Here is a 72089-nt window from a genome sequence, read left to right as displayed (position 1 = left end):
AAGGCCAAATGAAATGGCCAAGAGCATGGCATCATCAATTTGTTTGAGCTACTGCTCGGTCATCAACTAAACATGAATGAAGATCACATACATATAAAAGTCAATATGGCTTAAAAATTAAAATTACTCTATTATAAAAATCAAATTTAAATCACATATGTCATAACAAAAAAATATATACACATACCGACACCGAAGGAGTCCATGCATCTACATTCCCCTCCTCTCTCGCATCAAAGTCTGTAGTCTCTCTGCATGTGTTTGGTGTATCCTCGTCTAATACAAAATGATACTCAGGAAGATCGCATTGGGATCCAGGAAAATATTCTTGCACATAATGCAAGTGTGAGGCACACAAACGTGTGATGAGCTAGCCGATGATGAACTTGCACCGGCATAATCAACACAAGGAGGCAGGATTGACCTAGCCTGAGATATCATTAGACTACTCAGCCTACAAATGGCTCTGATAGTCTAAGAGCTAGCCTCTATCATAATATCTGGATGCTACACTTGAGGAGGGGAGATATCAATGGGGGGGACAAAAGTGCCAGCTTTCTTCTGCTGGGAAGAGGGTCTATCCTAAGGAGCTCCTAGTCCTAAGCCCATGTTGGGCTTCATGCTCCACTAATACATTAGGGGTGGATTTGCGATGCCAATTTGCGATGATGGGCAGATGTAATGTGTATTTGGTATTATTTTTTGAATTATAACCCGACAATGTTGCAATTGTGATGTTAATTTTTTTATAACGTCGCAATTGCAACGTTGTTGGGTTATAAGAAAAAAAAAAAAGACGCGTTGGTCACAATGTTTAAGCTTATATGCATAATGTTTAAGAGTAGCCAAAGAAAAATTGTGAACTAGATCTCCCAGGGCTGGGGTATTATTTGTATTTCCAAACAGACACACACAATTGCACTCAATGAATCTTGGAGGCTCCTGGGCTTACATAAAGGGAATCCAAATAATCGAATTCACTCTGGAGTAAAGCTAAATTTGGAAAAGATTTCATTGTAGCTCATTTGGATACAAGTAAGAGACTTATCGTAAGAGCATTTAAAGTAGGATATTTATCAAGTTACCAATTATTTTATCAAATAATTAATTAATTAGAGCTGAAATGATTTGGTCTCTATCAGGTGTCTGGCTAGAATCTACAAGCTTCCATGATGAAGGGCTTGGCCCTATCCCATCCCGATGGAAGGGTTTTTGTCAAAGTGGCGTGAACTTCACGACAGCTGATTGCAATAGGTATCTGCATCAACACCAACATTTCAAAAATTCACCATTAATGTGCTTGAAATTTCTACTTATCTATGTTTAAAAAATGCCCTTGCACAAAAATGTTTCAGCATTGTTGCTTCTCTTTTTGTGGCACATGTGTTTTGATAAATATTATTGTGGACCAGGAAATTAATTGGTGCCAGATACTTCTACATGGGACATGAGGCTAGAGATGGGCATTTCAAAAGTGGAGGTCTTGCTACACCATGAGACATAGAAGGGCACGGTTCCCACACTCTGTCCACATGATTTGGGAATTTTGTGAAACATGCGAGTTTGTATGGATATGTTGAAGGGGTTGCAAAGGGAGGAGCTCCTCATGCGAGAGTTGTAGCCTACAAAGTTTGTTGGAGCGAGGGTTGCGCTGGTGCAGATATTCTTGTAGCATTTGAGGAAAGCATTGATGGAGTAGATGTATTCTCTGTTTCTCTTGGCTCAGATCCCCCTCAATCCTTGGTCATTTGGGTAATTTGTATTTTTAGAATCCATCAACTCTACAGTCTGTGGTGAAACTAGGGCATTTGTTAATGGACTATGATTATGTTCCTATTTGAGTATATAAATGAGATGAATTGGAAGGCTTTTGTATTGTTAATTAATTTTTTTGTTTCTTGCATTAATCTCAGGATGACCAATCATAGATGACTTATCTCCTGTTACAGACTTTCATGAAGCTAGGGAGAATGGTTTCAGCTTGTTTCATTTCGAAAATGTTCTATTTTACTATAGTTTCCTGATATTTTCCCTGTGCACGCTGCCCATTATTTCTCATCGACATTGTTGATAGCACATCACAACATGTGCAGAATCTTGAGGTACCTCAATTGCCATGGTTTCGCTAAGGTTTTCTTTTTAGAGGAATCTGCACACATCTAGATCAACTTCTTGTGTTTTAACAAATTCTAGGATATTTATGTTATTATTTGTTAAGGTATTGGTTATATGGTGATATCTATGGTTTTTTTCTTTTGTGATAATGTTTTAATATTTAGTATTAGATTCCTTATTTGAATTTTGAAATGACTTTTTTCTTCTTTTCTCGGTAATGAGATTGTTTTATTTAAAGTGAGAAAAAAATTATATTGTAGAAGATAAACCCTAAGTAATCATAGTTTAGGTTAGTGGCCATCTACCATTATGGAAAACCAAAAACCACCATTTGGGGACCATTATGTCAAGTATAATAGTTATACACAAGAAATTTAACATTCTCCATATCATCCCAATAGCTCAAAATAGACATTCCTAGCCCAGCTATAGAAAAAAATGAAAAAAAATGCCAAATACACATTACATTTGCTCGCTATCGCAAATTCACCCCTAATGTATTAGTGAAAGTACATAGGTGGTGGTTAAACATTAGCTTGAAACTTGTAAACTTGAATTCTAAAGTTTCTACCTTTGTGGCATGAGAGAAATCATTAAAGTGTATTTTATCTTCTCATCCCATATTGTAATTCTAGATTCATACTACTTTTAGAAAAATAGAGGTTGGGTGATTGAAAATGTGTTAATTATTGGTGCCCATGCCATACTTAATTTATCGAAATGGGTCTTGCAATTATGTGGCCTTCTCAATCCTTCTAAAGGATTTAAATCCCGTGTCTTGGAATCTCATTTCACATAGACCAAGTCTTCATCATAATACCAGAGCTCCTCTTCTTGCAAACTTTAAGCTTGGATAGGGATTTTCTTGAAAGTCAAGTGGTTCAACAACAAAAAAGGACACCAATGAAGTCTAATACTTTGGTGGACGTTGATGATCACCTCTTGATTCATTGCCAAATCCTATCTTGAGATAGTAAGTAGAGAAAGGTGGTAATGGAAGCTATTGTGAGTGGTTATGTTGTGATGGTCAGTTTTTAGTAGGGTGTGGAGCATGGTTTGATTCATTCTAGTAGGGCTTTTGATAGTGTGAGTGGGGGTCCACTAACTAACCCATTTTCTAGTGAGGACATGTACATCTCTCTCATTTCATGTTGGGAAATTCCTCATTGATGACCATGTCATCATCAACTTTACCAAGGAGGAGATAAAGCATTAGTTCATGTAATGATGTTTGGGGCTCTTGTCTCTTTCTTTATCTTTTCTATGCCATGGTTGTCCTATTTTGATCACCCAGTGATCTTTTTTCCTTATGACATGTAAAGGGTAGAATATTCAAGGATAGGTGGTTGTCACTATGGGGATCTTACTTATCAGATGATGGGACTATCTTGGTATCCCAATTTTGTACTCCTTTTTTAATGTTTAATATAAATATATACCATTACCAAGCGAAAAATAAAATAAAAAGAGAGCATGAGTTTGAATAATAAATTTACATTTCCCAAACCTTTACATTATTTTAATCAAGCTATCTATAACATTGATATTGATTTTACTAATAGAGGATAGAAAATATTTAAGAATAATTATTTTCTACATAAATAATAATCATGGAATGAATCTACTCTTCACAAATAAAAGCCTAATCTACACTTAAGTAATTATTGATCCTTACAAAAATAAGGATTTCCACACTTTGAAAGTTAGTCTATAGATGCAAATCAATACATGATGGATATGTAGTCATTAGTACCAAGTCTCCATGGTAATTAGTTGATTATGTTTGAATCTCAAATGTAGGATAACTCAAGTGGATGAGTTGTAACATTAAGGAATATTTTTTATTAGGCAAAAACTAGTCTTTGAAGGGGATCCAAAACCCTTTACAATTGTAGAGGCTAGAAAATAGGTTAAATGCATAACATACTATGAGAAATCACAAAAATCAATAATAATACGTTAGCAACCACTAGTCTACCATGAAAGCCAAACTAATAAAGAAAGAAATAGAAACCCCCTCTTTCGTTTGTAGCTCCCATATCCTTCTTTCTTCTCCAAATGATTGTAGCTCCAATTTTCCTATAGTGCACACAAGATTGAAGCAAAAGCCTGTGATATGGATAATGCCATGAGAATACTAGAAGCATGATTTTAGTGTGAGAGAAAGAAATGTAAATGCAAAGAAGTGGGGACTCAAAGACTCAAGAATTTGGATTTTCAAGACTTAAGCATTAAGATCCGAAATGGGAGAAAGAGTGTCCAATTTATAATTGACATGGAGGATGAGAGCATTGGATTTGTCACCCATAGATATGCGATGTGGCAATAGATTCCTTTGAGAATCCATGACGTGTATGAAAAAATATGCCAATTGTAAGATTCTATGATGCACACAAGTCAAACTTGGCTAAATGTGGAAGAGAATCTATGACATGTCATAAGACACCTCACCCCACTTAAAGCCAAGAATCTATGACAAATAAGCCAAACAGGGACATGCGTAAGAGATAAGAATATTCGATTATGAAAAATCTTAGCCAAGTGTCAAAGGAGAATCCATGAGGTGTCATATCCAAGTGTCATGATGATGCAATATTTTATGGAATATTCAAATTAAAAATCCTCTTATTCCACAAAATAAGAATTAGTAGAAAATGGAATTAATGATGGAAAATAGAACTTAGGAAATTGTAAATTTCCATGGTTTGCAGATAATGAATCAATTAATTAATAAAATTAATTAATTGAGGATGATAATTAGGAAGAATAATTAGAAAGAATAATAGGATTAAATTATGGGTTATTTAATCCTATAGAGAAAATTAGCAGATGATTGGCCAAATTGATTAAATGAATGCGACTGTACAATTTGATAAGATGTGATGATGATGGATATCAAATAAGATGATGAAAAATAGACCAAAGCCATGGTCAGATTGATAGATTGAAGTTCATAACATGCCAAGGACACATGACATGAATTGATTAATACATAACATTTAACTGACATTGCAAATGCTACGGGATCAAAGTTAATTGAAAAGGTTGATCATAATAACATCGACGAAAACTGTCAATATTATTAAAATGGTTGATAATGCTATGATCTAACATTGAAAGCCTCAAAAACATCAAATATTGAATGACATGAATGATAGTTTGACCTACCACTGAGAGCCACAAAAGTAATAAGGTCAGATTGATAAGATTGATAGGTTGATTGGTTTCCAAGGCACTGAAAGCCACAATAATACCTAGGAGTGGATAAATGATGATTGATTTGGGATGTTTGATATGTTTCAAGTTTATTAGGACTGACTCTGAGTGATTCTAGGTTGATTTGGGATGATTCTGAGTTGATTTGAAATGGTTTCGAGTTGATTTGATATGATTTTGAGTTGATATGAAATTGATGTGAAAGAGGATACAAATGACAAAATATGATCAATTTGGACAAAAGATTAGAGTTGGTACAATGAGAAAATGGGATAAATTAGTATGAAGAAGTGATGAAATCATAGATGCAAACCATTTTTGAGCATCTACATTTTGTCCCTCTTTGATACAATGTGATTTAGAGTGTTGTATCAAAGAATAACTAATGAGAAAGCCACAACATGCCCTAGTAGGGATGATATATATGGGTTCCCCCTTGAGAAATTGACTGAGATAAGCATATGATAATTCAATTTATCAACAACAAGAAGACAAAACCATAGCAACTGACAAAATGAAAATCAGAGCTAAAATGTGAAAGTTATGAGGCTCAAAGTGCAGAACAAGGTCAATCGGGAGCTTGAGAGTAATTGCATGGGTTACCACTCAATAGTGACACAAAATGATGAAAATGATAGCTCATGTTGTTCAAAATGAAGATATGAATCCAACACAACTAACAGATTGCAAATCTGAGTTAAAATGCAAAAGTTATGGGCTCCAGAGTGCAACCTAGAGGCTCTGGGAGCAATTCTGGGTATCCTAGGTCCCCAACTGCACCCAAAACTCAACCAAGTGCATCATTGATGCACTTGGTAAGCCCAACTGTGTCATGACAATACCAAGTGCATCAATGACACACTTGGGAAGCTCAAATGGTCTCAAAAAGTGCAAAATGTGCCCGAGAAGGCTCCAAGTGCCAAAAATAGCCCGATTGGACTTGAAATGTCTCGAAACTTTGCGTGCATGACCAAAATGATGGAATTATGTCAAAGCATGAGTAAAATCATGAAAAATGGTCAGATTTGGTTAAATATGATGAGACAAATGTCAAACTGAGGTTGAACTAGGCGGAAAGCAACAGAAAGTTGATTGACAGTGCAGGATGATGCAAGAATGCACAAATGCAAGATGAAGATGATTCGATGAATCGGAAGACATGATTATGGTGATGGAGAATGAGATGAAAAAGAAGGATGAGATGAGGAGATGTGAGTATGATGGAAAGACTTTTGCTTCTAGAAAGTGCACTATATGTCAAATGGAGCTTTATTTTGATATGGCAAATGGAATGCAACGCATCATGGAATAAAGGGCTAGAGTGCAAATGCAAGCCTTTTGTGTAAACAAGCATGATGCAAACAGAGAATGACCTTGTCCTTCATGAGGCATATGTACATGCTCCATACTCTCAAAGGTACATTATAATCAACAGAAATAGAAAAAGATGACCATGAACCATCCCGACCACTCTCATAGATCAGTTTTATATCATTGAGTGGCATAGGAACATGATTAAAGAAAAAAAAAACAAAAATAAATCACTCACTAAATAGCATGAGCCAACAACTATTCTTGTCCATTATTACATTCTTGTTAATGTTTTAGGTGCATAGATAGTGTTTGACATGTTGATAATGTGATAGTTTTGGTTGTGGATTTAGTTGATAAGTTCATAGTGATATGTTGGATTGATTGTTGGTTAATGTTACTCGGATATTGTAATTAGCAATGAAGTGTAGTGCTTTGAGTTTTAGCTTGCAAAGTGCAAGTGTTTATGCAAAAGGGTTGGTTATCCACAGTGAATATGTACAAGATTTATTGCAAATTTTTTGTGGGTTTTGTGATTTTTAGGGTTTTTGAGGATATTTGATTTTTTTGTGTGATTGATTTCTCAGGTCATTTTATGATTTTTAGTGCTTTTTTTTTCAGGACATGCTATGATTTTTATAGATTTTTTTAGGACTTTATGTGATTTTAGGATTTTTTCAGGACATTATGTGATTTTTATAGATTTTCTCAGGACATTATGTGATTTTTAATGATTTTTTCATAATTGTATTTGAATGTTTAGGATTTTTTTAAGATCATAAAAGCATATACAAGTGCTAGCTCCAATCTGTTATGCGATAGGTCCAATGGATAAAAAGCATTTAGGGATATGCCCCTATTTCAAATTCAAACCCATGCACCATGTAGGTAATATGCCCCTAGACAAGACACAAACTATATACAAAGGCCAAATGACAGAGAGTGTGTGTAGACTGGTAATGCTTGGTAAGATAACAAAGGACATTAACTTGTTCGTGAGCCATGGTCAAGGAGCCAAGGATGTCTTGCAATAGGAAGAATGTGATCAAGGAACGATAGAGGGGAAAAAGACCAAATGGAAACTTGATAGATGGAGGAGCAAAAACTGATTACACATGGCGCCTATTTGCCAGGTTTTCACTTTTGGACGAAATTTTTCTCTTGACTCAAATTTTCATGCCAAGACAATTGTTTGCCAAGTTTTCATCAAGGCATCCATTTTTTAATGACTTTTTTCACTTTTTTCTTTTCCTTTTTTAGGACTTTTTGCTATTTTTTTGCTATTTTTTCAGGACTTTTAGATGGAATCAAGAATGTCACCGACAAATGCTGAGAAGATATTTGTTGTTGGTGGTACTAGCTGATAATCTTTGGACCCATGACTAACCATAACTATGCAGGATTTGTTCTGAGTCTATAGCTAAAATCAAATCACTAGAAAGGCCTCGAGATATACCATTGTGTACCGTATGTAAGACAATGTCTGTCTCTCGCGAATCAAGGCATCTAAGGATAATTGGGTCAATAGAAATGTCATGTGGGATGTTACTGATGATGACATATGTAAAGGCTTATGGGATAGAGATGTGATCTTTAGTGCTAGGAAAATTAGTTAGCTGGATTTGGGGATAAACAAATGGATATAAGGGAGGGTTGAGAGGGTTGAGACCAATGACCTTCCATATGAATGTTGATTGAGAGAGCTCCAAAAGCCTTTGTGGCATGTTGAATGTTGAAACATTGATATTCATGGCATCATATTTTTCATCTTGTATCCTTGGGAGCTGCTTAGCTTTTGATTTTTTATGGTCTAATGGTACCTTTCAGTTTTCACCAAGAGACCTATGCTCATTATTATTATTTTCTTTGTTGTTAAATGGAGTTGACTCCCAACAATATGCCAATGTGTTCACTTCAGGAGAAAAAGCTTCTTTATGATCTTCAGTCATAATGCCTTCATAGATTTGAAAGTTTGTTGTGAGAGTGTCATCATCATTGAATTGATCAAAAATTAGTGGTCCACGTTGGTCCCAATCCACAGGTTCAGGATAACTTGAGGGGGTGTCATCATCAATGCTGAATGGGCTTTGGTTAAAGCTATGGATATGGGCATTAGGTTCCATTGTATCATTGGGGTTATGCTCAAAAGTCAAAGGATTGTTGGTTTCATGTGGGATATCCTCAGATGCCTTTTCATCATTCAAAACATCCATAGTCTTACAGATAGGTACTATAGTACTAGGAGGACCTATTCGTAATGGTTTAAATCCAAGCCCCAAACTAGGAGGTCATCCTTTTGTAGTGATAGGTTTAAAGATTCCTTGTTTATGAGATCCAAGACCACTATAGCCATCATAGCCTTGTTTTTGCATGATGGTGAACCCAAGTCCATACTTACTAGAAGATAGCAAATGGGTTCTCATTCTGCTTTTGCTTTCTCCATAAAAATAGAAGTATTCTGATTGATAGAAGTATCATTCTTTGTACCGATCTTTGAATGTTGTGCTTGAAATGGTTGTGATTTACCATTAGATTGGGGAGAAACTAGTGACTCCCTAATGTGAGAGACTTGAGACATAGAGTACTCTCCACACCCATTGTCTTCAATCTTCATCTTTTCCTTGGCTTTACTGAGCATTATCTCAGCATCCACATACTTAGAGGAATTTGTGGGTTGTGCTTCATCGTTTGTTGGGATTTGGAATGCAGTAGCATCTCTTAGATTAGCACAAAACTGGAAAGGATTTGGATCACCGAGATGTTAACCTCTATGTTGTGATAGGAAAACTTCAAACATTAATGATATGTAGAAGGGACTGCTTTCATAGCATGAAGCCAAGGGTGTCCTAGTATCATGTTGCAATTCATTTCTATATCTAGGACATGGAACAATGTATCTTCAGTAGCTGGACCAACTCTAATAGGTAAGAAGATAACCCCTGTAGAGAAATAGTCACCATCATCATAGGCTTTGATTGTGATCCTTCGAGAGGGATCTACATCATCTTAAGAATAACCCAAATTGTTGACAACCTTAAGACTACAAATGTTCAGTCCTACTCCTCCATCTATTAAGATAAATCTGAATTTGGCATTATGGATGAAGACTTCGAGATAAAGGGGATCATTATGGTTAGGTTTGTCCTTAGGAATATCTCGAGGGGAAAAGGTGATATGTTGTGAGGTAGATAGGTTCCCAACCATGGCTTGGAACTGGGCAACATTAATGTTATCTGGGACTACTGACTCTTTAGGGGCTTGCTCCAAGATCTTCTAGTGTTGGAGAGATGCACGTAGTAGGTCCAAGATGGATATTTGTGCAAGGGTTTTGCCAAGATGTTCAACAAGGCTATAATTAGATGAAGTAGGAGCAACAAGTCTACTAGGGGGTGTAGGTCTAGTAGAAGCAGTAGGTCTAGATGGGGCTCTAGGTAGGGTGATCTTGCTACCGCATGTAGTGACAGCACAATGAGGGTCTTCAGCCTTCAATGTGAATGTGGATATGTAGAAGTTAGACTCATTAAAGCAATTGATGGTGTAGTCATAGCCGGTGCATGTGTAATTCACATTACCTTGTGAGTTTGAGTTTGAACTTGAGGGTTTCTCTTTGTCATGATTACCCAAAGAATCTTTGAAAATAGTGTGATCAGAGTTGGATGCAAATATTGATGGATCAACTATGATTACATTGTCATTAATAAGGTCTTGTATCGCATGTTTCAATTGGAAGCACGATGAAGTCTTGTGTCCTTTGGTGCGATGGTAATCACAATACTTTTTGTCATCCCACCAATCTACTTTAGTTAATGGTTCATCTTTGATTGGGGGTAGCTACAGGAAGTTATTACTCAGTAACTGTTGTAATGCAGTCTCAAGTGGTATTCCAAATGGCGTAAATTTCTTGTCTTTGGTTCTAGGATTTCTTTGAGGTTAGTCTTGCATGGAAGTCTCTATTTTCTGTTGTGGAGCTGATGTTTGATTTGAGGTTTGTGAATTTGTAGGGTTTTCCCCTTTCAAAGTCAGCTGAGGTATCCACAATGCCATCATTAGTCACATTCTTTTTTTTGGAGAAAAAATTTGCCTTGTCATTAGATGAGTTGGTGTTTGTGGTTTCTTTGTTTATCTTGAGGATTCCCTTATGGATAAGAGCATCTTCAATACTAGCCCCTTTTTTCATTAGTTTAGAAATGGTGCTTGGACTCTTGATTTTGAGTTCATACATTAAGTCTGGGACTAAGTTTTCAATGCACAAGTTAACTTGTTGTTCTTTAGGAATGTCTAGTGAGCATTGACTAACAAAGCTTCTCCAACAGAGTAAGAATGTGATGAATGGTTCTCCCATCTTTTGTTTAGTTGAGCACAAATCAGAAAGTGTCACCTCATTTGTAATGTTAAAGGAAAAGTGGGAGATAAACTTGTCTACTAGCTCTGACCAAGATTTGATATTACCAGGAAGTTTGGAGTACCATTCAAGTGCAAGCCCACCTAGAGAACAAGGGAACAATCTCATAACATAAGTGGGCTCATCACTGAGTTCAGTACATGAAGCACAAAATTCTCTGATATGATCAATAGGGTTTCCTTTTCCTTGGTATTTTTCAAACCTTGGAGCCTCAAAGTGTTTTGGGAATGGAGACATATACAGACTTTTATTGAATGGATTAGGACGTAGGTCCCTTGTTGTGTATAGAGCTTGTTTCTTCTGGACTCCCAATGCCTTGACTTGTTTGGAAAGTTGTTTGAATTGTTGTAAGATTTCTTCATTAGGGTTTTCCATGATGATCTTTCCGTGAAGTCTGTTGTGTCTATGAGTAGACCGTTTGCTATGACGAAATCTATGTCTACTTGGTTTTGACATTTCTGTGTCTGATGAGTCTGATGAGGTGTTGCTAGGGGGTGGAGGTATGTTTGTACCTCGAAGACAAAAGGGTCCTTATTGTTGGGGAACTTGTTTTGGTATTTGATGTGGCACTTGTTGTGGGATTGACTATGATTGTTGTACCATGTGTTGTTGTTGTGCCATGTGTTGTGGTTGTTGTTGGGATACCTCTGTTGGTTGTATGTGAGACCATGTACATGCTTGTTGTTGTAGTGGTATTTTTTGAGGTTGTTGTGGCACATGTTGTTGTTGTAACAAATGGTTCGAGTATGTGATTTATTACTCAAGGTGTCTTTGGTATTCCAACTATTTCTTGAGTTTCTCTTGTTGTTTAGCAAACATCATTTGTTGTTGTTGGAATTGATGCTGAAATTGTTGTTGATAAATTGTGTGTAAGTCAAGTGGGTTCACATGGGACTGTGTTTTAGGAATGTTGGATGTTTTCCGCACTTGATGTTGTTCTCATTGTGGTTGATGTTGTTGTTGATATGTGGGATGTGTGTTAAGTGGATATAGACTTTGTTGTGCCTTGGAAGTGTTGAGTCCTTGTACTACTGTAGGTTTTTTTTGTCGTGGGGGTTGACTAAGTCCTTGAGAATTGAACGTCATGTTTGGATTGTTGTTTTGGTACCTTTGTGTGTTAGATGTTCCTACTTGTGACATCATATTGACTTGACTATGTGACATGTACCTATTGGGAATGGATGTTATGTCAATAAGACTTTTCCTTTGTGTGTCCATATGGATGGTTGCACTTGATGTTTCACATGTTGTACTTATGAGAGGCTCCATAGCATTTGATGTCATAGCACTTAGTAAAGTTAGGAGCAAAGGTGTGCTTTGTTGATTTGCCTCCAGAGAAGGTATGTCTGGCATCCCTAGAGCACAAGTCCCTTTAGGTGCTTCTTTTTGTTGCATCATGTGACTAAAATCAAGTCTTATTGTCCTTTTGGGGTGTTTAGGGATTGATGGTATTTTGTCGAACAAGGGGTTGACATTGATGTTTTCAAATGTACTTTGGAGGATTTTGATGGGGTATTCTTGATGGGACCTTATAGGTGCCACTATCATGTTTGAAAACTCCAAAGGTTGTTTTCCTTTATCTAAGTCCAAATTGATCATGGGTTGTATGTTTTCAATAGTTGTGTTGGTTTGATTTTTGGATTTAGGACCTTCCAAGTTTGGGTTAAATTTGACAATTTCTTGGGCTACCAAACATTTGAAGTTCTTGCGAAAACTTTTGTCTTGACATGCCCTAGCCATTTCTTCATCAGTGATGCCATAATCAGTGTCAGAGTCGTCATTGAGCTGTATATTACCTTTTTGTATGTTTGATGTGTTATAGTTGAAGGTACTTGTGTTAGGTTGTCTAAATTCAAAGGAGTGTGATTGTTCATCTTCAAGTGTGGTTGGTACACTTCCTCCTCCTGATGGTATTGACACAAAATATAGGTTCAAAGTCAGGACTCTATTGAACCATCCCATGTGGTGGGGAAGTGTTTGGGGGAAATCTCATGGTAGGTGCATTGTTCAAGGTTTGTTGTGCCATAGCTTGATTATGAGGATCTTGCGGATACATGTTCAAGGGGTTTGCTAGTAATGGTTGTGATGCCTCAATTTGGTCTTTGTCAAAGGTTTGTTGGGTTTTCTTGCTCTTTCTCTATCTTGGATGAGATTTTGGTTGTGCTTGTGCCTTAGAAAAAAAAGGTTGATAAAGCTCCTTGGGTCTTTGAGCTGACTGTGTCCTAGTAAGTTCTGACATGATACCTAAGAATGCAGATACAATGAAAATTTTGAGTGTTTTGGTGATTAAGAGTGGTAGGTATGCAAGATATGAGTATTTTTGGAATTTTTAAGTGTTATGCAATGTGAGGAAATGCTAAATGAATTAGGGTTTTTATGTGCAAAGTGAAAATGTCCTAGGGATGTTCTGCAAATGCAAATGCAAGGTGATGTTTTGAGGGTATGCAGAATGAAGGTTAGGGTTATGTTTTGGACTTGGTAATGACACTAAAGGTAGGTGTATGCAAGGTATACTATGCAAAGGATGGTTTCCAAGGGTTGATAATGACGTTTAGGATATGGAAAATGAGGATAAATGATCAAGACGGCAATTTGGTTGATGGGTAATCTGATAGGGTTTTCTAGTGAGAATGATGCTAAGGTTTGGACCATGCAAGATGAAGGGGATATACCACTAGGGTAAGTCAAAATGATGTTTGGGGATGCTAGGGGTATGATTATGCTATGACAAGGGTATATAGAAAGTTTTAAATTTAGGTAAAACATTTTAAAAGTATTTTGTCTAGGAGTTTAACCTTGTGATAAAGGACTTTGGAGCTTCACCAAAAATTGATAAAAGACGAAAAGATCAAATTGATAAAAGATGATAAGGTCAAATATATCAAGACATAGATAGATTTTTACCCTAGAAAGTGATAAGAAAAGATAAAAAGACTAGTCAAGATCCATTATCCGTCAACACTAGGGGATACTCTAAGACTCTTACTTTGTCTAGATTTTTGAGTAAATTCAAAGGTTGTGGGGGTTCAAAATGATGTTTTGAGGACTCAAAATGGTGGTAATGTTGAGAGGATGTGTGATATGGACAATGCCTATGATGCAAAATGGGATTTTGGTTGCAAGATATGGTTTTGAGTCAAGTGTAGAACGGGGAGGTGTAGAGGCTCCTAGATGCAGTTTTTGGGGTCGTAAAGTGCAGTTCAAAGGCCCAAAATGGTCATGCAGGTACCCAAGTGCAACCTAATAGTACCAACTATGTCAATGACATAGTTGGGGCTAGTTTGGGCATAGTTGGTAGTTTTCAGGCGCAGTTGGTAAGCTAGGAAGAATGTTTGCTAATCCTGAAAGGTATGGTTACCAAACTGATATGCCAAGAAGCTAAGATGCTATAGTTGATGTTAGGATGGGATGGAAGATGTATAATAAAGGTTATAATCTTAGGAATGATGTCCTAAGTGGAGGTAATAAAGACTAGGTGATGCAGAATGCAGATCTAGGCAAGCTAGAGAAAGGGGAGCTAACCAAGTACCTAAGGACACTGTTGAAGCCCCAAAATGTTATTTGGAATCCAAAACTAGGTCTCAAGGCCAGAAAGTGCACCCAGATAGTGTAGACTACGTCAATGATGTAGTTGGTAGTTTCTGGGCATAGTTGGTAAACTGGGCTAAAACTGAGGCAATTCTGGGAGCTATGATTTTAGGATTGATGTCACAAAGATGTAAATAGTAGGGGACAATGTTAGGGCTAGTATGAATGCTCAAAATTATGGTTAGGACACCCAAAATGATGGATAAAGTGGTTAAGATGATGAATAGGTATGCAAAGATTCAAGGTGGTGAATGGAAAGCACTGATTTTGAGATGGGAATGCAAAAGACTAAGGGAGGTAAATTGAACCTAAATGGATGCAATAAGAAAGGTAATAGATGCTAAATGAGGACTAAAAGGTGCAATATGAAGTCTATATGATGCATGAATGAGGCCTATACTAGGGTGAATGCAGGTGAAGTCTGTGCAAGTGTAAGATCTACATTTTGCCAAGCACGTTTGGGAGTACAAGTCACCATGTTTTCCAAGGTTTGAGTGTGTTGAACCAAAGTTTGGCATAATCTTTTGATAATGTGTAATGTTTTGACAAGTTCAAATGATATCCAATGTGTAAATTTAAGAGTTTGGCTTTTATCTTGATTATGTTTACACACACGCAAGACACATTAAGACAAGAATAGTTGTTGTTAAAAGTCAACAAACACACCACAACCTAGGCTTTTAGGACTATATCCACTGAATTCCTACTTGAACCAAAGTTTAGCCACACTTATCCAGAGCGAAAAACCTAGGATCTTGGCACCACAGACTCCCCCTTATAGCGCACTCACTTCTCAGGGCTACCAAGATCTTCTTCCAAAGGGGCATGACTTCCCAAGGGATTGTTGCTTGTACTAAGGACCGCGAGAATGTAGGATGTCTTCATGAGCATGGGTGACCCCTTGAGCCAGTGGATAGAAAGGATTTTGGCCGCTAAAACACAATTTTTAGTAAGGGTATTCCGTTCAACAAGTGAATGATAAACTTCCGCAGAAGGTCTCCTAGCCCTGAGAATCAGGGTTTGATGCACCACAAGGGTACTAGAGGAGAGCTATCATGCAGCAATATTGCTGACACAAATTTCACCATAATCAAATTTTATATAGTAGCTAGAATGTTGACCTGGCTTTTGGCCCATTACCACTCTGAGGTCATCCCTTGGCATACCCAATATCGAGTATCTTGGTCCAAGGCAGGCCTCTTATAGAAGTTACATGGATTTCTCTTACACCCAAGATCCACGAATGGTGAGGGGAGAGGATACATCCAATGCAACTCATAGGGATTTAACACTGTAGACATGCCAAGAAGAAAAGAAAAAGGTTCATTTTAAGCACCAAACAAAATGTTATCTAATCTAGGAAATCCACACACATAGTTTTGAAAGACACACAAAGTCTTCAACAACGTCTTGCAAAACACACATTAGTAGTTTCTTATGATCACATCTTCATCCAAAAATTGCCACATGCTGCCAATAGACCATTAGTAACAAAAAATCATCTAATCTATGTCCTAGAGAGTGATAGGAACCTTAGATGCAGATTTTGATTGATGCATGTGCTTACTGTGAACCCAGGTGTGTTGTGACAGAGCAGATTGGACCCCAGAAGGCCAAAATGGCTCATAACACTCCCAAGTGTGCCCAAAAAGTGTAGAATATGGAAATGATGTAGTTGGGGCCTAGTTGGGCATAGTTGGTAGTTTCTGGGCGCAGTTGGGATGTCAAGTGCAAAGTGTGGGGAAATGGTGCCTAGACAAGACCTAGAAATTGCAATTTTCAAAGCTACACTCCCAAGTGCACCCAAATAGTGTAGACTGAATCAATGACATAGTTGGGGCCTAGTTGGGTGTAGTTGGTAAGTCAAAAACAAAAAAGAGAGGTTTTGGTTGCTTTTGGACTCCTAAAACTACTCCTAGGGGTCCCAAGTGTGCCCTGATAGAGAAGAGTGCACCCTAGGACAGCCAACTAACATAATGCATGAAACAAGAGCATACGAGCATTTTAATGGACCCCTTAATTAATCTAGGTGTGAAAAATAAGAGAATATAGTCATTATACCCTTCCAAGTGAGCTCCTTCCTTACACCTACAAGCACAAAACAAGAAAACCTAAGTTAGATATGCATGTTCACATCAGGTTCACCAAATGTAGAGGCTAAAAAATGGGTTAAATGCATAACATACTATGATAAATCACAAAACTCAATAATCATACATTAGCACGCACTAGTCTACCATGAAAGCCAAACTAATAAAGAAAGCAATAGAAACCCCCTCTTTCGTTTGTAGCTCTCATGTCCTTCTTTCTTCCCCAAATGATTGTAGCTCCAATTTGCCTATAGTGCACACAAGATTGAAGCAAAAGCCTATGATATGGATAATGCCATGAGAATATTAGAAGTTTGATTTTAGTGTGAGAGCAAGAAGTGTAAATCCAAAGAAGTGGGAACTCAAAGACTCAAGAATTTGGATTTTCAAGACTTAAGCATTAAGATCCGAAATGAAAGAAAGAGTGTCCAATTTATAATTGACATGGAGGATGAGAGCATTGGATTTGTCACCCATAGATATGCGATGTGGCAATAGATTCCTTTGAAAATCCATGACACATATGAAAAAATATGCCAATTGTAAGATTCTATGACGCATGCAAGTTAAACTTGGCTAAATGTGGAAGAGAATCTATGATGCGTCATAAGACACCTCAACCCACTTAAAGCCAAGAATCTATGATGAATAAGCCAAATAGGGACATGCATAAGAGATAAGAATATTTGATTATGAAAAATATTAGCCAAGTGTCAAAGGAGAATCCATGAGGTGTCATATCCAAGTGTCATGATGATGCAATATTTTATGGAATATTGGAATTAAAAATCCTCTTATTCCACAAAATAAGAATTAGTAGAAAATGGAATTAATGATGGAAAATGGAACTTAGGAAATTGTAAATTTCCATGGTTTGCAGATAATGAATAAATTAGTTAATAAAATTAATTAATTGAGGATGATAATTAGGAAAAATAATTAGAAAGAATAATAGGATTAAATTATGGGTTATTTAATCCTATAAAGAAAATTAGCAGATGATTGGCCAAATTGATTAAATGAATGTGACTGTACCCTTTGATAAAATATGATGATGATGGATATCGAATAAGATGATGACAAGTAGACCAAAACCATGGTTAGATTGATTGATTGAAATTCATAACATGCCAAGGACACATGACACAAATTGTTTGATACGTAACATTTAACCGACATTGCAAATGCTATAGGATCGAGGTTGATTGAAAAGGTTGATCATAATAACATCAAAAAACACTGTCAATATTATTAAAATGGTTGATGATGTCATGATATAACATTGAAAGCCTCAACAATGTCAAAGATTGAATGACATGAATGATAGTTTGACCTAGCACTGAGAGCCACGACAATACTAAGGTCAGATTGATAAGATTGATAGGTTGATCGGTTTTCAAGGCATTGAAAGCCACAACAATACCTAAAAGTAGATAAATGATGATTGATTTGGGATGTTTGATATGTTTTGGGTTGATTAGGACTAATTTTGAGTGATTTTGGGTGATTCTGAGTTGATTTGAAATGGTTTCGAGTTGATTTGATATGATTTTGAGTTGATATGAAATTGATATGAAAGAGGATACAAATGAAAAAATATGGTCAATTTCGCCAAAAGATCAGAGTTAGTAAAATGTGAAAATGGGACAAATTAGTATGAAGAAGTGATGAAATCATAGATGCGAACCATTTTTGAGCGTCTACAACAATAAAATGTTTAAGGGGACATGGTACCCCACTAAAATAAATAGATACAATAGAAAAAGTATTACAAGAAAACAACCCAAAACAAGAAAACAATTGACAACTAAAATAAAGTTAAACAAAGATCCACTTTCCCAAAAGTTAGCACAAGGTTAAAGCCACACATAACATAATGATTCTATCTATCAAGGAGACCCATGGGGTTTAGAAAGGCTCCCTGAACTTTGACTTGGCTCCCATAGCCACTAGTATGGGTTTTAACATGGCTGTAAAAAACATCATCACCCACAACCTTAGAAGGTCAATCATCAAAAATCCAACTAAAACTTTGGGGTTTTGGAATGCTCCCAAATTTTGAATTGGATTGCACAATTATTTTGATAGGATTCCCAAGTCTTTTAAAAATCACATACCTCATAGAAATGATCATTAGAAAGTGATCTGCAACTCTAGGGTTTAAGAAGACTCCCCAAACCTCCATGGGATTTATTTTGGATCCCACAACTATAATGGGATTTTTAGAGGATCTCCAAAAGAACAAATTTTTTTTAAAGGATCCCCAACCCTTCAAAATGCGATTAAACTTGGCTCCCATAACCAAAATGTCACCAGCAAAAAGGAGACCCCACCAATCATCCATAGTTGTAATGTGTATTTGGCATTTTTTTTCAATAAATTCCTTATGTGAGCAAAATCATGACTGGTTTATCATATCTCTGTTTTATGTAATCTGAGACAACTTTTCATGGTTTTGTTTGATCAAATACACATGGATTCTTGTCCATGGCTTCCTGCAAAGAAGAGGGAATATAATAAACCTTTTTCCCGACCATCTATTTGAATTTGGGGCCTTGGTCCACATTTTATATTATAGATTTATTTGTACAAAGTTATAGATTACCCTAGTAAGGGTTTGGATAGCTTGCACAAAAAGTTGAATATCTTTTCATCCACATAATGAAATTGAGTACTTCACAAACTAAAATAAAGTAGATTTGACCCTCTATCATCTACAACAAATGGATCATCAGATGGGTACCAATATTGCCAAAAAAGGACACAGAAATCAAACTTCTTTTTTACTAATCAAAGTAAGGATTATGCACGAAACCTTGTTTGCATTGATTGCCAAACTTCATGTATCAATTTGGGTCCCTTTTTTTGCTCATTACAATATTATTTAAACTTTGGCTTAAAAATATTATTTTCCATTACATCATTGGTCTAAATTATCGATTTAATTTATTATACTTATTATGCCATGCTAGGAACTTAATTAGTTTTGGCCTTTAATCTAAACTTGAGGTGTTCTTGCATGATACTCCCAAAGAGAAGAAGTCTAAAGTCCTCTTAGAGAAAAATTGATCCAAATCAATACATTTCTTCCTAATTTCTTCCTCTAGCATCCATGTGGCTTCCAAGTTTTATAGTCTGATCCATTATCAATTATTTTTTCCCATTACACCTTGCACCTTGTCATTTTGGATTCTCTATTATCCACAATAGCTTTAATCTATGTTTCCTTTGTCAATGGTAATTTAGACACCTAGGCTTCGTCATTTAGAGTTGAATATGTTTGTTTAACACCTTCATTCATAAAATCTTTGAACATGGTCAAATCTTAGATATTGAATATAGGAGAAAGACCTATATAAGGTGGTTACAACAACTTGTAAAAAATTTCTCCATACTTTCCTAGGATCCTGTAGTGACTAGTATTTCCCATTATAATCTTACCCTAACTATCTTTGGAAATTCTCTCGCTATTCAAGTGTATCACTGTTGTATATCTTTTCTCCTAACATTTTGGTCGATTGTAAACACTTCCATAAATTAGCTCTCACCTTTTCATGAACCTCTCTCATTGCTTCTACTATATCTTCAGCATGAGAACTCCTCTTATCCATACTCTTCATATCCCTGAATTTAAAATATCCTCTATATTTTTTGATATACTATCTGAAAAGGACTAATACCATTTCTCCTATTTGTCAATTCATTATAGGCATATTGTTCCTATGGTATTAATGCATCCCATTCTTTCCCATGATCCTTTGTGGGACACCTTGACATGTTTTTGTTAAATAACTACGGAGGGAGGGGGGCTCAATTTTCCTCGGCTATCAAATAGGACCTTAAAAAATTCTCAGCATCTTACAAACTTAAAATTTTCCTATATCAACTTGGTAACTATATTAAAACTTCATAATAATATCTAATTCATCCTTCACTAGTAAATTGTTAGCTTTCACCAAGCATTAGAGTAATAAACTTTTAACTATATACTTCATGTACTGAGTTACATCAACAAGAAGTATACAAAAAATAAGAATAAAATAACATGTAACACAATAATCCACACATTTGAACACAATAAATTTTAACATGAAAACCTTATTAAGAGAAAAATCACCTATGACTGATCACATCAAATTTGTAGTATTAGATCTTCACTTCCTTTCCTTTATTGATTATTTTCTCCTTGTTATATATTCATTCATTTCTATCCCTTGTCAACAATGCATATGTACATTTTAGCTCTTCCTTAGCTCGTGTTTAGATGTTCTCTTATACCACAATCTTCCTTCCTCACATACCTACATATTTCATGTTTAGATCTTCTCCCCCTTTGAAAAAAATGCCAAAAAAAAACTAAAAACTTTAATATAATGGTAGTTGTACCTTGTACCTTATATGTGCTAATACATTTTTTCTTAAATAAATCTTTTCTTTCTTTCTTTCATCTTCTTCACATATTTAGGACTACATAAAGAGTGAACTCCTTCTTCAACTCCAAATAGATATTCCCAGGGTATATTGGTTGTAGTGTATATTTATTAATTTTTGGCTCTAGTTTTAACAGTCTCACCTATCTTTTTGTGTCCTATTTTCTCTATTTGGTGTGTATGGTTAGCTCTATGCCATGAATCTCCAACCATGAAACCCTAGTCTACCATAGAAATCTTGCACTGCAGTACATGGTTCCTCTATCTCTCCCAGAGCCCTTCAACAATAACATCAAACAAGTGATATACGATCGTGGAAAATACATGAGGTAAGCAGTAATATCTGTTCAATTTGTTGTATATATTTATTATATTCGTGATTTTTTTTTCTTGATATGTAATCTATTATATATTATTTTGTAAAGTCTTGTATCTATATATTTTTTGTGACTTGAATCTCTTAATGTAGGTGGTTGTCATCTAAAGAAATCCATAAAGAAGATATAAACTATTGGAAGAGAAGAATTCCTCATTTGCTGTGTGAAATGAAAAAGTGTCTACCTCCAACTTTTTTCAATGCATAGGAACACTACCTCATACACCTAGTTGAGCAGATTGAATTGTGTGGACCTGTACACACTAGGTCAATGTGGATGGTTGAGAGGCACATGAAATATTTGAAGGCTTTGGTTCAAAAAAGAGCGCATCTTGAGGGTTCTATGGTAGAGGGATATATGGTATACCAGACTATGGTGTATATTACTGAATATCTTCCTAAGTTTGCATCAAATATTTGTGTAGATTGCATTTGGGATCTCGATCCTTTTAAAAAATTAGAAGGGGAGTACTTGATGGGGAAAGGTACATTGAGGAAAGTGAGAGGTAATAAATTATAATATGTTATTGTAATAAATTATTTCTTAATTTTCAAAATAAATCGGTTGTAAGTTGTCTTTTTTTTTTTCATACAGGTGCTTGAGAGTGGGATGCACCACATTTGTATATTGCAAACAATCTTTGATTGGATGATGGTATGGATTAAACGATGTCAACATTCTAGTTGGACATTAACATGGGAAGGTGTATCTTCATTGGTTAAAGAAGCTCATCATAATGGAGATTCCAATGTTACACAAAGGGAAATAGATTTAGCATGTGGTTTAAGAGATTTCCAAGTACGTACAAATTTATTAATCACCCATATGTTTATCAACTCATGATACAATAATTTTGACATGTTTCACATATTATTCCAGGTTAAACACCACAAGGCTATGTTCTGTAATGGTTAGAAATTTCACATCAAAGTGTTGGATGATATGGAGAAAACTTGTGATTCAGGAATAACTGCAATCTTTCAAGTGAGTAATATTTCATCCAGAAATGACTTACATCCTCGAGAGTCTGAAAATTGATACTATGGCATTTTGGATGATATACTTGAGTGTGACTTTAGTTCCTTCAAATTAGTACTATTCGTTGTCAAATGGTACAGGCTGCGACTTAATCCAAATGATCCTGATAGAACTATTATTGAACATGATAATGGATTTAAAATGGTTAATACAAGGTCATTTGAGCCAGTTGGGGATGAGCCCTATGTTCTTCCAAGAAAATGTGAGCATGTATTTTACTCAGAGGTTCCACATAAACCGGGTTGGTCATTTGTTGTTAGACATGAACCGAGAGGAAGGCCAATAAAGTATAATGCGATGGAAGAAGAAGATACCAAAGAAGTAGAAGATGATGTAGATGTTGCTACTGATGATGATGATGAAGATGATGTTGATGTTGATGATGATGATGTTGATGATGATGATGATGATGACGATGACGACGATGACGATGATGGTGAGGATGATAATGATGATGACGAGGATGATGATTATGATGATGATGATGATGATGATGATGATGATGACAACGAGGATGATGATGATGAAATTTAGAGGTATGCCATCAATCCTTAATCTATTTAATATTCATTTCTTGATAGAAATATATTTGTCTAATATGGTTACATATTTTATTCATTATCTATTTAAAAGCTACAAGTTTAGACTAGAAATAGAATACTGCTAATCTAAATTAACTATTAATCTAAATTAATTAAATAAAACTATTTAAAATACATATTAATGTGTGAATGTATTGAGCCTTATTTTATTTTAGGTCAAAATAATTTGTAAGTGTTTAGTTTAGAAAATGGAATTCATTAAATATCTATAAAAGGGAGTTGTACCTAGAATAAAATTCATAGGGAAAACATAATATAAGTGCTTAGCCCTTCACTACACCTACTTCCCTAGTAGGCTTATAATGTGAGCCTGATTTAAGTGTTATATTGTGTGCCTTTTAATGTTTTTAATTTTTATGTGATTCTTATGATGGATGTGATTATGATTATGATGTGATTATGCTCACGATAATTGAATTACATTTGTACGAAATTGAACCCCTTTCAGAAGAATCTCGCATAGTCTCATGGATCGACAGGTATAAGTCAATACTCCTGATAGATAGTCTATTTAATACACTTATCAATAGTAAGATTGATGTCTTCTAAGATCTCTCCCATTTGCAGGTACCAGCGAATAGGTATTTATCATAAGTGTCTTCGTCGAGTGAGGGAAATATAGGAATAGAAGAGGAAAGTGAGACATGCAGTTTATCTAGAATAGGGAGACTAACTAGAGGTCAAAGGACTAGAAGGAAATTCAATAAACACATGAAATTTTTCCTTGCTCAAGGGGGGTCATGTTCTTATGATGATGAGATGGAAGGAGACATCGAGGTGCCCTTAAGGTACCAACATCTACAGAAACATTGGGTACCCAAGGAACTTCCTCCAATAAACACTTATTTTTGTGTTAACGAGAGGATATATCACATAGCACCATCATCATTACATGGTTTGGGCCTATTTTCTATTGATTACAAATTGAACCGCATAAATACAAATGAGGCTACTATCATGGGGGTGGTACATACTATTAAACCAACTTCTAATCAATGACTCCAACATACCATTTAGTCAATAAATTTTTGGCTAACATTTTTATACTTGATCTTTGACACAGGGGCATAATATGGAGCAACTGCCCAGAGGGGATGTTGGCGATGTTCCCGACTCATCTACACATGAGTAGGTAAAACTCATTGTAATTGTACAAACTAGATAGAAGCAAAATGTTATTTTTTTAATGTTGTTTTCTTCATTATTTTGGAGTAATTTTGATAATACTAATACTATTTTTGTCACAAAGGGCTAGTGGTCGGAGGGAGGGAAAGGAACCTGTAGTCCCTCAGCAGCCCACCCCTAAGGAGGACCCTTTTTATATTGATTTACCAGAGACCGATGACCCGATCGGTTCGATTAAAAAGTTGCTAAAGAAAATTGGGAAATAAATTATGCATTTGGCAACCATTAAGCCTACTACTTAGGAAATAAAAAATAGGGCATCTAAATTTTTGCACTTCTTTGAAACCTTAAAAGTAAGTATTAATGAAATTTTCAATTATAACAAGAGTTCAATAATGGTTTTTATGTTATGCTCTTTTATGGCATTAATTAAAATATGGATGCGTTGTCTTCACAGAGTTTTTTGCATGATTTTGAGCCCCATTCCCATGATGATGGTGTTGCAGGTGGTTCAGGTAGATCACATGTTCCATTCCCCACTTGTGTTTTCCATTGAATATATATAGGAATTATCATAATCATTGACAATACATGCAATAAAGACTTAATTTATGTACGTGTTCTATATTTACGCATGCTCTAACAATTTTATTCCTCAACTTCAGATCCTATGATGACGTTGCCTCCATCCAAGACAACCAAAAATCTCTTTCCGACTGCTGAGTTGACAACACACAGCTTACAGGCATCAAATGTTGCACCATCTACTGGTACACAAATCCCTCTTTTTCTCTCTTATGACAGCGACAAATAGTTTTTTTTTTTTAAATTTTTAACATCAATTATCATTTGTTCTTTTATACTTCATGACAAAGACTTATGAAACTTTTTGCAATAGGAGTTGCAACATCATTTCCTAGATGTTCCTATTTTCCTAGTATGGGAACGGTGAAGGATGTCATATTGATCATCAGTGACGATGAACACATTCCATTAAAAGTAGCCAAAGTTTCAGGTACTTTAAAGTTATTATTATTATATAGTGATATAATAGTAATTTAGTTTTTGATCACTCTTCATTGACTAATGATCCCATGATTATTTTGTAGGGAATGATGTTTTTTGGAGAAAACTTGGTGATGAGTGTTTGCAAATATTCGGGCCCACACTGCGTACCTGGTGGAACATCATATCCTTACTAAAACCCCAAACCACTATTTTGATTTCATATCATTGCTTGAATAGTTTTCCTTTTCATCCATTTATTGAACTATATTAAAGGTAGCTTCACTTCATTTATGAGGCTAACATGTTTTTTTTACTTAAAAGGTAGAATAACCAAGACAAAAAGTTGAAGGATGATCTTATAGAGAGCATGACCCAACTCTTTAGACCTCATGCATTTGAGAGAAACAAGCTCCTTGAAAAAGTTGGTTTATGTTTGAAGTATATTAGGGACCACTACAAAAAAAAATTTACGGGATAACCCTAGGTACGAGTGTCCACCCTATGTTCTTGAGGCTGAGTGGCAAGCTCTACTTTTGGATGGAAAGTATAAAGCTAGCAAGAAAAATAATATTACACCAATGGAGAGTACAACAAGGTATGTGATACTATTGAGAATCTAATTATGTACTAATTAACCTCTATATTTATACTATCTAACATATTTCAAACTTTTCATAGATTGCCTGACACATCAAAGGCAACAAAGGCAAGACTAGAAAAGCATGGGACACACAAGCTTGGCTCTGGTGGTTTTTTGAAACTTCAAGCAAGAGTTGTAAGTATTAGTAAATGAAAAATTGTATCAATTTTTTTATATAATGTGATGGGAAATGCTAGGATAGACTAGCTTGTCTATGCTCCTGATCCTCAACTTGGATCTTAGTGTTCCTCCACACCAATATATGATGCAGAGTAACATGCTTTGGAAGCACCAACAAACTCTTAGCACCTTGGAACAACTAAGTGTATATGAGCAATGTTAGCATGCTAATAGAAGCCAAATTTAAATAAAGCTTCTACAAACTAAACAAAATTCATAAACTTCAAGATAGACTAAGATGAGCTCTCAATTAAGAACATGAGCCATTAATGGGCTATCTCAATAAGAAGCTCTCTTGTTGAGTGGCTTTGTCTAAATAGATAGGATGTATTCTCAAACTTATGCTTCAAAAATGGCATCAAATGGAGTTGGAATTTGGGTGTGAGTGTATGGTTTTGATGTAAAATGGCTTCTTAAAATGGCATTATGACTTTACTTCATGGATTGTGTTATTTTGCAAAGGGGAAGGATCCAATTTATAGGCAAGAGGCTTGAGGGATTGATGGTTAAGATGCAAGGATGGGGAAAAGCTCATGGAGGGCTCAGATTGCATGAGAGGAGAGCACATGGATTGTGCTTCCTTATAGCCAATCAGGGAGTGACACATGTCACAGGGTGAGAGGATGGAGGAAAGGGGAAGGATGAGTCAACAAAGGAAGCTCAAGGGATAAAATCTTCATAAAGACCCTCATAATGGCTTGTAAGAGCAATAAAAGGGCTTGGAAGAGTCATTTATGGCCTAGTGGGCTTCATAAAGTTTTATGATTGAGATATTTTGAGGGAGATGAGAGAAATTTCGACTTGGGCTTGATTAGGAGGGTTTTAAGGTTGCTTAGGATTGTGCAAATGATTAGAGGATGGATTAGGATGGTTTAGGATTAGCTTAGGGATAGGCAAGTGGATGGCATTTAATGAGGGTGGGTGAAGGAGGAGATATTTGTTAACTTTGGCTTTGGTTAGTAAGTCTTAACCCATTTTTAGAGAATGTGACAAGGTTAGGAGGGGATTAGGATTAGGTTTAAAGACATCTTCTAGAAGAGTCTAGACTTTGGATGAGGATAAAGACTTTCTAGAATAGTCTAGAATTTCCTAGGATGAGGATGAAGACTTTCTAAAAGAGTCTAAAACTTCTTAGGATGAGGATAAATTAGATTTTAGGAAATAAATAAAGTTTTATTTATTTCAAGGGTTTGGGTTGAGGAGATATTTATTAAAACTTTTTTAATAAACATGAGGATTAATATTTAATCTTAATTAAATATTTTGAGATGGGATTTGGGGTAGGAAATGATGGGATTAGCCTTTAATCAAAATTAAAGGAGGATTAAAAGATTTTGGAAGAGGTTAGTGGTCTTAAGGAAATTGGCCAAGTTTTGGGCAAAAAATAATTTTTTTATTTATTTTGGGTTTTTTGGTCAATTTATTAATTAAATAATTATTAAATAAGGAAATAATGTTTAAATAAGATTTAAACATTTTTGGGAAGGATTCCTTAATTAAATATTTTAAATTAAGATAAAGGGATTTAATGGCATAAAAATAAATTAATTAATTAATTAATAAATGATGATGTCATTAGGAATTTTTCAGAAAATAAAAATACTTTATTTTCTAAAGGTTTTTAGGTGTCTATACTAAGCAATTCAAGTTATCACCCTAATCCTCTGTTCTCCACAAGAACATTCAAGGCTTGATTCACCTTCAAACAAGGAACTAATCTACTATTACAACTGCTCCTTTAATTCATGAACCCAACTCATCACATAAGATTGCATACTAGTTACTTCTCCCTTGTACCATTTAAGGCCTCACACACCCAACCTTGACACCAAGTGTTTTGGACAACTCCAACCCTCTAACATAAATGGAAACCAAAACAAACATCAACACAACCCAAAACAAATTAGGTATAAGGCAAACTTGCTGTTACCAGTCACAGGGAAGATTGCAGCACTTGACCTTTATTCTACACACCCAACCAAGAGTGCAATTGGATCCTCTAGGACTCCCAAACACCAAAGATAGTTTAGAAAAAATCCAACATGACCAAAATAAGGTGTAACAAGGGTTGGAAACCCTACTAACTATTTACCATTTCCTTTTGATATTTTAACTACCCTCCATTGGTTGATGAAACAATGCAAGTAAAATTCACCATACCACACAAAAATGCAAGGCTCAGAGTTCAAGAGATGCCTCACAGAAGAGGATAAGAGAATTGGCTTCCAACAAGGCTATAGAGTTGTGGCTGAATGGCTACAAGCTTAAATTAGTGTGGAAGATTCTAATAATGATGCATCTGAACCACAGGTAAATAAGCTAAATGAAATTTATTTCAAATTGAATAGTTTACCAATTAGTCTATTTGATGTTAAGTTCCAATATAAAGTGAGTATATCTGTTTTAAGAAAGCAATGATAACAATGCGTAAGATGTTGGAATGCAGCCTAACAATCCTTCTACACAATTTGTGGGTGCTGAAGGTTTGCATGATGTGCATCCCAGTGGTGGAGGTATACATTTGCTATTAAATTTTTTATATGTAATTGCAATTGGTGTTTGGATTAACGTAACATTTTGTATAGCAACTGTAGAGGATTGAGGGGTCGATGTTCATGAGCATGTTGACGTTGAGTCCAGACAAAATGATGTGGTCAGATCAGGTAAAGAGTGACATAGTTATGTTATTTAAAATAATTAAATACTTGTAACAATTATAAGAAATTATTTTTAATTTAGCTCTTTTAGTTGTTATTGTAGAGGACATCCCTTTTCAACAGCATAGGAATTTGAGATCATCAAGAAAAGAGAATAGAACAACTGATGAGGGGGGAATTGATGATGACACTGATGCTCCTCTTAGAGCTTACATAGAAAAAATAAACAGAAAGAAAAAAAAGAAATGATTTTCATCTACATACCTTAATTGATAATGATTGAATTTTATGTCTCAATGAATTTAATTATGTGCTAATGAATGTTCATAAATTATGTGTTAATGCAGAATATTGATGAATGCTGCATGTTAATGAATCTAATGTGTTAATGAATGTTATCATGTGATATTGATTGAATGTTACATTTTATTAATGGTAGAAAGAATGAATGAATGTTAGATGTTAACGAGAAATGTAGAGTGATGTTAGGGGGAGGGGGTGGGGCCAAATGAGCTTCTACCTTCACGTGGTTGGCCCTGTTTAGTAGAGAATACTAAACTATTCTCGAAACAAAGTGAAGCTCAATAAGATACTAAATATTTCTCTATTTTCTCCTATGTTTAGACTGTTGTCCTATGCATCTAAGGCTTCATGCTTTGAACTATCATGAACTGCTAAACTTGTAGCTTTTTTATTCCATCCTTGGATCTCAGCACTGTCTTGGGACTGTGATATCACCAATGATATGATTATCATAACTAACTAGGGAAACAATGAGTCCCTACGTTTCATTGGATCTCATGCAACGATAGAAAGGCAATGAGAGTACAGATACTTGTGATGACACTTGAGAAAACCTTAGCATGTCTACCTTGCATTATCATACAATCAACTTACGATTGATGCATGTGTACAAGTTCTTAAAATTTACAGTACAATTTCCTCACTACATGAAAACAAAATAGCCATAGAGTAAGCTTTTCATACCAATTATATATAGAAGCTATAGAATTTTACAATTTTTATAGTTTAATTTCCCTTTCTAAGTATTATAAAAATATCATTAGTATTCTAATTTATTTTATCCAAAATAATATAGGATTTTCTAAGACAACTAATTATTTTATCTAACTTCCTTTCAGCTTGCATAAACAACTGCAAGATTATTATTTTATCATAACTCTAATTTCTTACGATACCATCCTTATCTATTTGGAAACATTGTAGGTAACAATCGCTTCCTTGGCTTCAATTTTTAATGAATATGCTATAAAAGGCCAATTTGAGACAAGAATCTACCTTCAGGTGAGTAATTTGTAGTGATCTACTAATATTCTAGAGATCATTATTGGTCTAATATAGGTTTTTCACTCAGGCATGCTTAGTAGAAATGAGGATTTTCTATTGCTCATAAAACCTAGTAAGCATATGATAGTATTTTCTATGATATTTATATTGAGTAGAAATTGTAAAATAGAATTACGAGTAAGCATAATACTTTAGTGAGTAAATCTACAACAATTTTCCTTTTTTGTTTTACTTTGTATCCATCACAATTGCAACATGCACCAATAGAATTACAATGGGGTTACTGTAGCGACGATGCCATATACTGTCACAATTTCCTAGGTGTCCATCACAATTGCAACTTTTGCCAGTTTTCCAAGTTTTTCGGTAGGGCACTATGTTGCCATCGAAAAATGCTGCCATTTTTTGTTGGCACCATAGTACCTTGTCGAATTTTGGCAAATCTGGTTTTTGTCGTAATTGCAACGTTAGTCAAACTGGGTGTCCATCACAATTGCAATGCTTGCCAATTTTCCAAGTTTTCTGGCAGGGTGCTATGTCGCCATTGAAAAATGCTGCCCTTTTTCGTTGGCACCATAGCGCCTTGCTGGATTTTGATGAATCTAGTTTCCATCACAATTGCGACGTGAGTCACACTGGGTGTCTGTCGCAATTATGACGTCCGCCATTTTTCCAAGTTTTTCGGCAAGACTCTATGTCACCATTGAAAAACCCTGTCATTTTTTGTTGGCGCCATAGTGCCTTGCCAAATTTTGACGAATCTAGTTTCTATCACAATTGTGACGTCAGCCACATGAATTGTGATGGATATGTGTCGTAATGGCGATGGTAAAGGATAGACATCGTAATTTGCGACCAAAAAATAATGACGTATATTACTGTCGTAGTGGCGACACATTTTTGTCGTAATTGTGACACATAGCCGTTGCAAATCAATGTCAAATGTATTAGTGCTCCAATAGTTCACTTTAAGTTTCAACACAAATTCAGAATATAATTTTCTAAGGAAATAAAATGGTATGTCTAAATTTCCATGTGGAGGGATATCAAAGACCATCCACCAACGATCCCAAAAGTTTGCATGTATGGTGTCATTTATGCACCATTTAATTGATGGTTCAGATTTTTTTGGGTCAACTGGTAAACCCATTTTTGGGTTCGCAAAAAGACTGGCCAAATTGTCTTTGCTTATGTTGAGGGCCGCAAGCTCATCATAATCCAAAACATATCAAACATCTCGTGCATTTGATCATGCCAATGAAGAGTGACATTTTGTTGGTTTGTAAGGGTTTTAATGTTATCCACTATGGTGTTTAACGTGGCTAACATAGGAGCCAATGTGGGTACATTATTATATGTTCTATACAAACCTCTCAACTCGGTGAGATTTTCATTTATCAAATCCTCGATTCAAGGAGGGTTTTGAGGGGGTAGAGGATCATTTGGTGGATGATTTTGTGGGGGTACTAGATCGTTTGGTGGGGGGTTACGAGGAATATTATTCCCTACCTCAGTGTCATCATTCTGATTAGCCATTCCTACTGAATTGCAAAATGTAATATATATTAAAAAAAATCTTAATTTTAACCTTTTTTTTTTCAAAAAAACTCTAGATTCAACTAAAACAAACAAAATCATGCTAAAATCTATCGAATTTAGATTAAGAATTAGTTTTAAAAAAAAAAAAACCTTAATATCCAATATCCGATCCTATATATGATATCCGGTCACGCGCTAATACTGGCCCCCAAAATGTGAGAAATAAGGGCCCGCAGGTTTGATCTTTTTTTAATATGTAATGTTACAGATATCGGATATCCGATTGCTCGCATATCTTATATTTTATATATAAGATATAACAAATATAACATATAACATATAGCTTTGAAATATTATATTTTATTATATTTTATATATTTTTATATTATATTATATATATATTATATTACATTAATAAATATTATAATATTAAATATTATATTATATTATTATATTATTATAATATAATATTATTATTATAGTATAATATTATACGATTATAATATAATGTTTTTATATTATTATAATATAATAATAATACTATAATAATAATGTCATATGATTATCGGATATCTGATATTAGATCGAATATCTGATAAGGCTCGTCTTTTCCTTCCAAGCTTAGTACTTGGATAGGTGGAAAAAAGTTAGAGCGGATTTTGAAGCAATTTTAGACGTGTTCAAACTCTTTTTTTTTCACATCGCCACTTTTTGACACACCATGATCCTACACATACCCAATTATGATATGTCTTCAAAAATATTGTAAAGGGCATAGAGACACCCTCCTTGTAGGAAAGGAAACAAAATTATTTAATTGTTCTCATAGCCCACTTTGATATTCATTATAATGGCATTCAACAATCAAGTTATGATTATTATGATAATTTTAAAAATTAATTAAGATTTAGTTTTAAAAACTTTATCCATTCTAGGCTATAGAATTAAGATTGACAAAGCTTTACATAAGGAATGGTGGGACCAATGTTAGAAATGTTTTAGAATAACTGAGAGTGGAGGGGTGAATCAATTATTCAAGGTCCAAATGTCCTATTCAAAATTTTTCATCAAGTGTGCCCATCAAACTTATTCATTCATCCAAGCTTTAACTTTCCTATTTAGCAAGTTACCATAAATAAACATGCAAGCATAACACATAAAAAGATCAACACATAACAGAGTGATTTATGTAGAAACCCAATTTGGTAAAAACCACTAGTAACATGCTACTCAATTCCCACTCTTCTGAAGTGATGCCCTACGAAAGGCATGTCCTGTTAAAGGCTACAAGACATTGTTAAATGTTACCCAATTAAAGGATTTAACCACCCTGTTAGAAGTGGGCTTGGTTAGAGGACTTTAGAACATTCACTTGGAATTCCACCCTATCAAAGGATTTACAAATGGCTATTAGACCACCCTAATTCAATAGGATTTTCTTTTACCCTAATTGATACAATTGCTAGATAGTAACAATAAGGGTTTTTGACCTAATTAAAACATACAACTTAGTTTTCAAATTTTTCATCACTTCTCAGCTCATGACATTGCCTAGCTTTTAGACTTTGTAGCTCTGATAGCTTGCCCTCCTTTCAAGCTTAGTCTCCTTAAGTCTTCATGCTCAATGTACTAGTGCAATCCTCTCTTTCTAACCACTTGTTGAAGTAGAATCTTTGTGCTCTGTTCTTCCTTCTCTTAGATGCCTTCTCTTTGACACCCTTCAACCACTTCACAATTTGGCACACCAGCAACTCCTGTATCTTGGTCTATGACTCCTTAAATATAAATCTAGAATTTCTTTTCCTACTCGATTCTTCCCTCCCTTAATTTCAATTTGTATGGATTAGGTAGGATTCATTGAATCTAACCCATATTTTGTTTCTTCTAGAAACATCATGAAGAATCCTCTTGAATTCAATCAAAAATGGTTTACATAAAGTTCTGTTCCACCAACTCATCATCCTTATCCTCCAACTGGTTCATAAAATTCAAGGTAACAACTTTTTCAGCTTAGATTTGATGAATCTTTGTCATTTCCAATAATGCAATAGCTTGACACTGTTGAAATTTTGGTGCTTAGCACATACTGTGTTACTCGGCATCAACTATGTTTTACTGATGCTTGACACCTAAAGTTTACTCAGCAACTACTAAGATTTTCTGAAACTTAGCTCTTTCTATATCTTTCAACACTTGAACTTCACTCTACACCTAAAGTTTACTCAGCACACACTAGATTTTGCATTTTCTCGGCTCCAACTAAAAATTTGCTTGGCTTAAACTAGCTTGATTGACACTTATTGATGAACTTAGTTTAAGCTTTGTAGCCAACCTTGTTGTAACTTATTCCTCCAAAGTTACTAAGTGTGGCCGACCTCTGTATCTTCAAGTATGTTATCAATACATCATTTAACCAATGTCTTAGCTAATCCTTGTACTTCATTACAAAATCATAACTCAACCTTTCCCTTAGGTTCTCTTGTTACATCGTGTTGATCAAATCCTCTTCATCAATCAACTAATTGATAGTACTTGGATCTTATAAGAAATTTTCATTCCTACAAATATTAGGTTTGACATCAATGACAAAACAATGATTGAAAACATTCTTTTAACAACAATGAGTGTAGGGTCTATAGATTCTAAATTCAATGCTTCTTCTTTTAGCTTGTATAGATTTGTTCCATAAGAGTTGCTAGAGGTTTGGAGTCCATCATAGAAAATCTAGTTAATATGTCATGGGTATACTTCCCTTGATTTAGAAAAATATGGTCTTTCTTTTGACATAGTTATAGACCCAAAAAGTAGTGTAGTAGGCCCAGATCCTTCATTTCAAATTCAGCTATAAGATCTTGTTTGCATCTTTCAATTAAATGATCTTCACCTATTATTAATTATTCATCAACATACAAAACAAGTATTTACATGTTATCGTTAGGTATTTTGAAATATATGTGTTGGTAAACAGATTGGTTCTTTTTCAATTTAACTCTCAAATGCCCAAATCTGAAAGAATGACTTGATACCAATAATTGGATAATCTATCACCAAGTTAATAGATTTCCTCTGAATTGAAAGGTACAACTCCCTTGTCGAATGATATTCAATGAATCTTTTTTCTTCCTAAACTAATTGGGTACGTTCTTAACTCGAGAATAGAAGAGGGAAACCAAGCCAACCCTAGATAGAACTCAAGAAAATTTTAGTTCCTAAACCTAGCCAATACCAAAAACCCACAATTCCTATGACTTCTCGACATTGGTAATGCAATGATGTTTCTAATTATGAAAATGCAATGACATGAAATGAAAATGAAGATTAAATATACTAATCCTTACAACATGAATGAATGATAGTACTTTGATCTATCACCCATTAACCATTTAGCTAAGAATGCAAGAAAGTGCTCAAAACTGATTATAACAATACTTTGATTGAAAGTAATTAGAAAAAGTGACACTCAAATAATTTGATTCATAACAAAACCTTTCTTTTTCTAAACACAACAAACACAACACTCTAACTACATTTCCTTGCAATCTTAGCCAAATCTGTTACAAAAATTGATTATCAATCTCCAATGCATAAACAAAAATATAGAAAAATCAAATGCCCTCCCCTCTACTCCAGCAATACCTACTTGTGTAGAAAAGAAGAACCCTTTTCCTTGAAAATGATCAGCCATAAATAATCTCTCAAGTGATTGGTTGATTTTTTCATGATTATTCGGTTACTCTGCCTCTTCGATTTTGTAACTGTTCAATTTGTATTTGATTCTTGGTCTATCCACATGACTTGTGGACATTTCACCTTATTCGATCTTCCCGTTGCATGTTATCTTCATTTTTTAACATACATGTTTAATTCCTATTACGAAAGGAGTACCATCAAAATCTCTCTTTAAGTGCATATCCTTGGTCAAATCCAAATGTTGAGACATGCTCTTCATATTAGATGGTTTGCTCAGGTTCTTTATTTATCCAAGTGTTAATTGCTACCCTTTATGTCTTTGAAGATTTGTATAGAATTTCTAACACATGGCATAGTATTCGGGTTGAACTATTGAGGATAATACCTGGCAGACTATCTTGCATTCAGTTAGAATTACCAAGATTTGACCCCTATGTTGATGTCATCTTTCTTATGCAAGAACATTCCTAGACACATCTCCAATAAGTTCAAGGTGCATTCTCAAGAAAAAAAATGCAGAAATGAATTTCATGCTACTTGATCTGAAGTAGAGGTCAGACCTTGGAGTATTCTTATGATTTCAGCAATATCATCCAAATAATATTTAGCTTTACTAGGCTTCTGACCCACTATACATGCAAACACTTTTTCTCCATATGATAGTGATGGTCTAGACATGCCACTTGTGATGCAATCAAACATCTCTTCATCAGATTTGTTATCTCCAATACAAAGAAAAAAATTTGGTATTGTGCCTCTTTGCATCATTACTGAAAGAAGTTGTTTTGCTTCCAGTCCCTTGCTCACACCTTGAGGTTTCACCTCAACAATATGTGTACCACTCTTGATAGATATGGGCTCATTCGCAAGTACACTCTCAAGATGATCAAGTAGTTCTTCTACCTGGTAGGATCCAAAATCTTGATCAGCATCTCGATAATGCCAAACTAAAGCACTTTCCTTTGATTCTATTGCATAGCCATTTGTAGTTTCAGTATATAATTTCATAATGGGTTTGGTAGTTTGTTTCCAATCAAAATCTGCTACATTCACACATGTTTCCTATTCAGAATGTGGACTACACCTTAAGAAATACCCATGGTCTGCCATGTCAATTTCTGAGCACCACCTCCAACTTCAAGGCTATAGCTAAAGTTCTTAGCATCATTATCATCTCCCATAAAATGCAAAAAAGGCTATATAAATAGGGGATGTGTCTAGTTGAAACACTTCAAAATGTAGACAAAAGTATTGCTCAAAACAATTAAATAATGTTAGCATCTAAGTAGCATTCTCAACCTCATGTGGATTTGACTTTACATATCAGTGATTGGAGGTAGGACCATCATGAAAATCAACTTTGTGATGTCCTTTCAAATGAGCCACCAAAGATGGTATATCACCAACTACTTTACATTTAGGACCTACATATATGCAATTATATGGCCCAAGAGGGTACTAAGCTTCATGCTTTAATTTACTATAATAAGGAAATATCTCTTGGCAACCATAACATTGATATTTGCATGGAAGCTCTAAAGATGTCGTGACCTTGACTATTCATATGCTGAGACTACTTTTATACGATGCCTTTCTTATTACATTCATCGAACCATATCTCCAATGTGCTACCTTCATTAGAATTTTCCCATTTGGCATTCACTATCACATTGGACTCATTCTTGTGTAGGGGTCATGAATCAGACTCTTCTATTACTATGATGACAAATCTTCATTATTTCAATGTGGTGCCTTGCCTTCAAATTGATTTTTATGATTGGTGCCTTGCTCTTGATATCAATGACATATGTTTATGTGTGTCCCCTATTCCTCATGATCTGATCTCTTCGTATCTTTGCAGTGGGAGATATATTTTTATTTATTCTTTGGATGACTGGCACTACTCATAATTAGAACAAAATCAGTTCCATTAAATGTACTTGTTGAGTTTGGGATTTCATTCGAAGGCTCCCTGTGGCTTTTGCAATGTACATTTTTCATTGAAAGACCCTAGTGGGAATTTTGGACTTTTACTTCTCCACTAGCAGGATTTCGATTCCTGAGTGTGAATAGCAGAAGGTTCATTTTCTACCTCCCAATTGGGATTCCTCTTTTCAATTTTTTTGTTTGACAATTCTGATCTACTTGACTTCACTAAAGTCCATTCTTCATTTCTCCAATGCATCTGTCAAGATTTTCAATAGGGACTTCCCATTAGCAAAAAAATTATTTTTAGCTTCTCGCCTGGTGGCAAACTAGAAATGGATTGCAACATTGTATTTTCCACTTCTTTATTGTGATCACTATTTTGTGCCAATTGGTCCATGGATTACATTGAAAATGCAATTTTGATGACATAAACTCATGTTTTTCTGCTTAAAATCAAGATTTTTCATTTTCTCTTTTGAGGTGGAAAATGAGACTTTGACTTCTCCATAAGTAGAAAATATCAAAACGACTTCTCCTCTTCTTTGCAAAAAGTCCCAAATGAGCTTCTACTATGGTGGGAAAATTGGAAATCCAATTCTACATCCCAATTCTAATTCTGCATTCCAATTCCAATTCTTCTTCTTTTTGTCTATTCAATCAAACAATTTCGAAGGCTAACTCAAGTGTTTTTTTCTCTAAGTTAGATTACGAACATGAAGCTGAAGAAGCATAATAGATCATATCAAACTAAATTTTTAATTATGAATTGAGACAATGAACTCTAAATTGTGGCATAGGAACTTTCACATCTGCATTAGAACTTTGATCTTTATCCTTCATAGAAATATTGTTAAGCAAACTGGAAACAATTTTGGAGAATTCTTTATGAGAGGTGCCTTTAAAAGTTTTTAAAATGGTGTACAGAAAGTGTACCTACAATATGTTAGGATGAGCTTTATTTTTGGAGTATCCTAATTTGGAGAGGTAGCTATCTATCCATTCATACCATGCTCATGGTGCTTGTTTGAGGCCATAAAGAGCTTTGTTTAGTTTACATACATATAGTTTCTTCTCTTTTATAATAAAACCTTTAGGTTATTTGATATATACTCATTCATTAATGACATGATTTAGAAATGTGGTCTTGACATCCATTTGATGTATATTCCATCCTTTGGATGTCACAATTGCAATAATCATCCTTACTAAAGTGTATCGAGCAACTAGAGAAAATGTTTCCTCATAATCAATACCTATCTTTTGAGAGAAACCTCGAGCAACAAATCTTGCTTTATGTTTTTCAGTACTACCATCTGAAGCATACTTGATTTTGTATAACCACTTTGATGAAACAATTGATTTGTCTTTTAGTCTAGGTACAATATCCCAAACATCATTTTGTAATATGGATTGATATTCTTCAACCATAACATCTTTCCATGCTTGACAAGATAGGGCTTCTTCAATAGTTGATGGTTCAAATTTTGTAAGATGAGTTACTAGTGCAGTGTAACAAGATTTATTTCTAGTTTTCTTTCTCTCACAGGATATTTCAACTAGTTCAACATTATTTTCTTCAATCATTTTCCTTTCCCATAATAACCTATTCTTATATTAGAGATGTCTCTATTTTTTAGTGTCTAATAATAGTTCATTCTCTTCTGATATGTTCTCCCTCTGATTTTCAGTTTGCAAATTTTCATCTAGTTCTACGATGGGCTCATTTTCTATACCTGTGGATAGTTTTAAGGCAATGTTTTCTTCAAATTTGACATTTCTATTGATTTCAACTGATCTCTGCCTAGGTATAGAATCTATACCCTTTGGTGTTCTCATTGTACCCAACAAATATTCCTTTCTATTAGAGAAAGTGTTAATTTATTAAATTATCTTTACTCCCTTCTTAATATTTCACTTTATGCAATTCACATTTCCATTTAATAATTAATTAGTAATTTTATTAAATGTCATTGACCTCTTAGGGTTTACCTTTTAAATTTTTTGATCACCTTCTATAAGGATTGATCTTTTGTAAATATCTCTTATTCTTTTAGTTTGATAATACAATTTGTATATTCTCATAGCAAAACCTCACATCTTCTTTGTCTTTTCCTCTCTATAATAAGTTCTTGTATGCAGGTATTCTTTGGATTTGTATTTCTCAAATCCTTCATGGTATCAGAGCCTAACCTACCATAGCTTGTTCTTATTTGTAGAAAAAGAAGAATGAGGGTTTGGGAGAACAAATCTAGATTTTTTCACGTATTTTAATGATTGGATTTAGAAGACATCAAAAACCACATTTTCATATAAAATTTGTTGATTTTGGACAATGTTAACTAGGGAGGCAAAATGAATTTGCATACTAGAGCCATATGGCATCTGGCACACAATCTAATGTAGGTGAATACAATTTTAAATTTTTTAATTTAAAAATGGTATTTTAACACCATTGTGGTAAACTAATCGTAGTGACCACCATCATGGTTACACTAATTGTAGTGTCATTGCTAGCAGTCTGTCTGCTCACCACAGCGACCCTCGCTCAAATGTGTTGTTGTGGCCCCACTGCCACTAGCTTTGCACTACTGTGCTACCATCGCTACTGCATTCACCACTGTGCCTCTGCTCAACCCATCCATCACTCATGCACGTCCAACACACCACCAGAAATGGTTATTATTATTGTTATTTTAAAAAATATTTTTTTCTAGCCTTCTAGAGGCCTTGGCAGTCTTTTTTCTCTAACTTGAGCATACAAAGGTGTTTTTCTGATCTGAAAGAAGCACCTAAAAGATTATTTAGAGATAGAGATGATAGTAAAGTTATTGTTTGAATTTTTTCCTAGTTTAGTACCAATTTATTCACTCAAAGTCAAATGATGTCTTCTATCTTCCGGGGGCATAACTTGCTTGTTATTGCTCCATTTTTTTTAATCTAAAAGAAGTGATGGAAAAATCTTCTCAAGAAATTTCCGTATTCTCTGCCTTTTCACCATGATTTATTACCAAGTATTTGTGAACTCAAGTGAAGTTTTTTTTTGAGCTATCCTTGTATAAACATTCCTTCTGCAAGTTGAAGTTCAGTTATTTGCAATGTGGGGGTATTTTTCCATTATTTTCTATTACAATATTAGTATATTAGAAAACTTCAAAAAAAATTCTTAAAACAATGGCCAAGACCTCTTCTTGTCTAGTACTTCCAAACTGACATAACTATCATACATGAAAATCTTCTACGGAATGACTTCTCGGTTCAAAGACTTTGTGATCTTGTTTAGATACATTGCAGCCAATATTTCATTATCAATATTATACTTTGTAGCACATGAATAAGATGGATGAAGCCATGGGTCTGATTTATTTGAGTGTTTTACACAACTTATAATATCATCTTGATGAGTATTCCACTCAAGAAATGTGGGACAAGTTGAAGGGCTTGTTTAGTACCATCAACAAGTTTAGAGCACTTTAGATTAAGGTAGAGCTTACTTCTCTTATACTAGATGCTTTCCCCTCCATTGAAGACTTTATCATGAGGTTCAAACAAGAGAGAACTTTGTTATACAGATACAAGAAATAGAAGATAGATAAGGAGTGCATCTATCTGATTCTATCAAAGCTTCATGGAAACTTCTAGATTTTCTCTTCTAGCTTCCATTATACTATGGATTCCTTGGGTCCCATAGTTACCATGCCCACTTTTGAGGTCTTTTGTGATCGATTGACTAGAGAGTGGTCCAAGCTTACATGGTTGGATACTTTCACAGATTCAAAGACATAGGCATTGGTTTCTCAGACATCTATAGGGAAGTCAAAGCAAAAACCAAATCCAAAGATAGATTAAATAGGTAATGAGAGTTCCTCCAAGCCTACTCCTAAATCATATGATTAAAAACCCTCTTCAAAGGGTAAATCTTCTAGGTTTGGAGTGTCTTCCTCCAAGACTAAGAAGTACATAGGTGATTCTTTAAGTTTTTGTGGCAAGGAAGGACATATTATTTCCAAGTGTTGTAAACATCTTGAGGCTTTAGAGGAGGCCATGCAACAACATAGTATTGCTTCTTTGAAGCCACCACCTCCTCCTTCAAGGAAAGGACATGGCCTTTCTACACAAGCATTGCCTTCTACATCTACTTGGATTCTTAATTTAGGTGCTTCCCACCATATGACACACTCACCTAATTTTTTTACTTCACTTTCTCAGAGTGTTACTATGCAGATTGTAATTGGTGACTCTACACAATTTTAAGTCATAGGTTTAGGAACTATCTATTTAGAGGGTGGTTCACTATAGTAAGTTCTCTTGGTTCTAGCCATTTCTACAAACCTCTTGTCTATCTTTTAGATTTTGAATTTTGGGCTCTGGTAAGATAGTTTAGTTCTTACTACATGATGTGGTTATTTGAGACCTCCATAATCTTGACTTGGTTGTTACTGCTGGGAGTGTTGATCTTCAATTTCAGTTATATTAGTTTGAGAGCTCTAATTCTATAGATGTTTCTCTTTTTTCTCATGCAGATATAGTTAACAAGCTTTGGCATGAACATTTTGGCCATGTCAACTATAGATATCTATAGCAAATGAGTACATAGGAGCTAGTGATTGGGCTACCTCAGATCTCCTATATTGAAGGTGTTTTTCAAGGCATAGATCCATTTCTGATAGATAGATCCACATGTGCTAAGATGCCATTGAAGTTGATACACAATAATATTATGTCATTCCCCATTCCATCTTTTTTAGGTGCTTGATATGTGCTTACCTTCATATATGACTTCTTTAGATGCAGATGGGTGTACTTTTTGAAGTACAAGTCCAATATCTTTGATTCATTTCGAATTTTTAAGAAATTTTTGGAGAAGCAGTCTCATCTTTCTATCAAGCATATACATACTAACAATGGGGGGAATATGTAAATCAATCTTTGAAAGATTTTTACATTAAGCATGGTTCACCACATTAGTTCATATTTCCCCATACCCCATAGTTGAATGGTGTTAAAGAGAGAAAGAACAGGACATTACAGGAGATGGCCAATTGTATGAAACAATCTTGAGCTATGAGTTCTTCATTTTGGGCTGAGGCTATCAATTATGAAAATGATATTCTGAATCAAATGCTTCACAAGGAATTGTGACACTTGACTCTTGAGGAGGCTTGGACTCATGTCAAGCCAAATATTTTTGCTTTCCACTTTTTTGGTAGTGAGGCTTCAACATTTATTCTAGATGCTCAGCTAAAAGCCATGGAGAGGAAGAGCTGACCACTCATCTTTTTTGGCTACTGTGAGATGTGAAATTTTATAGGTGGTTTGATCCTAATTCCAAGGATGTCTTGTTTCAGTGAAATGTTCAGTTTGATGAGTGTTATCCTCAGATGAAGCCTCCATCACCAACTTCTCCCTCATGACTATCTAGTACTTCCTCTACTCTTCCACATGATTATACATCCTCTAAGGAAGATCTTGACATTAATCCCCCTTCACCACCTCCACCAATTTTTTAGCAAGTGTCCAAGTCATCTTGCAATAGGTGATCTTATGGTAGGACCTATGGAAGGTGATGTTGAGATAATGGGTGTTGCACACATTGCATAATATTGTTATATTATTTTATTTTATTTTATTATGTAATGTTGCACCTAGATGGATGTGCAACATGTAAAGATTCCCATGGGATATTCTTGATGAGTTGTATTGTAACACTATGATAATATTCCGTGTAATTATATAATATTGGGGAAAAGAATTAAAATTCCATAACTAAATATGGGGTCAATGGGTTAGGTAGGACATGGTTTATCTAATACCACTTGGTGGTTTTGTAGGACATGCTAATGTATAAGAAACCAAAAGGGTAGTTGTAGAGAAAAAGGAAAAGATAGAAGGGAAAAAGGCAAGAGTCCAATAGGACAAGGCTTAATAGGTTAGCCAAGGGAGCATTTGTGAAGGTTGGAAGCATGGCATGGGATGTGTGGATTCATGTCTGTTTACATGGATTGTTTGGTTGTGGCTATGGATTTGAAGGCTTCTAGGGTTGTATTGCAATGGTATTTTTGCTGAATAATACATGGTGATGGACACTTTTGGAGGCTGGGTTTTTTTCTCATGAGGGTTTCCCAAGGTATATCTTGTGTCACAATTTTGTGGGTATGTTGTCTATTCTCTTGCATGTGGATTTTAACTACATATTTATTTCAAATCTATTATGGGTTATGTAGAAACAGTTACATTCTTTGTTGTAAGTTTCCTTACAAGTGGTATCAGAGCTGTGGTTATGTTGTTGTAACCGTAGATTGAATCCATGGGAATGCATGGGAGGTTAAAAGAAAGGGAATGATATATGAGTTGTTTATTGTAGATTTGGGGGTTTTGGGTTTATTGTTATGATGGGATATTGGTAGATTTTGGGCATGTAAAGTTTTTGGACAAAAGGATTTTTTCGGTGTTTAATTTAAATGAAGATTTTAGGGGGAGCTTGCAAAAATGACCTCCTAGGTTAAAACAAACCTCACCATTGGATTTGGGTCAACATTTCCATAAATTTGGATGTATAATATGCCCTAATTTGGCCATGTGAACATAAATTACAAAGTTTTTTTAGTTTCATCATGTGATGACCATCAAATTTAATCCTATTAGAATTTTCATCACAAAAAATAGATCATAGTGAAAATGGTAAAAGAACTATCTTAGTAAAATGACCATAACTTTCTCTTAGGATATTGGATTTTAGACTTCTTACAAACATGGAAAGCTAATTCAGAGCACTACAAGGTGGTGTAGGTTTGGTTTTGGGATTTTGACATTTTGTCAGGTTTTAAGAGGCCAAAAGTCAGTTGTTGTTTAGTTTGAGCACAGATTAGGGTATAACTTGGGCATGCAAAGTTAAATTTTAGACTTTGAGTAGTCAAAAGAAAGCTCTTGGAAAGCTCTACACATTGGTTCAAATTGGTGCAAGTTTGACATGGTTTGTTTGGTGATATATTAATCTAAATAGTTTATGATATATCTTGACTATGGTAACATTGTGTGTTTGTGACCTTGTATGTTTGGAGATTTAAGAATTGATTTCACTATATACTCAATTTATATTTTAGATTGGTCTCATGATGGTATAGTTATCAATATTTGATTTGGATATGTATGATGACTTGTTGGGTCTACAAGTTATGTAGTGTTCTAAGAGGTCTATACTTATAGGTTACATTTATGGCTTGGATATGGGTTGTCTTTACCCATTGATCTTTCATTATTGATACATATTCAAATTGGTGGCTTGGATTTCGGTTGTTTATGCCCTAAGTCACATGATTTTCTATTTTTTTCTTCATGTAGAAGGGATGAGATGTTGTTACTAGGTTTAGTCATAGTGGAGAATTGTGGTTGAGTATTTCATGTTGATAAGTTGGACATTTCAAGAGTTAGATGCTTAGTTCATGGATGTGATCATGGTGTCATGAATTTTGATATGACATGATTGGATATACAAGTACATCCTTGATGTTCACTGGTTTAGATTCTTGATTTAGTTATGGTGGTATATCTTCTTGGATGAGGATCATGGTTATTTGGTTTCTTTTGAGTGTTAGAATCTGATAAGATTAATAACCCAAAAAACTAGTGCAAAGAATAAATATCTAAACTATGAATGAAAATGATACAAAATCAAAATAGCATCATAGAGTTAGTCTCCAAGAGAGTAATGCAAATGCTGGAAGCAAAATAGCAATAAGAGGATGCAAAAAACAAGAGCTACAAATACAATCTAGGTAGCATGCTTATATAGGCTAGGAAGAGGGAGGAGGTGGCAACACCAACCAATGAGGAGCAACCATCTATCGGACTAAAGCTAGCAAAGTATCTTTCCAAGATAGCTAATGGATGCTCACATGTAAGAAGGTGACACCTCACAACCATTCACCTAATAAGACATGCTTTATTAACCTAAGTGAGATTATTAAAAGTGTAAGAAAAACCTAACAAAATAGGAAAAATTAAAAACTATACTAATACCCCCCCATAAGCAAAGCTTAGGTGGATGTAGAAATGGGTCTCGGTAAGTCAAGACTGATGAGGTACTCATGTACATAAAATTATCCCAAAAGAGAGAGAAAAGATACTCCCCAAAGAAAATTAGGACTCCAAGTGAGAGGAAGAGGCCCCCCCAAAAGATGAAGCATCCTGCACCCCCAACAAAGCTTGCAAATCTTGTTCGGTAGATCCACTTACATCGAACAAGTTTTCTTCCCTTAGGAAAAGGGGCAAGATCCCAAGTGTGGTTCCTCATCAAGGAACTATACTCTTCCTGCATAGCTGTATCCCACTTAGAAATACCAGAAGCCTCATGAAAGGACTGTGGATTTGAGGCAGTAGCAATGAAGATATGTAGAGCATCCTGGAATTATGAATGAGTCTGTTTCATGTTTGATGGATCCCCAACCCAATCACCTGCAAACAGAAAGGTCTATCTAGCCCAAAGTGGACCAAAAGATGGAGAATCTAGAGGAGAATCATCAACCTGTGAATGATGACTAGGAGAGGAAGGAGGTGAGTCCTCTGAATCACTCTCTGCATAAAAAGTGGAGGTGGAAGACTGCTCAAGTGAATTTGACCCATCAAAAGATCTATCATGTATTCCAAGTGACTCCAATGTCAAAGTAGAAGGCAACCCTGTGACCATGCTCTACTGGTTAAGCTGATGTAAGTAGTGGAAGTTAAGATGGTCAAACAGCTCATGCCATAATCTGCTCACATCATTAGAGTGAGTGAGCGAAATAGTCAAAGGAGGATTAGGAACAAAGTGAGAATATATATAGAGTCGTGACTGATGATTTGCTCTCCCAGCTACAACTGTAGAATCATTGTACAACTCACATATCTCCACTAAACTAGGAGTGAACTCAACTCGCTTGCCTAAACCTATGTGAGTGATCTGGTATACTGATAGGAGATTAGTTGACAATAAGGGTACACAAGGAACATCATGGAATGTGCCATCCCCCACATCAACAGACCCTCTCCCACACACCTCAACAAGAGTGTTATCACTCATCAAAATAGAAGGCATAGTACACGGCTCCAAGGATGCAAGTTCTTCCTTAGATGAAGCCATGTGGTGTGAAGCACCCAAATCAAGAACCCAAGTGGATGGTGAGGAAGCAACTACAAAAAGGTCCTTGCCCTTTCCTTTCCCCTTGCTATTTTCTTTTTCCTTGTTAGACCTTTCATTAGAACTTCGTTTGATAGACTCAGGAACACTAATATTATTCTTCTCAAGAATGTATGTCAAGTGATCAAGTTGTTTCTGCAAACATTTATGTTCATCATGATCAAGTATTTTACAATAGGCACATTTGACCTTTTCTTTCTTAGGCTTATCGCCCTTGGAAGATGGTGTATCAATAGTTACTTTTGAAGAAACTGGTATCTGATCCTTCTTCTCCTTGTTATTCTTTTGTTTCTTGTCCTTGTTATTCTTTTGTGCCTTGGTTGGCAGCCAAGGCATGTGACTTAGAGGATGTAAGAGTGCCCATCCAGATTAGCTTGTCCTATTCTCAAGTGAGATTGAAAGCAAAATCATCTAAAGATGGCATGGTGAATAGAGTACCAAGTGCACCCTTAGTAGCATAGAAGGTAGAGACAAACACAGAATATTCTGAACTTAGCTTAGACAGAATACTAAGAATCAGTTGTTCATCTTTCTTTTCAATTCCACATTATTTTAACTGTAGCCTTAGTGATTTTAATTTGGTGAAGAAATCTTGGATTGTGTTGAAATTTCCAGGACTTAAACTAATTAATTTATTTTCCAACATATGACCCCTCATTGAATCTTGTGTGCCAAATAGTGTTTCTAGCTTTGTCCATACTTCATTTGGTGTATCCAAAGACTCAATGTGAAATAGCAAGTCAGGAGAAATAGACAAACACAATGTTCCATATGCCTCATCACATTTGTTAAACCACTTAGGCTTATCTTCATCTTTAGCAAGTTCAGTTTCAAGTCCCATAGTTATCCTATTTAATCCAGCTTTTCTTAAGTGAATTGTCATGCATGATTTTCACTCAAAGTAATTGTATGGAGTTAGGATGGGCATATTTGTTTGATCCATGATGAAGAAATGCAGAGAAGAAATGCTAAAAACAAGACAACCCAACCACGACAATGGCCCCCCCTCTTTTAACTCAATCAAAGAACCCCCCCAAAGAAATATGATTTAGCACTTTATTTTAGTGCTTTTACAACTACCACTAGAAAGAAATACTTAGTGGTCTTGATTTCAATGCATTACAAACCCTCATGAAGAGCATATGTTAAAAGTGAAACTTAGACACAATAATCAAGGAAAAAATAACACCACTGTAATCTACTCAAAAAATCATGCACTTTCAAAAAAAGAATTGCCTTGATACGAGATTGTATGAGAAAGTTATGATTCTCTGAAATTTCCAAAATGAGAACTGTGCACAGTCATGGCCGAGAATCTACAATTTTTGAAGAATTCATGCATGAAAATTAAAAAAAAACTCCACTATTGGATAGAGCACAAAAAAATAGCCAAGTGCATAACAAGAATCATCAAAATCAGAGTCTGTATCAGCAAGAATGATACATTTGCAAACTGCATTCAAATCTGTGACTGCCAATGGAGAGGGGTATGGCTGTAGCTTTTCATGCTCAATTCTATAAAATATACAGCTTGCATGCAAAAACTAAAAGATACCCAGATGGTTTTTTGGTGCTACGAACAAAACTCAAAAAGCATTTTTCTTGCTTATGTACAAAAGATGTTGATGTAGTGTAAATTAGACGCCTTTAACAGTAAAAAATAGCTCCAAAAATCAAGAAATGACCCCAGCAACCAAAATATGACATTCAAATGTTGGATCAGCTTCCTAAATCCATCAATGGCATGCTAGAACCCGCAATACTTATTGAAAACTCCAAATATGCAAGTTGGTTGTTAGATTTGAGACTAAAACTCCAGAGAAAAACTATTTTTGTCAAAACTTTTCTAATTCTCAAGATCATCCAAAGATGCAAGAGAAGAGCATACTTCATTTTTCAAAAAACTACAATAAAATTTATTAGCCCCCCCCCTCTGAATCTCTCAAATAAGGAAACTAAAATCTACTCTTGCACATAGAAAAGCTCTGATACCATGTTAGAATTTGATAAGATTAATAACCCAGAAAACTAGTGCAAAGAATAAATATCTAAACTATGAATGCAAAATATACAAAATCAAAATAGCATCATAGAGTTAGTCTCCAAGAGAGTAATGCAAATGTTGGAAACAAAATAGCATTAAGAGGATGCAAAAAACAAGAGCTACAAATACAAGCTAGGTAGCATGCTTATATAGGCTAGGAAGAGGGAGGAGGTGGCAACACCAACCAATGAGGAGCAACCATCTATCAGACTAAAGATAGCAAAGTATCTTCCCAGGATAGCTAATGGATGCTCACATGTAGGAAGGTGACACCTCACAACCATTCACCTAATAAGACATGCTTTATTAACCTAAGCGAGATTATTAAAAGTGTAGGAAAAACCTAGCAAAATAGGAAAAATAAAAAACAACACTAACATTGAGGAGTAAGTTTTCTTACTTCTTCTTGAAGAGTACTATTCTTTTCAAATAGTTCTTTGATTGCTTCATTAGCTTCATCTAAATTGCTTGAATGTCTTCAATTTTTTCTTCAATGTAGAGTTGGTCATTCATCTAGATTGCAAGATCTTTTCTTATTTTTAGGGATTGAGAGAGTTGTTCTTTGGCCTTTTTGAGTTGTCCAATAGCCAATTCAAAATCTAGCTTCTCATTGTCAATAGCCTTGTCAAGTTTGAATACCTCCATAGCCTTTGATCTTTTCTCAAGTTGTTAAACTACTTTCCCGAGAACCACAAAGCTATGATACCAAATTTTGGAAATATTATGATACGCTAAGTTACTTAGAGGGGAGGGGTGAATCAATAACAATAAAACTTAATCCTTAATTAGCAATTAATAATTTATGATGATCTAATTGCATGTATGAGAAACTAAAAATATTAAATCACTCATAACACTTTGACACACAATTTGGTGACCCAAAAATCTTCCAAATAGAAAGTAAAATTGGGGTGGAGATGATACCTACAAGCTTTCTTACGACAGTATAAAGTTGGTCTCTTAAGGCTTACAATGATCACTTTTGATGATCTACCCGGTTAGGAGCAATAAGGATTGTTAGGTCCACCTTACAAAAGGATTTACAAACATACAATGAAGTATGCACTTATTAAAGAGATTTACATTTAAGTCTACTAGGTCTACCTTGTGAAAGGATTTAACTGATCCATGTGTTAGGATGAAATAGTAGCTGGTCTTTGGTCTGCAACTTGATTTATTGAATGAGATTCTTTTGAGTATAGTAATCACCTTATTGTGATAGATAAATCTTTGTTGCTCCTTATACAGTTGTAGCCTTTGTAATTCTCTCCTCTGCTCTTTTCTTCTTATTACATTACTTCCATATCATACATTGGATTTGATACAATATGTTACATATATACCAATCCAATTTACAAATTACAAAGTCGGCTACAATACAAGTTTACACAAAAACCACAAAGTTGGCCCAACTTCAAGAACTTTGGTTCTGAAGACTGGCTCGGTGAGGTTCTGATACTTGGCATCCACTATCAATGCTTGGCCTCATCATGCACTTAGTAGATGTAGAAGTTCAGTCCATACTGATCACTTCCAAGTAGTCTTGAACTTAGTCTACATTGGTGACTCGACAAATAATGTGAAACTTAGAATATAAATTGAATCACTCGATTCACACTACATAGCTTAGTCAATGCTATCACTACAAGCTTGGTATAAACTAAGCCACTCAATTAACACCAAGTGGCTTGGTTAATGCTAGACTCACATCATATCAACTATGAATTTGGTAAGCACTGCATAACTTGGTTTACACTAATAAACTCAGAATACACTGAGATGCCCAGTTTATACTACTAATCAACAAGTTGCTAGTAATTTCTTGGTGCAAAGTGAATACTATCCCTTAGACTTGATAGCAACTATAGAACTTGGTAGATACTAAAATTCTTGGTTAACACTATTAACTATACAATGTGCTTGTTAGATACTTACAATCTGAATAAGTGTATGTCACTAATAACAAACATGACTGTAATGTCAACAGTTTCCTCCTAGAAATGATTGACCTCTCATACAACAACCTCATAGAAAATATCTTTTTGGATATTGAAAGCATCCATTCATTGGCATTTCCCTCAATTTTTCACACAATATATTGACAAGAAGATTGCCTCTACTGGGAGGAATGCAACAAGTTAAAACCATTGATATCTCTACCAATAAGCTATCAAAGCCTATCCTATTGGTAGTTTCTTGGGGTTTTTCAATATCTAAACCTTTCCAAAAATGAATTGGAGGGAATGGTTCCAAGATCTTTAGGGCATCATAAGAGCATTGGAAACATTGAAATATCTTTCAATAAGTTGTCTAGACTAGTGCCACTTTCTATAGAAAATCATTCCATGCTCTAACATTTAAATTTTTCATACAACAACTTGAATGGATCCATCAAAAATCAAGGAGCTTTTAAAAGCCTAAGTGCAACACCATTTTTGGTGAATCCAAGATTGTATGTAGCATTGAGTTGGTTGAATCTACCAAAATGCACAAGCTCGGTGAAAAATCATGATGCTTTTAGAAAAAACATCATCTTGGGTGCATCAATTGGCACTGCCATCACATTGTATTGTATTTTGGGGTAATTTTATATTTCTTAATAAGTTTTCTATTAGTGGGCTACATTGCACCAGGTATGTTTTACCAATTGCCTATTAGACATTATGACAACATAAGATTTCTCTAGCAATATAAAAATTCAATTAAATTCAACCAAATAAATTAAAATGAATGGTAACATAGGCATCCAACTTCACATGTGCATCATCATTCCATACCAATCTGTATAGAGCCATACAAAACAAATTTGTTGTAGAAAACATGTTTTTCCCTTCATAAAATGTTGATTCTTCTGTACAACTTGATGATCAGTTATGAAATGGACACAACAAGTCTTAAATACCTTCATCTAGTTAGTTCAAACCAAAATTTTATGGTTATGAATGTTGAGAGGAAGAAAAGACATTTTTGACAACTTTTCCAAAATTGTATTTTTGGATATTTGCAATTTCTTGTCAAATATGATAAATTTTTGTATTTTTCATCCTAATGGACACCAATTGATTCCAAACCTTTAGAAATGGTAGGAAATTCAAGTCTAAGGTGAAATAAATAGGTTTTCCATTATTGAACACCAAAACACTCAAAAATCAAGAATTAAGTGTTTTAATGATTAAGTTCAGAAACCAATGAAATAAAAAATATTCAAGAAGAATCAAGAATGTAGTGACACAAAGGAAGATATAACAAAGACCATTGTAAGAAGATAATTTTTTGTTTATTATAATATGGGTGAATTTGAGCAAGGTGACCAATTTTTTCTTTCAAAACCATATGTGAAGATATAAATATTAAGTAAAACATTTGTCCAATTATTTTGTAGATATACACATTAATTAGAACATTTTTTTCTTTCAAAATATCTTGAGGATTATATGGTATAGGGATATATAGTATACCAAACCATGGTGTACATTAGTGAATATCTCCCCAAGTTTGCATGAAAGATCCATGTAGATTGCATTTGGGATCTCAACTCCATTAATATATTCAAAAGGGAATACTTAATGGGGAAAGGTAGAGTGAGAAAAGTGAGAGGTAATTATAAGATGTTATTTTAGTTAATTAATTCTTATCCATCATCAATATAAGTTGTTTCTAATTGGTCTACTTATTTTCTTTATAGTTTGTTGTGAGTGAGATGCAGTACATTTGTATATTGTAAACAATCTTGATTGGATGATGGTATGGATTCAACAGTCTCAAGAAAATGGTTGTCATTAACATGGGATGGTATTCCATCACATAGTAGATCAACAAAAAGAGGGATGACTCCATAGGCTCCAAAAATAATCCTATTCTTGTCCATAATAGATAGGTCTAGAATGATGGGATGATACTTTATGGTATAGGTCAAATGGGCAACATCTATGGCTATTGGACAAAATAAAGGTGTCCCTTGGGTAATGTGCAAACAAGAAGATGATCTTGATCTAGTTGTGAGTTTTTTTTCACTTCTTTAAATTCATTTCCACTTTTAGCATTTCATTTATGTAAAATTATAATGTTAGGGGCCTTTAGATAAAGGTTTTATTTCATTAGAGAACAAATTTAATGCAAGAGTATATTAGCTTCAATAGTGGCCAATTATAACGAGTATGAAAGTTGCTAATTATTTATGATATTAGTCCATTTTCTCTGCAATTATTATCAATGATTAAACCTTCTTCATGAAGCCAACCACCTAAGCAATTTCATGTTGAACCGCACAAATCAAATCTAATTAATTTGAAACTTTAATTGTAAGATATAAAAGGTTATATTTGGTTATAAAAATAATAGGTTGGTATATTTTTATTGCAGATAAATACTTGCAATGGTTTTTATTGTGATGGATTTACTCCCAATTCTAGCAAAATGCCAAAAGTTTGGACAGAAAACTGGACTGGTTGGTATTTATAGATAGATTTTCAAACCCAAAACATGTTACTTTAGATAATCAGTGTATAAGTTGTTCATTTTTATTTATGCTCCATATATAGGTATATTACATCTTTAAAATATATTAGGTAGAACACTTTTTAAACATATATTAGGGATTTAATTTATAGGATTCAAGCATTTGGGTGTGTAGCACCATATAGGCCTATGGAGGACGCAGAATTAAGCATTGCATGCTTTTTTCAAAAGGGTGGTAAAATGAAAAATTATTATATGGTATCAATTGGTTGTGCACATCAGAGGAATTTGTGGCTATAAAAAAAACTTTGTGGAAGAAAGTCATTTTTTGTCAAAAATGATTAAAAATTGTATTATGTGGATAATGTTAGATACCTATTGGAGCATACAACATTAACAATTTATAACTCTTTCATGAACATCATGTGCATAATCAATGCTTGAGTTGCAAAATTTGCAATATCATGGAGGAACCAACTTTGGTCATACAGTAGGAGGCCCCTTTATGACTACAAGCTATGACTATGATGCTTCGATTGATGAATACAGTATGTTATTTCTTCTAGATAAGGGTAAAATATTAAATCTTAACACTATAAAATAGTGGCAAATTGAATATACATTCATTGTGATAAGAGCTATAAAGATGGTCATTCAAAAAATAGAAAATAACACCATTAATAACTAGAAATCAATGAGTTCAATTTTTCTGAATTCAACTTCTTTCTAAGTAGAAATCATAAATAACTAGAAAATGGGACTTGTCACAAAGTTTTGAATTCAACTTTTTTCTAACTAGAAATTGCACATGAATCAAAAATTATTTTGTATGCCTATAAACATATCTCCAACAATTTATTAATTAGGCTCCCAATTGGTTCACATTTCTCTTTCCGTAAAATGCAGCCAAAAATTTGAATGCATTCACACATCTTTGCTTAACTCTACAAAGATCATTGATCAAAGTATACAAACAATGATCAATTTTTCACTTGAGATTTCATTCTAAAGAAACACAATCATGCTATCACATCATGATTTTGGCATTCTGAAAGAAATTTTTTAGCATATTGTGAAGGTGCCCATGGAACACAACACTCATAGAGTGTCATTTCCTACTAGTTAAAAACCTCCTTTAAAACCTCATTATTGCCACATCATGTATACTTGGCTCTAACACCAAAAAAATAAAATAAAATACTATAGTAGATTGAGATATATTATTTAGAACTTGATGCCTTGATACAAAGAATATAAATGGTTTTATAAGGTCATTTATTGTTGTATTTTTAACTTATGGAATGCAACTTCGCATTAACTAAAACCTAATCTTCCCAATAGTTCTTGCCCAACATTTGAAATCATTAGTTTCCCTTCTACTTCACATATTTCATATTTGTTTTATAATTATCTTTTCCTTGATTCTAAATCTGGCCCATCAAGTAAACATCTTTTCCTTCCTTTGATAATGAAAAGAGGGGTTAGTAGTTGATAGGTCTCCTCACCCATTACAAAATATCAAAAGGACAATATGGTTGTAGGAGAGGTAGAGGCTTTTATTACCACACAATGATAGTGAGAATGAGAAAGTTGAAACAATATAAACAACCAAGAGTTAGGGATCTTATATACCACACTACAGAGAATTGAACCATGAGTTTAGTGATTTCCTCATTTTCATCCATTATTAGCATCACCATATTTGATAAAGGAGTGGTATCCACTGTGTCCACATTTAATAAAAAATTAGTTGAACTCTATAGGCAACAATCTAAAAAACTATACCTGAAGTTGTATGTTGAGTTGGATTCAGATTTGGAAGATTGTCTGGTTATAGTGGTAGTTGATTGGGTCCTCATGCATCCATTTAATACTCAACTAGATATACATTTTGTTATGAGATATTTAGGTAGATAAAATGGATTATTAATCGTTAAGGTAGATACAATGGGTTACTGTAATTGAAGGGAAAAATACATTTTGGTATGAGATATTTAGAGAATGATGAATTGATGCTACATGGAATTGTGGTTTTTGACTTGACAGGAGATATAGGTGGTAGGAAGAGGAATTTAGGATATTTCTTTAGTTGGGTTTTGAAGTCATATCTCAGATAAAAAAGAAGCAATCTTTAGTGACATGGAGTTTAGTATAGGCAAAGTACATGGCAACAATGTTGGTAGTTGTGAAGTCATATGGCTTTGCAAGTTGATTACAAAGCTCATAGTTATTTACTATTCCATGAAACTTTCTATGAATATGGTATTTTATGATTGCTCCAACCATAGTGACATCAAACAACACTTGCTCAGATACAGACTTAAGAGGGGATCAATTGCTCTAGATTACATTCAGACACATCAGCAAGTTGTATGTGTTCTAGTAAAGCTAAGGGGAAGTTTTTAATGTATAGAGAGAGAGAGAGAGATAGAGAGAGAGAGAGAGAGAGAGAGAGAGAGAGAGAGAGAGAGAGAGAGAGAGAGAGAGAGAGAGAGAGAGAGAGAGAGAGAGAGAGAGAGAGAGAGATTGAAATTGTTGAATATGGAGTCCTTAATAAGATAGTTTTAGATTAAAACACCTCTAATAGGGTGCATATGTGAAACTTAGGTAAACTTTAGTAGTGCTTGTAGTAAATAAGAACATGAGTTCTATTCTTGGAAGTTTCTATTCATGGTTGTCTAGATTCAACAGTTGCTTTTGTATAGTTTGTTTTTTTTTTTTTTGGATAAAAAATATTTATTTAGAATGTTACTTTTGTCCATTTTGAGTCTTGACATTTCCTATTTAAGGGTGCACAATCCTAGGATAAAATTAGATCAGGTGTTGATGAAGCTAGTTTTGTGAACTAGCTTGAAAAGTAAGAAACTTGTTGATATCTTTGAAGATGTCATGTATATATAGTACATTAGTCCCATTTTAAAAAAATTCTTGTTCTTAATGTTGGCCTTTTTAATACATGTTTTTATAGTGAAACATGATAATTTGTAAAGTTTCAAGTTGAAAGTTGACTTATTGCATATAGAAGGTATACATTTTTGATAATATATGAACTATGCAAATTGCTTCCAACTAAAAAATGTTTGTTATTTTTTCTTATTGCATTTTACAAGATTTCTTTTAATCTTTAGTTCCCCAATGATGATGATGCTAATATCTGAATTATGTTACTACTCCTTGTATGGCTTGTTATGTATTTTATTTTTGCTTTCATGTAAACTATATTATATTAACTAGAATGTTACCTAAGTTCAGATTGTTCATCTTGTAGGTCACTCTTGTAGATTCATTTGGCTGACCTCGACGACATGTCCAACAATGATATGTCATTTTGTTTTAGATAGACTAGTAAATAATAAATGCCTTCTTATTTTTTGGACATCAACACATGGTAATTATTGATTTTCATTTTTTCTATGTTAGCTTGAAATAATATTAGTGCTTGATATGAAGTTTTCAATGCTCTTAGTTAAGTTGTGTATTGGTAGGACCATGAGAATGATGATGCAGGGGAGGAGGCAGAAGATGTTGATGATGAGATGGAAGACATTGAAACTCTTCACAATCATGATTTGGAAAATGTTGTAAAGCTATAGAAGATGCAACACTATATTGATATCATGCAAGTATGTGTAGGACAAATATAGAATATATGAAAAGAAAATAAACATAGCTTTGCACATTTTTACATATATAGAATATAATTACCTTTCTTTTGATTTATATGCTTCCTATTATATTTTCTTATAGATTTTTAAAAACATGTTTGTCTTATTTTTTGTATATTCCTTTCTCAAAAAAAAATCAAATAAAGCTTTTGGCCATCCAAGAGTAGACTATAGTAGATACATATTTGAATGGTTAACAATATGAATACTATTTTATGTTTGTACATAAACTATAAGGGAACAATTTTTCAAAATCTTGTTCTTTCTTGCATGCTTAAATTTTTCTATGATATGTGTAGATTCTACAAAATTACTAACCCAACCTTCATTTCGTTCACTTAAAAAAATCATTTTCTATTATGCAATGATGCATATAAAATTTATTTGATATATTGCAGATGTAGGGGTGGTATCCAATATATCAAGTTCACTTAACACTTGATAAACTACTTGTTATGTTTCAACTTGTAATTCATCATACAAGCCTTCCATTATCCTTATAACTCATGTCTTCTCTCTCAAAAGCGGTATAAATTTTTCTTTATCCTTTCTAATTTCTCTTCACTCTCAATGACATGACACTTACACATTATTTTTTCCCTCGTGTCTAGTTCTTCTTGTTTAGCACAAAACCTTGATTGATTTAGCTTTTCATACATCTCTTCAGGCAATGTGCTATGTAGATTGATCAATGGCCTTCTAAACTTTATCATTTATTTGATAACTAGAATTTGCAAATTCATTTTCTAATTAGGATCACAATTATCATAGAATTTTTTCAATTTCTCCAAATTTCCATTTGTTGTGATCATTTCTTTCATTTTCCTAATCTCGAGCTTCTAATTATTTTTCTTCTTGTCATTGCTTGGCTTTGGTTGATTTACTTTAGACTGATCTATAGGCCGCAAGGAAATTTTTCCTCTCATTCTTGTTTTTTTGCTTTAACCTTAGGCTTGTCTAATTTCTTTGTTCCCATGTATACTATTTTTGTCTTTAGTTTCTTCTTGGGTCTGGGGCGATTGTCATTTCTTTTAATCTTTTTTCTTTCTAAGGAGTTTCTTACTCCTTTTCTTCTTTAACCTATGTTGGTATTGCTTGTACAATAGATGGAGAGGTTCTTTCTAATCTTCTTGTAGTCATTGCTAGTGTAGTTTGTACTTGTGTAGTTGGAAAAAAATCTATTACTATAGGTTGAACTATTGTCGCTAAAAGGGTAACAAGAGTACTTTTTTTTTTTTTCTTATGAGTTTCTTCCTCCTTTTTTTCTTTAACCTATGTTAGTTTTTATTGTACAATACATGGAGAGGTTCTTGCTGATCTTGTAGTTATTGTTGTTGTAGCTTGTACTTGTGTAGATGGAACATCATCTATTACTGTAGGTTGAACTATTATTCCTGAAAGAGTAACAAGAGTAGGTGATGGTGCAACTAGTGGAGGATTTTATGATATTCTTTTTTGCAGGGGTGCTAGGAGTTGCTTCCATATCCAATGGTTTAAACAACAAAATATTACTCTGTCCACTACTCTTCATCTCTTAGGTTGTCCATTTGCACTTAAATTCTAGCTAATGCCTTGTGGAAATAAATTTTTTTAAACTTTGATTTGTGGATATCTATTCACACAAAACTTTAATTGATGTGTATTAAATTTTAGAAAATTGAAGAAGCTTTGAAAAAGGGATATGATATTTTGAGTAGTGGGATAGTGTTGAAAGATTAACTGGAGTATTAGTTGATTGTTGATTGTAATGCTTTATTAGTTGATATTGAGAATGAAATTGTTATCATTCATAACTTCATTTGGGACCATTATAGTCTAAATTTTCTTGAGTTAGAACCTCTTATACACCACCCAATTGATTGCACTTGAGTTGTAAAGAAAATTGGAAATGGTGTTGACCTAACCTAGGTTGATCATGAAGGTCCTTTACCTTCTTCCATTACATTGGTTGTTTCTATCATGACATCTACTACTAGTGGGAAGCCTTTATTAGAGGAAAACCTTCAGAAAAAATTGGATGCTTGTGACAAATCTCTTGCACTTGATGTAGAAAAATAAAAAGTTTTGGATTTTGTGGAGAGTAGGATGGGTTACATTGCCTTCAATCTATTTTTCGTCATGGGCAGTGTAGTTGCAACAAAACTAATGGGCACTGCTAGAGGTCTCTTTGAATGAATAGATCTATGATTAATATCTTCCTCAATTTGAATCTTTAGCATAACCAATGCCTTAGGAAAATGATCCTTACACCTAATGAATTTCCACACACTAATTCCAGGGATAAATGTTGTGTCCAAGAAATTTAACAACTGTCGATGGTTTGTAGAAGATAGGCATTGTGCCCAAGCAAGAAGAAAGGCAAGGAATATCTCCAATCAAGAATAGAGTTAACGAATTCTTTCTATCTCGGTACACCTATAGCAACAAGGTCTAACATCAAATAAAGTCGTCAATGATTCTTACATTCATTTTTTTGCTTAATTTCCTTCCTATCACTCATCCACATAATTTACCAACTTTAATGCCCTCCCTCATGACCATTAATCAAATTTTTAACACATAGAGAGAAACATGAAACCTCACATCTAGTGAGTAGGGACCAAGATTTTCTTAATCAATATTGAGTCTAAAGGTTTTAGGTATCTAATAAGAGAAGACATCAATTTCCTTAATCAATTTTCATCTTTCTAAGGATGCCCTTCAATGAGCCTAGAATCTTCATGTTTGAAAAAAATGTTGGCAATAAATCCACACAAAGGAGTAAAAATTTCACTCAGGATAAAGAAAAATACACCAAAACATTTTGAGCATATGAAACTCGATGAGTGATAGGAAGGAAATTAAGCCGAGAACAACCCAATTTCCTTTCTATCAATCCATACTTCCTATAATACAAATTAAAATGTGTCTACTAGAATTTCTCAAGGTTTTAGAGAATTCCAACCATGGGAAATGTTGGTAGACACCATTTTGTAACATCTACCCCAATACTAGCCAACAAATAGGTAGATTACAAAAACATTTATTGTAATAAAAAATAGATTGCTAGGACCTTCAAAAAAAAGAAAAAAGAAAGTAATAAATATGCATAAATTAATTCTAAACACCAAAACACTAGATGTATCACTTTTCTATCAAATCCATTCCATTTGCTCAAAAATGTTAGCATTTTCATGAATTCATTTGCATTTGTACTCCCAAAAACTTGCACCCTCTACAACGTTGACTTGAAGGGATTTAACAACTCATTATCCAAATAACTAAACCAAATCCTTCTCATTGGTAACCTCCTTGTGACTTCTAACCACTTTTACAACTTCATGGACAAGAAAATTGCAAGATTGCAAAATTGTCAATGTGCATTTTATGCAAAATTGATAATTTTTTCATTTTTGCACATTAGACTTCATGAGGCTAAACATCATGGCTCCAAGTAAACCATGGAAGTTATTTAGACCATTTTTAGGTCATTTCCATTCCTACCCACCCTTGTACACTTAACTAGCCCTCTAAGACAACTTTTAGCACTTTTGGACCTAATTGACAACATTTTGCCAATGCAACATTTTGACATCAAGTTTCCTATAATGCATTACATTGTTTCTTTACATGCATAAGGAAACCCAACTAGTGACTTCATTAATTATAAGTCTTTCCAAGACTCTTATTTTCTTGTTAAACACCTATCCTAGGTGCTACTGCACCACTCAGTTAATTGCTGAAACCTTCTTGTGATTACCTCACTCTCGAAGACTAGATAGAGTTTTCTACCATCAAGAAAGAGTTAAAGTGAAGCTTTAGAAAATTTATGGGCCTCTTCCAAGGAATTATTGTAGGGAAGAGAATATGAAGGTAGAGATCATATTCCATGGTGCATATCTTTTGATTCCTCAAAAAGAGGTAGTAGCAATTTAATTCTTCTTAATAAAGTTAAGCAATCCTTATTCTAGGTTTTCCTATAATAATCAATCTAAACTATTTCACTTACCAATTTTATCAATGATTGGCATTGATGATGAGGAGGAAGTGGCAGAATTGGTGGTGACACAAAAAGGATATCTTGGTCTTGGAGCATTTTCACATTGAAGTTGTGATTTAGAAATTTTGATGTCGCATCTACTGATGAAGAAGAAGAATGAGAGGAATCTACCATTTTAGGTTCATCAACTATCTTCCAAAAAGATGCTCATTTTATTGATTCATTCATATTCCAAAATGTTCCAAATCCTCCTTTCAAACCTTTACCTCTTTTATATGATAATACTATTAAAGTGAATAATTTACATAGAACCTAGCAAGCCTTACCATATCAAGATCAAATAAAATGTATTAAGCATATTTGTGTGATAATATTGAAGTCAAGTTTATGGCTCAATAGCTCACCTGGATAGTCAACATTATGAGTGTAGTTATAATGTTGTTAAATTCCAATTGAATTAACATTATTGGGACAATGTTTTGGTATATAATGTATGAAGTTACATTTTATTTGATTGTTAGGAAAAAAATATAGTCCAATTTTCTCTATTGTCCAAAAATTTGTACACATTAATCTACTTACATTTACTATTCTTATTCATGTTATGCTAACTTATACATGCTTAACAAGCTTCATGAATCCAATGGTTAATCATTTGGTTGAGCTAACTATTCCATTCACACGATTGTTAAAGAAGGATGTGCACTTCAAATTTGGAGGTGAATGCTAGGGGTATTTTAATTCCATAAAGAAAAACTTGCTAATCTGTCCATGTTGATGTATACTATGTAAGGTAGGCCCTTTATGTTTTTAGCATTGCACAATGATTTAGCAACTTTATTAGCTTAGTATGATGACAATGGAAAGTAAATTTTATTATTATACTATTCATTTTCTTGTTGAGTATAACTCTCATAACCTTGCCATGCAAAAACAATGTCTTGCTATAGTTTTCACAACACAAAAGTTGAGGCACCACCTTCAGCATACAAAAAATTGCATCCTCACTAAGAACAATTTTCTTATGATTTATTTTCCAGAGCTGATATTTGAGGGAGATTAATAGAGTGGGTGATGTGTCTTTTTGGTTTCAACCTCAAGTTTGCAACGTAAAGTTTATTCAAGGGAATTGAGAACATTTCACATTTCCAATTCCCTCACTTAAAACATTTCCCGTATTCAATTTTTAAAAAAAATTGAGAGCTTTCTCACAATCAATCATGACCCTATTTAGGATATTTATTTCAATGGATGAAGGTGTCAAACTAGTTTTGGAGCAGGTGTTATTTCAATCTCACCTAAAGGAAAACTAGTTCCTTGTTCCTTTTGTCTTGATTTTTATGAACATATGTGTGTGTGAAGGAGCTAAGAATCAATAGGATAAGGTTAACTCACATGACTAATGCACATGATTTACTTCGACATCCATGCCTAATATATTTGGTAAGTTTTGATTTGCAGTACTCATGGTGTATGCAACTTCTTACTTGTATCATAAGCCAAGAAAATTCTTACTACTTCAAGTCTAGCAATAGAGGCAAATTTTTCCTCATAGTCTATGCCTTCTTGTTGTGAATATCCTTTGCATACCAATCTTTATTTATTCCTCACAACCTCACCTTGTTCATTCATTTTAATTTTGAATACCCATTTAGTTTCTATAATATTCTTGTCTTTAGGTCTAGGAACCAATTCCCATGTCTTATTCTTTATAATTTGATCTAGTTCTTCCTTAATTTCTTGAATCTAATGATCATCCTTGCATGCCTCATCTACACTCTTTGGTTCAACATGAGAAATCAAGCACAATTCTTCATGTACTATGTCTCTTTCCATAACTTTGGTGTCTTTTCTTCCAATAACCACACTCCAATGTGGACAATTTATCAATACTAGGCAACAATAGGATAGGTTGGGTAGTCACTTCTTGTTTCAATCTTTCAAAGGCCTTTTTGCCTTTGATGGTGTCTAACACTGGTACATAATTACCACTAAAATTCCTTATGAACTTCCTATAAAATTGGGCTAACCCATGAAAACTTCTCACCTCTATCCCTGTGGTTTGTGTTAGAAAGTTCAAGATAGTCTCCACCTTGCTTGGATCCATCTTCAATGAACCTTGTAATACTAAAAAACTTAGGTATGCAAGTTCTTTCTTGAGGAATTCACACTTTTCCAAGTTGATTTACAACTTCGCCTCATGCAACTTCTTGAGTATAGTCTCCAAGTTTTCTAAATCCTCCTTCTTTGTCTTGTTGAAGATGAGTATATCATCCAAGTATACCACCACAAATCTTCCAGTGTAGTCTTTAAGCACTTCATTCATGAGCCTCATCATTTTTAAACCCAAATAGCATAACCTTCCATTCATATAACCTTTTAGTTGTCTTGAATGTTGTTTTACATTCATTTCCCTCTTGAATCCTAATCTAATGGTAGCCACTCTTTAAGTCCAACTTAGTGAAATACCTAGATCCTCCTATACAATCCATCAAATCCTGAATCCTAGGTATAGGAAACCTATATTTGGTTATGATCATATTAATAGCCCTAGAATTTGTACAAAGCCTCCACTTACCACCTTTCTTGGATGCCAATACCACTAGTACTACACAAGGACTTATGCTTTTCTTTAACAATCCCTAGTCTAGAAACTCTTGCACTTGTCTAGCCACTTCTTGGTTATGCTCTGGAGTGAGCTTATAGGCTACCTTGTTATGTAATGAGGTTCCTAGGATAAAGTCAATTTGATCACTAATGGACCTCATAGGAGGTAGTGTTTTTGGTGTCCCATCACTAATAATATCTTTGAACTTACCAAGAAAATTTTGTACCTCCTCTAGTATAGGTGTTGGCATGGTCTTCTTTCCTTCCTTAGGTTATACCATGATAGCATATCCTTTACCACCTTGTTGTAGGATGTTGAAAAATGCCTTGCCACTATTCAAAAAAATACTAGGGGTCTTTGATTGTGGTTCTTCATCCTCCATCAATGATTGTATTTTGAATGTCCTACCATCCTTCTCAAAAGAAAATGGTATTCTCCTTCCCATCATAGATGATATCTTTTTCATACTACCATGGTCTTCCCAATAGGAGATGACATGCATCCATGGGCAAGACATCACAAATTAACTTATCCTTATATCTACCAATAGATAGTTTCACCCATGTTTGTTCATTCACAAGGACACTTTGCCCTTATTCCAACCATGTCACCCTATATGGGTTGGTATGGGGTATCTTCTCAAGTTTGAGCTTCTTTACTACTTCTTCAAATATTATCTTATATGTGGATCCTAAATCCACATTAACCTTGCAAACTTTTTCAAGTATTTTGTACCTTATTCTAAATAAAGCTCTCCTTTGGTTTGGTTCCTCCTTCATAGGTTGTCCAACCAAAACCCTCCTAAATATTACGTTCTCCCTCATTTCTAACTTAGTGTGATTGATCTCAAGTGACTTGACACTTGATGTGTCTTCTTGAGCATATCCAATCATTTTCTCATTGTTAGGAGAGGATGCCTTCTCAGGGCTCCTATAAGAAGGATGTCCCATCTATCCACAACTATAGCATTTCATGTTAGAAAAGTATGAATTACCTGTACTTGAACTTCTCCCTCTACTAGAAGCTCCTTGAGATCCTTTACCTCTTCCATGGCCTCCTCTTGGAGTGGTTTCATTCCCATTATCTATAGCTTTGGACTCCCCTTGGTTTTTATGCTCAATCCCTCTACCTTGGCAACCACCTCTATGACCTCTCTGATCTCTCCCTCCACCTCTACCTTTGGAGGACTAATCATGCTTTCATTTTTTATTTTCTTCAATCTTCATAGCTAATTGATAGCATTGATGTACTATTCTATGACTGAGAAGATTCATCTCTTCTTGAATGTTCCATTTTAGGCCACTAATGTATCTAGCTACCTTAAGGTTTTCATCCTCTGCCTCATTTGACCTCATGCAAAAATTTTGAAATTTATTTGTGTAGGAACTTACATCAAGATCCCTTTGCCTTAGATTCTGCCTCTTTTGGTGTAACTAAATTTTATAATCCTTTGGCATATATGTATCTCTTACCTTAAGAACCATCCCTTTCCATGAAGAGATTGGTTTCTTACCTTCTTTTCCCCCTCTACCTAAATGAACTTCAACCATGTCAAAGTTGAGCCTCTCAATCTTGATTTTTCCACCCTAACCTTTGTGCCTCAGTGACTCCATCACATTCAAAATGGTTTTCCATTCCCTCTATCCAGTCCATGAATAGATCTAGTTCCATCTTTCCACTAAACAATGGAATGCCTTCAAGTTCCTTCCCACTCATAACCTTCAATGCCTTCAAGAAAGGCTCTTTTATGAGAATAGGGTCTGATGTAGGGACCTCGTTCTCTACATCAACCTCTAGTTTCTTCCAATCAACTTTATCCTTAACTTCATTAGTCTTTTCTTCCACCTAATCCAAATTATCCTCTAGTTGGGCTAATCTCTCTCTAAGAGATTTATTTTCTTCCTCTTTCTCACTCACCTTCTTTGGTAAATCTACATTTGTCACCATTGTAGTTTCTCCTGCTGATTCCTTAGTATGGAATATGTATCCACAAGCCTAATCTTTTGAGACTCTGATACTAATCTAATAGGCAGATTGGATGAACTAATCACTGATTCATGCTCATGGTCTTCTTAAATACTTCTAGGGTGTCTTTCTCTCCTACCCTAGCACCTATAAGACCCTTTTTCACTAGGATCCCCCGGTATCCTTAAGACAACCTACCTACCAATAAGTTTTGTATGCTCATTCCACTTCTTGTTGCATTCTTTCTCAATTGCCAAAGCCCTTAAACCATCTTTAAAGGCCTAAATCATCCATATGCTTCAGCCAACCTTGCAGAGATGTGGAGCTGTTCCAAGGGACTTCAATGCAATTAATTAGGTGTGTTATATATCCTTCCTAGTGATGCAGGAGCATCCAATGGTGTAAGGACAATCCTGTATCACCCAAAATTATGCTTAGTGTCAATTTCTATTTAATGTGTTAGTATTTTTTGATACCTATTTGGGCAAAATAGATATTCCAACTCTCATAGTTCCACTACTGGTATTTTGGGTTAGTTTTTTTAGCACCTTGGGATACATACCAATGTAGAAAATAGGTTATTTTGTAATTGAACCATACTTATGGTGAGTTATAGGGTGTAATTTGGAGGGATGATTATACTTGTAATTTAAAGCATTTTGGAAAAAGAATCAAGTCAAAAGACTTTATAATTTGAAAGTTATTACAATTTTAAGTTGCCTGGAGACCCCCTAAGAGCGCTTCAAAATTAGATTTGAGCATTGAACAACCTTGTACAGGACTAAAAAGGGGGGAACAAGCTAAGCTGATCCATAGGGATATAGAGCACTTTGAGAGATTTTTGAATATGTAAATGGTTTGTCAATCAGAGTCTCGGATCAAAAGTTACGCCTCCCGAAAGTTGTACTATCATTTTTGGGTTCTTCTAATTTTACACCAACTTCTGACATGTCTTCTAGAACCTTCTGCTTCAATGGTGGATGCCAAATGACATATTCTAAAATTTATTCCTAATCCTAAACCTAATTCAGGTCGCTTAATGTCATTTATGGAATTTTAAAGGTAGTTTTGGGTAGAATTTAGAGAAGGTACTGTGAGAAGGGTTTTTCTCTAGAATTCAATAGCATTGTAAACACATAGGGTATGTTGTGAGTCTATTTTCATTGTAGTGAACGTAATAGTATATCATTTATGATAATAATATTCTCCTTTTCCTATTGTGTTCATTTTGTCTTGGGTTGTGTGCTCATCACCTAGTCTAGTTTCTTATCCAATCTCACAAAATTCCCCTATTAGGTCTATTAGCCATATTAAGTCTCCTACTCTAAGAAAATAGGGTTTTTCTTCTATGCCTTCAAAAGGAACCCTAACATATTTTCTAGGTTTCTTGGTTCCTTAGTCATCCCCTTAAATATTTTTGGAGTCTTGAGGTCATATCCTTAGATCCTAGAAGGTTGATTGGTTAGGTAAGATGCTTTGAACCAATTTTCCATTGATTTTATTCACACTAATAATTCATGACATTATTATCTTTATATATGAATATTTAAGTGTAAACATCAACATAAATGTAAATGTCTCCATAGACACTCAATACTTGTAGTAACTTACCATATTATTAATCTACCATACTTAGGAATGTGCTCTTTTTTGACTTACCTTGTTATATCATATCCCTCCACCTTGTATTAGGATCTCTTTGCATACATATATGTTTTGACTTATTCCTTATTATGTGATTTTCAAACTTTCGTGATCACCTTTTATAATATAGGGTAAGAGAGTTTCCTCCCTCCCTATCCATGTTTTATGCCATGTATCTACTTGTAATGTGGACCAATGTGACTTTTGTAGGTGGTTAGGGTTTACTTAGACTTAACACTCTCCAATTGTCTTATTTATTTATTTGATTAATATTATTACTCAAATTTTATTATTTGTATAAATTATTAATAATATAATTATTAATAAAAGTGGCAAGTCACTAATATATTTTATATTTTATTAATATTAATACCTGGTTTGATGGCTCATGGAGGAAAGAATCAATGAAGAAAAATTGCATATGAGTCATCCCATGTCCTATAACTTAGTATTCTTGATTCTAAAAAATGCTTATCATCCTAGGCTATAATGAGCCCATGAAATGTTACATATAAAAAATACCTAGTAAAAATCTACCATAATCTAATCATCCTAAGCTACATATAATGAACCCTTAGTTGGGAGCGTTTCCCATGAGCCATAAAAATTGACACATTATATACTTAGATTAAAAAATATATGATTAAGAGTAATGTTTCTCCATCCATTATTATTTCTTCTTCTAACATTAAACTTTCTCATATTGTTTACAAGTTTACGAATTCATTGAATTTTCAATATCTAGTTGTGCATCCCAAATTATTACAACTGTAACATGTAATAATAGAGTTCTCATACCTTGGTCCATTCTGATCTACTTGTAGCCTATAGTATTTAACTATGTGTCCAAAATTGTTACACTTGTCTCTATTACTCTGCAAAATCTGTCAAAAAAGTGAGAATGTTGACATCAATGATAAACCAAGTCATGAATGCAACACATAATCACTCAATCATCTCTCCAAACATACTAGAGAGATCCTTAACAATTGTCCTTAATTATTCAAGCCAGTAGAAAAATACGAGCTCCTAGAAACTAAAATGCAAGATTCAAAGAAAATAAAATAAGACTATCTACAATAGAATGCACTTTTAGAAAATTAAATCTAAAGAAAATGAAAAAGGAAAAAGCTTAAAAGTTTTGAAATTTTTACTTACAAAATGCAAAAGTATTGAACCTAATGTCACAAATGAAATAAGAATGTGAACTTTATAATGAAGGTTTTCTTTGTCCACTGTTGTAACAAAATAATGTGTATCCATTTCATATTCTATCTATTTTAACAAAAGACTTAAGATGTAAGTGTAACGTTTTGAAATAATAAAGTCTATTGTTCAAAAATAAAAATTTATAATAAAAGTTGTTTGCAAACTTTGATTATTGCAATGCTAAAATTATATTGTAAATAAGGAAGGGCTTTTAAGTTACACGTCGATTTTGCAAAGGATGAGTCCTTGCAATCCACATAGGAAGTTTGGCATTTCATAGACATTTGTTGTTTCCAAGTTGCAATCATTAAAAATCAAGCAAGACAATGCAAAAATAGTTTTGTTAGTTATCAAAATCTTTATAAATAAATGTGTAGAGTAATGCACAGTGAGACCATAAAACTCATAATGAATGACGAGTAAGGTGAGGGATTGACAACAAATCCCATGGGAGGTAACACTGCCTCATGCAATTATTTCATATTCCTAATATATACATCAATAAAAATAATTGACTTCATTTACTAAATAATGAATTAATGATTCCACATGCCACAAGTTCATATAAATATTTATAGCTTACATAAATTCAGGATGCAAGAATGCAAAGATAGGAGTAATACAAAATATATGAAATAAATTATTTTTAAAAAAAGGCTCAAGAGTTTACAACTAAAGATGATACTAATGTAGAAAGTCTTTCAACTTAAAAGTTAATTCTAGTCCTCACAAACATGTATAATAACTCAAAGAACATAGCCTTATTTGCATTCCAAAATTAAGCATACATCAAAAGAACTCTACATTCAAAATTATTATAAATAAATCCATGAAATTGTAAAATGTGTTCATCTGCAGTTGATATTTGTTAGAGATTCAAGAAGCACTCTCAATAATTGTCTTCTTCTTCTTTTGTATGATTCTTTTATGTTTTTAACTATTTCTTTAGTGATGAATATCGTAATTTAAAATAAGGTAATTTTTATGAAACACTACATGAGCATGTCCAATAAGCATTACATTTAGATTCTTTATTTAAGTTTTCTACCACCTCAATTTTGTCAATGTTAGAAATAAATACACTCTCCTTAATATGGTCTATCATACAACATTGTAATAGCATTAATTTTTATTATGTTTTGTTAATACTAGAATGAACCAAACATTATGTGCAAAACTTAAATAGAGTATATAATTAAAGAACAACAAAAGAAAACATCAAACTTGTTATATTCACCATATAAGGAAGAATAAGAATTTACTTTTCTTTCAAGTTCACTTTATAATTGAACTATTTATAATTTACAAGCAATTATATATTCGGTCTCTTCTCTTGATTAGAGATGTAAGGACCCATTTGTTTGCTGGCATAGGAATTCAAAATTAGAATACAGAAATAAAATGGGAATGGAAATGGGGAATGAGAATAAAAAAGGGCAATCACAATCATGTTTGGTTCACTTAGAATTCGATTGGGAATATGTTTTTTTAAGTCAAAATGGGGTTACCACCATATGTTAATCCATTGTTTGGTTGTATAAAAATGGAATAGGAATAAAGTTAAATTTTGTATTAAAAAAAATATTTCACTTAATTTTTTTTGTTTTAATTTGTTATTTTTTGATTAATTTTTTCAATAATGGTAAAACGGTTAATTTATTTTCATTTTTATTTTATTCATTGAAGTTAATGAGAAATATAATTTATTTCATTTTTTAAACAAATAGATATAATTAAAAAAAGGTTAAATTAAAAGAAAAAAAAATTAACCAAAAAAATTCAGACTGGGAATAGGAATAACCTATTTCAATAACAACTATTTTTTGGAGTGCACATATGCTTATTTTAGGAACAAAATTAGAATATGTAAGCAACAAAATTAGAATATGTTTGGTGGCCACGTCAGGTTCTGAACATTTGGACATTTGAATCTGCGCGGACAAGAAAGGAGAATCATAAGAAGCCTGATTTTTACATAGAAGAATACACAGTGAGGACTATCATCGAATTCACTTTTCCTCGAAGATAGACAAGTTCATCACGGATTTCTAGAGAAAGATAAAAATATTACTTTCTTTTCATTTACTGTATGGGGCCATGCATTTCATGAAACCAATAGCAATGAGACAGAACAATGCTCTGCATCAAAGAACATATGAAAATAAATGCAAATTCCTAGTTGACATAAAGGCACGACATAAAATGGCGTCAAAAGGTGCCAATTACACAGCTTCACCAAACCCTCTTTGTGAAATACAACTTTGAGATCGCTCATTTGCATTTGCAGAGATGTTGCCGAATCTTTCTAAAACATTAGCTATCGCCCAAAGGCCCACTGCAACCCAATGCACATTCCCCAATCCCTTTAGTACAAAAACGAATCACCCACCATTAAAACATGAAAGAAAAATACATCTGAATTATCTGATCTGAGAATGCCTTGAACCAAACTGAGGCGAGAGGCTGCACCAGATCCTTTATTCCAAACCCTATAAGATTCGAGTCCATCACAAATTAAAGTGCAGAAAATAGAAGTAGAAGAAAGAAGCAAATATGATGTACCTGGTTAGTAATAGCAATAGTAGACAAAACGTTCACATCTGGCACCTGCGTTGTTTGGAGAGGGATGTGATGCATGCGTGCTGTTGGAATCTGGGAATCCTGACGACATTATTGTGCTTAGTGCAAGACCATTCTTTCTTTCCACATAATCCTGCTCTTCAACAAGTGAGGAAAGATTCCCAGATTTCAACGGCACAGATGCATTAGATCCCTAGACGATAGTAACAGAAAATATCAGAAGGGCAGTCAAAAGAAGAGAGAAAACGACTGGGCTTCCATGAAATCATCAGCATCAGCATCAGCGCAATGGATGAGAAGAAAGAGCAGGAGGTGAAAGGCAACTTATAGACCTCACCGCATCGTAATGGATGAGCATCACCGCACCGCTTTTTCCAGTGAATGAGAATGCTCTGAACCAATTTTCTTGATCGCGACAGCCATCCTCTCTTTAATAATTTCATTATATCTCAGAATAAAACATTACTACAACTAAACTACTCCCTAATTCTGACATATACTAGTGTAACACAAGGTGATGCAGATAGCACACTGCCTGTTTTAAACTCTAATAGAGCGGAGAGCTACTCCTACTTGAGATCGGTGGTCCATGAGCTCACCGCTTATTAAGACTGCCTCTTTTAAACTCCATTTGCTCGTTCACACATCCCTCCAACTCCATGCACATCTACATTTCCCTGCTTATTTTACGGATATTACTGATAGTTCATGTCAATGTTGTCTTTTAGTTTTAAAATTGCTCCAATAAAGCAAAGGCACGACAATTCACTCACCGTCACATCCGTTATTTTTTTATTTTTAACGGTGAATATCTTAATGTCTTAATTTTCCTAAGTAGAACAGATATAACATTTGTCATATATTTTTTGAGTTTTTAAAATCAATTATTATTAATATAAATATAATGTTTTGCCCAAAACAATTGTGATATATTATATAATTTTTAATATTGTATTAATATTATAGATATTATATATTTTTTATATTATATTAATAATTTATTTTAAAATTATATTAAATTTGAATTGATTTAGATTAAAATAACAATGAAAATTTGAAATTTAGAATTACAAATATTTATTTTGTTTTTAACATTTAAAAAAAAAAAAATTAAATAATCGAACATTCAAAAAGAAAAGAGTACAAAATTAGAGTAGGGGAGGCAAGCCTCAACCACCAAGCTCAACCATCTAGTTCAACTGAGATCTAAAAAAAAACTAACTAGCACAATATGAATCAGTTTTTTCAAGAATATAAAAGAAAAAGATGAGAATTAATACAGAATGTGATCATGGTCTTCAATCCAAGCAGTCCAACCTTGCTCTCCTTCCATCCAAGCTATTTTCTTACTCTCAAGGATATGCGCAAAGAAATCCAACCTATCAATAGAAGGGCCTCTGGTGTCTCTAATTTCCTTCAGCAGATGCTTAAGGGCAGCGTCAAAAGTTGCCTGATCATCTACAATGCTAGCCCGTTCTAGCCCATGGCCATCATGCAGGAATCTTTTCAATGTATATTTA

At 34.2% G+C, this 72089-nt stretch overlaps 2 pseudogenes; both read right to left on the bottom strand.

The window, feature by feature from the left end:
- Positions 1 to 34670: 34670 nt before the first annotated feature.
- Positions 34671 to 64252, bottom strand: LOC149540978 (E3 ubiquitin-protein ligase SINAT2 pseudogene; annotated as a pseudogene).
- On the bottom strand, positions 35845 to 36324 carry LOC149540979 (alpha,alpha-trehalose-phosphate synthase [UDP-forming] 6 pseudogene; annotated as a pseudogene).
- Positions 64253 to 72089: the final 7837 nt, after the last annotated feature.

This window comes from Cupressus sempervirens, chromosome 9 (assembly GCF_028749045.1).
Source record: "Cupressus sempervirens isolate cs-2001-9-10 chromosome 9, ASM2874904v1, whole genome shotgun sequence".
Lineage (NCBI taxonomy): Eukaryota > Viridiplantae > Streptophyta > Pinopsida > Cupressales > Cupressaceae > Cupressus > Cupressus sempervirens.
The sequence above is the reverse complement of the archived record's forward strand: the minus strand, read 5'-3'. Positions and strand labels throughout refer to the sequence as shown.